The sequence below is a fragment of the Herpailurus yagouaroundi genome, unplaced genomic scaffold (assembly GCF_014898765.1).
Source record: "Herpailurus yagouaroundi ecotype Mexico unplaced genomic scaffold, PumYag 28, whole genome shotgun sequence".
Classification (NCBI taxonomy): domain Eukaryota; kingdom Metazoa; phylum Chordata; class Mammalia; order Carnivora; family Felidae; genus Herpailurus; species Herpailurus yagouaroundi.
This window is the reverse complement of record NW_024412376.1, coordinates 34,540,697-34,612,785: the sequence shown is the minus strand read 5'-3', so window position 1 is coordinate 34,612,785 and position 72,089 is coordinate 34,540,697. Positions and strand designations below refer to the sequence as shown.

At 37.3% G+C, this 72,089-nt stretch overlaps 1 pseudogene; it reads left to right on the top strand.

Annotated features, from left to right (window-relative positions):
• The first annotated feature begins 21,843 nt into the window (after positions 1–21,843).
• On the top strand, positions 21,844–22,500 carry LOC121022033 (cyclin-dependent kinase inhibitor 3-like; annotated as a pseudogene).
• Positions 22,501–72,089: the final 49,589 nt, after the last annotated feature.

Sequence of the window (72,089 nt, the reverse complement as noted above, 5' to 3'; positions counted from 1 at the left end):
AATTTTATTAAGCAAAGGGTCACTAAAGATTGACTTGTGAGGGTTTATAAAAGACATCTGTTAGATCATTGACCTAACAGTCAATGGGTGAACTTATAGGAAAGATGGAACGTGGGTTAGACAATTCACATGTTATCTGTAACTCCAACTCTTTCTTCTTAGTCCATGAATATGTAACTGAATGGAAGTAAGTGAAAATGACTCACTCTGAATCTACTGTCCTTTATGAATAAATCATTGTCAAAGTTTTTTCTTTAATGCTTATTTATTTAATTTGAAAGAGAGAGAGAAAGAGAGAGTGAGCAGGGGAAGGGCAGAGAGAGAGAGAGAATCCCAAGCAGGCTCCATGCTGAGTACGATGTGGGGCTGGATCCCACAACCGTGAGATCGTGACCTGGGCTGTAATCAAGAGTCAGATGCTCAACCTACTGAGTCATCCAGATGACCTATCACTGCCGAGACTTAACACTTTAACAAATTACTTGCCAAACACCACATAGCTTGTCATGATACAGGCATATGTTATCACATTAAAATTTTAAAATGCTGCATTATCTTCTCAAAAAATAAAGGGAAAAAAAACCCAAGTGAATAGTTTTTGTCATTATACTCTCAGACATGAAACAGATAATTAGAGTCATGAGTTTTATACTTAAAAAAAAAAAAACAGGTCCAAACAGCTACTTTTTTAGTGGATATAATTAGAGAGTACAAGTGGAATTATGAAACTGTAAATATTGTGATGTGCTGCTACTTTTGTGCAAAGCATAGCTGAGCATATATCTTGAACAGTTGTGCTACTGGTACTAATCGTTTGTACTAATATATTCACCATGTCTTACTAAATACACTTTGCCCACCAGCACATTCTTAAAGACAGTTGCATGAATGTGCAATTATGTCATTCTTGCAGAGAATTCATTATTTCTTATCATAGGTTCTGTTACTCCCAAGCCCATGTCCTTCTCATAGCTTCTCTCTCCTATCATCCTCCTCCCTAGTTCTGTTTTCCATTGCCAGAGACTGGCTACAAGAACAGGCAATGCAATGGAAATCCCAGGAGCAGGTAATGAATTCCATAATGGAGGAGAGGCCCACAAGTCAATCTACATCAGACAAAGCTTAGAACTGAATCTAGGAAGGTCAGAGCAACAGCCAAGTCCAAGGGAGCAGTGTCCATAGAACTAAGTGGCCGCATCTGGGCAGGGATTGGATTGAACCAGAAACAAGGAATGCTGAAAAGAGAGGGAGGCAGGAGCAAAGTAATGGCTGCACCACAGGGTCTGTAATGCTGAGCAAAGCGGAAAATCTTCCACAAGCATCTCCTTACCTGGATTGTGTGTACTTGTGAGACCAACACGGACTCTTTTTAATTAAAATCACCTGCAAGCTCTCATCATTCTCTGGAAGGAAACATATTTTAATTTAGTCATTGATTTTTTTTAATAGCTGGAAGTTCATTCATTCAGTAAATAATTACATAAGTTTTTTGAGCCTTAACATAGCAAATTCTTGTGATAATTGGTTCCTACTTTTTACCAGGTAGGGATGAAATGTATGTGAGAGCGTGCTCTAGCGAGTGGTTTGTTGTTGTTGTTGTTGTTTTTGCTGTTTTTCCTGTGGGGAGAGGGAGATATGGAGGGGAAAGTAAGAATGGTGGGGAAAGAGCAGCAACATTTTAAAGCAATGGGGCAGAAGACCGCCAGTTCTGTTTCTCTGCATTGAGTAGATCAAATGGGTACCGACTCACTGGAAGATTCCCTGAATGTCTGCAGCCTTGCTGAGATCCCAACCAGCCCCTGCACTCGGAATAAATCCTCTATTTTTATATTTTATATTTTAATTAAAATAAAATTTACAGTTCTATGCACAGATTTATATATATGATTTTATGAGTTTCGACCGGTATATACACATGTGATCACTTACCTCAGTCAAGAAGCAGGCTTTTCATCACTTTATGTCCACTTCCAGTCAGTCTCTGCCCCATCCTCATAGCAACCATTGTGCTAATTTTTGTTGTCATAGATTCAGTTTGTCTCTTCTTCAACTTTATACTCTTGGAGCCATAGAATATGTATCGTTTGGTATGTGGTGCCTTTTACATAATACAATGATTGGGAGATTCATCCATGTTGCTGTGTATATCATTAATTCATTCTTATTTTATTGCTGGGTCACATTCATTTGTGTGAATACACCACAATTTATTTATCCATTCTTTTAATATATGTTTGGATTATTTCAAGTTTTTGGCCCTTATGGCTAAATTTGCTATAAATATTCTTCCCTAAGTCCTTTTGTAGAGCTATATTTTTATATTCCTCAAGAAAATTAAAAAAAAATAGATGAATTACTAGGTCATAGCATAGATATATAGTGAACTTACTGAGAAATAGCCAGTGCATTTCCCAAATGGTCACTGTCCCACTTGAAAAGTTTGACAGATCTAGTTGTTCCACACTTTTGTAACACTTGGTGTTGGTAGTGTTTCTGTTTTTTTTTTTCCGTTGTAGTAGAAATCCTATTGTGCCTTTGACTTGCATTCCTCTGATGACTAATGATGTCGATCACTTCTTGATATGCTTATTCATTACTCATATGTCTTCTGCAGAGAAGTGTCTGTTTATATCAATTGGCCATTACCCATGGGCCAGAAAGATATTGTGTGTTTTCCAAGAAGCTTTAGAGTTTTAGCTTTCACATCTATGATTTGTCTCAATTAATGTTTGTATTTGGGTTTATTTACTTTTCATATATGTATTCAATTCTCCCGACACCTATCATTTGAAAGGCTTTATTTTGCCACAGTGCATTACCCTGACATCTTTGCTAAAATTTAGTTGACTGTTTAGAACTATTTCTGACTATTTTATCTGTTTGCTCTATTTGTTTATCCTGATACCTATACCAATATCTTAAAAATATCGTAATTATGTCTGTCAGATTGGTCTTGTTTTGCATTATTAGTTTGACTATTCTCAGGTCTTTGTATTTCCATATAAAATTTAGAAGTAGCTTGTCAATTTCTGTAGAAAAATACTCTGGCATTATGATTGAGGTTATATTAATTATATAGATCAATTTAAGGAGAATTGCCATCCTAACAACATTTTCTTTTAATACCCAAACACGGTATATCTCTTCATTTATTTGTATTCTTTAATTTGTCTTAATATTCTGTTCTTCTCAGCATAGCTATCTAATATATCTTTTGTTAAATTAATCAAGTATTTTGTGCTTTTAGATGCTATTAAAATTGGAATTGTTTTTTAATGTCATGTCCCAACTAGGTATTGTTATATACAGTTATTTTTTTTCTAAACTTTGAAACTTCACTTATTAATTCTAGCAATGTGTTGCAACTTTCTTAAGGTTTTCTGTGTAAACAATTATGCCTTTTGTGAATGAAGATAGTTTTCATCCTTCTTGCCAAATCTGAATGCTATTATTTCATTTTCTTGAATTATTTGCACTGGCTAGGACTTCTAGTAAAATGGTGAATAGAAGGGATGATATCTTTGGTTTGTTTTTAACCTCTGGGGATGATTAGGTGGAACATTTGATATTTGTCCATTAAGTATGATAACCATAGGTTTTTTTGTGGATAACTTTTATCAGATTAAGGAAGTTATATTCTTGTTTTAGTTTGCTGGAGTTCTTTTTTAAAAATTACGTATGAGTTTTGCATTTTCTCAATTTTTCTGCAACTATGAAATACCTTTGTATTTTAATGTAGGAATTTGAATTGTATTGATTTTTTAAGTTTATTTATTTTTGAGAGAGAGAGAGAGACAGAGTGAAAGAGAGTGCACATAGGGGAGGAGCAGAGAGGGAGAACAAGGATCTGATCTACGAGGATCTGATCTGCACTGACAGCACAGAGCCTGACATGGGGCTTGAACTTGCAGAACCATGAGATCATGACCTGAGCTGAAGTCAGAAGTTTAACTGACTGAGCCACCCAGGTGCCCCTACTGATTGAATTTTTAATGGGAAACAAACCTTAGGTTCCTGGTATAACTCACACATGAGTTTGATGTATTATCTTTTAAAAAATATATTCTTAAAACCATTTTGTTAATACTTTGTTGAAGATTTTTGCATCTATGCTCATAAGGAATATTGGTCTATATAATTATTTTCTTATAAACTCTATCAAGTTTGCATATCAGTATAAAGGTGACCTCATAAAACATTTTAGGTAGTATTTCTTTCTCTTATATTTTATGAATGATTTTGCATGGGATTAATATTATTTCTTTCTTAAGTGTGTGCTAAAATTCACCAATGGAATCATCTGGGCTTAGAGTTTTCCTTGTGGGAAGGTTTTCTTCAAATTTCAAATTCAATGTGTATAGTAAATACTGGACTCTACGGATTTTCTCTTTTTTTTCCTTAGATTGGTATTGGTATATGATATCTCCCAAGGAATTTGTTCCTTTCATCCAAGCTATTGAAATTTTTTTTACATTAAATTGATTGTAGGGGCACCTAGGTGGCTCAGTCAATAGAGCACCTGACTTCAGCTCAGGTCATGATCTCATGGTTCGTAAGTTGGAGTCCCACGTCAGGGCTCTGTGCTGACAGCTCAGAGCTTGGAGCCAGCTTTGGATTCTGTGTGTGTGTGTCTCTCTGTCTCTGCCCCTCCCCCACTCTTGTTCTGTCTGTCTGTCTCTCTCTCTTTCTCAAAAATAAACATTAAAGCAAATAAATAAAATAAAATATAAAATAAAATAAAATAAAATTATTGTAATATTCCTTTAACCTTTCAGTTTCTGTTAGAGGTATATTGATATCTTTTATTTAATTCTTGATTTTGATAATTAGATTTCTCTTTTCCTTCTCCTTGATTATTTCTGCCAAGGTTTACCAATTTTATTCATCTTTTAAAAAAACCTAACCTTTGGCTTTGATAATTTTTCTATTGTTTTCATGTTTCTATTTCACTGATTTATGCTATTTTTTTCTCTTATATACTTTGGGTTTAATTGGAAATTTTTCTACCTTCTCAAAACTGAAGCTTAAATTATTTTTTTTTAATTTCTTATTTGTAATGTAAGCTTTTAGATGTGTAAATTTTCCTTTAAATCTTTTTCAGCTATATTCCCCTCCTAAATTCCGGTGTATAGTATTTTCACTGTTACTCACTTAGATTATCTCCTGTTTTCTTTTATGATTTCTTCTTGATCTGTGCACCTGGGGAGTGTGTTAATCTTCAAATATTTGGTACTTTTCTAGACATATTATTGATATTGATTTCTAATTTAATACCTTAGTTATCAGAAAACATATTCTGTATGATTTCGAATATTTACAACACACATTAAATAATAATCTCTGAGAGGGGAAAAAAACCTTAAGATTAGTACTAAAATTTTCCCAAATTGTCTTACTTAGAGTATCCTCAGCATTCAGCACATAGAGAGGGAACACAGATAGAGTCCAGCAAAATCCTTGAGTTCAGGAAATAAAGTTGGAAGTTGGAGGAGAAAAAGGAGGATAGAATTTGCAAGTCAGAGTACAAAAAAACAAAAAAACAAAAAAAAAAAAGAAAATTTCAAGGATAATGATCTGCAGAGAACCACAGGGCATTTCCTTTGAGTATTCATCAAAGTGTAGAGCTACCTATATGTTAAGAATATATCCAAGATTATAAGGCAACTGATAGAATGGGAGAAGATATTTGCAAATGACATATCAGATAAAGGGTTAGTATCCAAAATCCATAAAGAACTTATCAAACTCAACCCCAAAAGAACAAGTAATCCAGTGAAGAAATGGGCAAAAGAAATGAACAGACATTTTTCCAAAGAAGACATCCAGATGGCTAACAAACACGTAAAAAATTTTTCAACATCACTCATTATCAGGGAACAAGAGATGTTGGTGAGGATGTGGAGAAAGGGGAACACTTTTGCACTGCTGGTGGGCATGAAAAATAGTGAAGCCACTCTGGAAAACAGTATGAAGTTTTCTCAAAAAATTAAAAATGGAACTAGCATACAACCCAGCATTACTAGGCATTTATCCAAAGTATGCAAAAATGCTGATTCAAAGTCACACATGCACCCAATGTTTATAGTAGCACTATCAGCAATAGCCAAATTATGCAAAAATCCAAGTGTCCATTGATTGAAGAATGGATGAAGAAAATGTGGTATATATACACAGTGGAATATTATTCAGTAATCAAAATGAATGAAATCCTGCCATTTGCAACTACGTGGTTGGAACTGGAGTGTAAGTGAAATAAGTCTGTCAGAGAAAGATAAATATTATATTATTTCACTTAGATGTGGAATTTAAGAAACAAAACAAATGAACATAGGGAAAGGAAAGGAAAAATAAGATAAAAACAGAGAGGGAGGCAAACCATAAGAGAGTCTTAAATAAAGAGAACAAACTGAGGGTTGATAGAGGGGTGTTGGGTGGGGTGTTGGGCTAAATGAGTGATGGGCATTAAGGACAGCACTTATTGAGACGAGCACTGAATGTTATATGTAATTGATGAATCACTCAATTCTATTCCTGAAGCCATTACTACACTATATGTTAACTAGCTTGGATTTAAATAAAATTAAAAAAAAGAATATTCCTGATTATAGAAAGAAGCTACCTTAGAATGTTAGAGTTATAGTATCCAGAGAACATGCAAGGGTAGATAATTTAATATACTGAAAAACCTTGTAATTCACTGGGGGTTGGGCAGAGTACCTAAAATGTTCTTGCCACAGTAGTGAAGAATCATTAGACCTGACAAAATTCTTCTCTTGTTCTTCTCAAGAAATCTCAAAAGCGAGACCTGAAAGGACTAAACTGTTTCCAAATAGCTTAACTGTATTACAAAATGCAGCTCAAAAATGTTTGTAGTTATAAAAATATATATACAGATCTCCATTAAGTAAAATTGAGAAATTCCTTCTTCTGATCAAGATTTTCAGGTACACAAAAATCAAGAAAATATGACCCATAATAAGAGGAAAAATAAATCAAACTAAACTGACCAAGAACTGACATAGATGTTAGAATCAGCAGATAAGAACATTGAAACTCTTATTATAACTATTCAATATATTCAATATTCTTATTTTAGACTGGAAAGTATAAAAAATTATCCAAACCAAATTTCTGGAAATGAAAATTATGTATGAGATAATGCAAGGACAATTAGGAATTGCAGTAGGACAAATTAGTGAACTTGAAGTCATAGCAATAAAAATTATCCAAAAGGAAACACACAAAGAAAAAATTATAAACATGTAAAGAACATCAGTGATCAGTGAGACAACTTCAAGCGGCCTTAAATATGTGTAATTGGAGTCAGCAAAGGAATGAAGTAGCGACAACATATTTGATGTAATGGCTGAAAAGTTTTCATAAGTTGTAGATAGATAATAACCCAACAAAAGAGTTAATATAAATTCACAAAAATACTCAAGAACCCAAAAGATGACAAAGATAGAAGAGGAACAAAACCATTGGGAAGAACAGAAAACAAATGGCAAAATAACTTCTATCTAATCTTATCAGCAATCATGTTAAATGTAAATAGTCTGAACACTATAATTTAAAAGGCAGAGATTGACATATTGGATACAAAAGCAAGACCTAACTGTACAATATTAAACTATTTTAAATACAGAAGGAATTCAACAAAATATGAAAGCTCTCATTAGAGCCCAGAATGCAAATATTATAACTCTTGTTAATATAGGAATAATGCTAGTATGCAGTAGCTGGGAGAGGATGTGAAGGCACGGTAGGAAAAACTGGACACACACTGATTAATTTTATTAGTATCTCAATTGATGTTTTTAAAAGCTACTAAATCAATCTATAAAAGTTCAAATATAATAATTAAACATATAAATAAAAATGTAAGTATGACCAAATATTAGTGTGTATAAGTGTCTGATGTTTATTTATTAATTTGCTTGCTTGTTTATTTATTTTTGAGAGAGAGAGAGAGCAAGCCAGAGAGGGGTAGAAGGAGATGGAGAATCTTAAGAAGGCTCCACGCCCAGTGTCGAGTTCAACTTGGGCTCAATCTCAGGACTGTGAGACTGAGCCCTGAGCTAAAATCAAGAGTTTGATGCTCAACTGAGACACCCAGGCACCCTCTCTGATCCTTTTTAAATGCTTTTGAATTCTCAGATCTTATTTCCACAGATTCTGTTTCAGGCTTTTGGTCTGGACTCAGAAGTATGCCTTTTAAGCAATTATCTTGGGTATAATTGGTATGTAAGTGGTGTGTTTGTGTCACATTAAAAAGTAATATGCAGACTTAATAATAATTAAACTAAAGCCAAAATGTGATAGTGGGGAAAGATGGAAGGTGGGAGTAAGGGTAAGTCCTTTAAAAGAAAACCACAGATTAATGTCCTTTATGAGGATAGGTGAAATCATCCTAAACAAAACTTTAGCAATAGTATCCGATAATGTATATAAAAAAAAAATACTTAATGATCTAGTGGGGTTTATTTGAGTTCACATTAGATAATCAATATACATTATTTATTATATTAACAAACTAAAAAAGAAAATCATTTTAATAAACACATATAAAACACATAACAAAACAAAATATTCATTTCTGATAAAAAAATCAATATTATGAAGTATATAATTTTCATCTTCTATTTATTATTTACCAACTTTATATCTCACCTATTGAGAGAATTAAATTAAAATTTTCCTATAAATATTTTATGACTAATTTTTGTCTAGATCTCTTGAATATTTTATACATTTTTCAAAATTAATTTTGATATTACTTTGTGCAAACAAAAAAAAAGAAAAGAAAACCCAGTATGAGAGTTGAATCTCTATTTTTACCTTGAATTTGCTTTCTTTGGTCATACTAACACAAAACTCATTTAAATTTAATTTGCATCTTTTTGTTACATATTTGTCCATCTTTTTTTTTTTTTACTTTTAATATCTCAATTTTGCTTTTTGAAACATGTTTATTTTGTATAGAATATGATTGGGCTTTGAATTTACTCCTATATAAGTCTCATTATTTTTCAATTCAGTTTATCCTTCTTGTATCATTTGATTTGCAGACATGCTAACTCACTAAGTCTGTATGTTATACATTTTGCGACATTGAATGTACCTTGTTTTTTTTTTAACTATAACTATATGGTCTGTGCTTTCCTTAATTTGTTGGTTGAAGTCGCAGTGATGGTGACAGTGGTGGCAATGCATGTGGTATATTTTTGATATTTTCTAAGATTTCTATTCTGTTTTTAAGTTTTCCAGTGTTTTTAAATCACTATCTCTTGATTTACCAATTTTAGAGCATATCTATTGACTCCCCACCGTGAAAGATTAAGGACATCAATTTTAAACAGTGTGGTACAACTACCCATACCAATGGTTAAGAAGAAAAGGAAGAAAATACTAATATTAAGATTGGTTTTAAGGAGGATTTAAAGCAACTAGAAATCTTATGCATGAATGGGCATATAAATTGGTCAAGTCGCTAAAAGAAAAAAGTTTGGCTGCCATAGCTCAATAGTCCTACCCTATTACTAAGCAATTCCATTTCTACTTACATACCCAAAAGAAATGCATGTATATGTTCACCAATACACATGACAAGAATATTCATGTGTTCACATGCACCATTTGTAATAGCCGAAAGCTGAAATGTAACCTCAATGTGCCCTAACAGTGGATTAGATAAATAGTTGCATATTCATGGAATTAAGTACTAGGGAGTAATTTTTCAGCTTTGTTAAGTTATTATTACTGATACACAAATCTGCTTATATTTAATGTATACAATTTGATGAGTTATAACATATGCACATACTCATACTACCATCACTACAATCAAAGTAATAAACATACCCGTCACCTGCAAAAGTTTCCTTCTGTCGGAAGGAATAAACTCTTGCCACGTGCAACAACTGGAATGAATTTCAAAAACATCATGAAAGCATAAGAAACCAAACACAATGGATTATATACCATATGAGTATTTTTGTATAAAGCTAATAAGTACTCAGAATGAATCTATCTTGTTAGAAGTCAAGATAATGGCTGCCTTGGTGGTGAGGTAGTTTTTTGGAAGCAGGCAAAAGGGAAGGTTCTGAAATGTTTTTAATGTTCTGTTTCTTGATTGGATGTGCATACATGGGTAAGCTTCGCTAAGCAGGAAAAATGTTTCAAAGCTACCAACATTCAGTGCTGGTGAGATCAGGAGTACTAGGCTTTTCTTTTTCTTTTTCTTTTTTTTTTAAGAGGAGACAAAAAAAATGCTGTATTCTCTTAGGGTGACAGAGGTGAATAGCATAAAGAAATGGCATACAGAGGTGATGATCAGCTTTAAATTGTGACTATTCAAACACAAAGCCACGCTTCAACAGTACAGTTGGTGAGAAATTATTGCTACAAGTAATCTACCAGATCTCTCCAGAGCCTTATGGCCACTTCATTTGTTTACGTGATCCCTGATTTTAAGGAGTTGTTGAGGTTAATTTATGGAATCAAATAATAGGCCAGTTTATCCAAAATGGATGACAAAATGGAGGTGAACACACTATTGAGTTAATTTAATTTTATGTCTTTCAGTTCTATCATGTGTTCTAGCTCTTATAACTTTTATACATTCTTTCTTCATATGACATTTAATAAAATGTGCATTAAATTTTGTCTTCATGCCCAATTAATTGATTTATTTATTAAAAAAATTTTTTACTGGTTATTTTTTTTGAGGTGGTTCTTTTTTTTTAACTGTATTTTTTATTTTTTAAAATTTACATCCAAATTAGTTAGCATATAGTGAAACAATGATTTCAGGAGTAGATTCCTTACCCATTTAGCCCATCCCCCCCTCCCACAGCTCCTCCAGCAACCGTCAGTTTGTTCTCCATATTTACGAGTCTCTTCTGTTTTGTTCCCCTTCCTGTTTTTATATTATTTTTGTTTCCTTTCCCTTATGTTCATCTGTTTTGTCTCTTAAAGTCCTCATATGAGTGAAGTCATATGATTTTTGTCTTTCTCTGACTAATTTCACTTAGCATAATACCCTCCAGTTCCATCCACGTAGATGCAAATGGCAAGATTTCATTCTTTTTGATTGCCGAGTAATACTCCACCATATATATATATATATATATATATATATATATATATATATATACCACATCTTCTTTATCCATTCATCCATCGATGGACATTTGGGCTCTTTCCATACTTTGGCTATTGTTGATAGTGATGCTATAAACATGGGGGTACATGTGTCCCCTCGAAACAGCACACCTATATCCCGTGGATAAATGCCTAGTAGTGCAATTGCTGGTCGTAGGGTAGTTCTATTTTTAATTTCTTGAGGAACCTCCATACTGTTTTCCAGAGCTTGCATTCCCACCAACAATGCAAAAGAGATCCTCTTTCTCCGCATCCTCACCAACATCTGTTGTTGCCTGAGTTGTTAATATTAGCCATTCTGACAGGTGTAAGGTGATATCTCATTGTGGTTTTGATTTGTATTTCCCTGGTAATGAGTGATGTTGAGCATTTTTTCATGTGTCGGTTGGCCATCTGGATGTCTTCTTTGGAGAAGTGTCTATTCATGTCTTTTGCCCATTTCTTCACTGGATTGTTTGTTTTTTCATGTTGAGTTTGATAAGTTCTTTGTAGATTTTGGATACTAACCCTTTATCTGATATGCCATTTGCAGATACCTTCTCCCATTATGTCAGTTGCCTTTTAGTTTTGCTGATTGTTTCCTTCACTGTGCACACACTTTTTATTCTGATGAGGTCCCAGTAGTTCATTTTTGCTTTTGTTTCCCTTGCCTCCAGAGATGTGTTGGGTAAGAAGTTGCTGCAACCAAGATCAAAGGTTTTTGCCTGCTTTCTCATCGACAATTTTGATGGCTTCCTTTCTTACATTGAGGTCTTTCATCCATTTTGAGTTTATTTTTGTGTATGGTGTAAGAAAGTGTTCCAGGTTCATTCTTCTGCATGTTGCTGTCCAGTTTTCCCAGCAGCACTTGCTAAAGGGACTGTCTTTATTCCATTGGATATTCTTTCCTGCTTTGTCAAAGATTAGTTGGCCATATGTTTGTGGGTCCCTTTCTGGGTTCTCTATTCTATTCCGTTGATCTGAGTGTCTGTTCTTGTGCCAGTACCATACTGTCTTGATGATTACAGCTTTGTAGTATAGCTTGAAGTCTGGGATTGTGATGCCTCCTGCTATGGTTTTCTTTTTCAAGATTGCTTTGGCTATTTGGGGTCATTTCTGGTTCCATACAAATTTTAGGATTATTTGTTCTAGCTCTGTGAAGAATGCTGGTGTTACTTTGATAGGGATTGCGTTGAATATGTAGATTGCTTTGGGTAGTATCGACATTTTAACAATATTTGTTCTTCCTATCCAGGAGCATGGAATCTTTTTCCATTTCTTTGTCTTCTTCAATTTCGTTCATAAGCTTTCTATAGTTTTCAGTGTATAGATTTTTAACCTCTTTGGTTAGATTTATTCCTAGGTATTTTATGGTTTTTGATGCAACTGTAAATGGGATCAATTCCTTGATTTCTCTTTCTGTCGCTTCATTGCTGGTGTGTAGGAGTGCAACCGATTTTTGTGCATTGATTTTATATCCTGCAACTTTGCTGAATTCATGGATCAGTTCTAGCAGTTTTTTGGTGGAATCTTTTGGGTTTTCCATGTAGAATGTCATGTCATCTGCGAAGAGTGAAAGTTTGACCTCCTCCTGGCCAATTTAGATGCCTTTTATTTCTTTGTGTTGTCTGATTGCAGAGGCTAAGACTTCCAATACTATGTTGAATAACAGTGGCGAGAGTGGACATCCCTGTCTTGTTCCTGACCTAAGGGGGAAAGCTCTCAGTTTTTCCCCATTGAGTATGATATTAGCGTTGGGTCGTTCATATTTGGCTTTTATGATCTCGAGGTATGATCCTTCTATCCCTACTTTCTTGAAGGTTTTTATGAAGAAAGGTTGCTGTATTTTGTCAATTGCTTTCTCTCCATCTATTGAGAGTATCATATGGTTCTTGTCCTTTCTTTTATTGATGTGATGAATCACAATAATTGTTTTGTGGATATTGAGCCAGCCCTGCGTCCCATGTATAAATCCCACTTGGTCGTGGTGAATAATTGTTTTAATGTATTGTTGGCTAATATCTTGTTGAGGATTTTTGCATCCATGTTCATCAGGGAAATTGGTCTATAGTTCTCCTTTTTAGTGTCTGGGTCTCTGTCTGGTTTTGGAATCAAGGTAATGCTGGCTTCACAGAAAGAGTTTGGACGTTTTCTTTCCATTTCTATTTTTTGGAACAGTTTCAAGAGAATAGGTGTTAACTCTTCCTTAAATGTTTGGTAGAATTCCCCTGGAAAGCCATGTGGTAGGCTCTTCTTACATTGATGCAGGAAATGCCAATTATTTCTACAATAATTTTAGAAAGCAACCTAGCAATTGCTATTAAAATGTAACATAAATACAAAATTTGAACCAGCAACCCACTTTTGAGAATCTGTTTATGGGGAAAAAACCAGCATTACAGAAGGCTACATAAAAATATTTTTGAAGTGGCCAAGAACTGGAAACAATTCTAAAATCCATAATTAGGAATATGGTTGAATATATTCAGGTGTATTATGCAGCTATTAAATAAAATGTGTTTTATATATAACTGATGAACTATAAGAATATCCATGATGTGTTATTAACTGAGAGATGTCTAAAGCAAAATACACACAAATATATTCAAATATGGATTTCAATATATACTAGATTATTAAGATTGTTTACCTGATGGGAAAGAGGTAATGGGGAGAAAGAAAATAATTTGATCATAAAGATCTGTGTATTTTTTTAATGAAGGTAAAAATTTGAAAGTAATTATTGGTTCACATACGGGATGTAGGTTAAATAAAATTATCTGGAGTCATTAAAAATAATGATAATGATTATTATTATGGTGTGTGTGTGCACATCTGAACATAAACTGTTTATTACTTAATTGTTTAGGAAAATTGCTGGTAACAGAAAGTATTATGATATAATCTCATCTACTTACAAGCTTAGGTGACTATAAAAACTTATCTGGATAGTATACCTCAAAATATTAAAGGTAACTATCTATAATTGCTGAATGTTTTAGTCATTTATCTCATTTTCTAGATTTTTCTAGATTTTCTGAATTTTTCTAGATTTTTCTGAATTAACTAAAATTAAAGAATGTGTAAATATATATAATAACAGAAAATAGATAAAAAAGAAAGAACAAAGAAGATAAGTAATCTAAGAATTCAACCCAAGAAATCAGAAAAAACTAAACCCAAGTTACCAGAACCAAGGAGACAATGATGATGATAATAACAGAATAAAATTAATACAAAAAAAGGCAAAACAACAAATAATATCAAGAAATAATATTTGGCTAAAACCTCAATTAGGATGGATAATATATATCCTAATCACGAAAAAAAGGTAAATTTCAACTAAGCAAAATTATAACAGTTGGGCCAATAGCCACATACAAGTTTGAATTAATTTTCCAAACAATTTTCATGCAATACTTTACACACAGTAAACTCGAAAAAATGAAATAAGTGGTACTCTAGCAAATATTCATTGCCAACATTTGCCTCAATAATGATATAGAATCCAAACAGAAATCAATAAGCCAAGGGGGGAAAAAATTGAGAAAGTTAACAAGAGCCATTCTGTACCCTCTACCTTCCCAGAAAAGGTCTTATCCAGTAGATGTGTCCCCAAAATTACATAGTAAAGACTATGTCCATTCTGATTCACCAGTGTGCTTGCCCTATTAATTGTTCATATTGTGAATCCCATTCCTGCCTAGGTCCCAGTTGGTTTCATAAGTGGATTCAGACGAGGCTTCATGATACAATGAACAAAAGAAGAGCCTTCATATTTTTTTTTCTTTTTTCAAAGCTAGCACACCATGGTTACAAGTATTTGAAAGTTTTTAAACTGAAAAATACCTGGGCAATTTTGTCAGTTCTTTTCCAGCATCAGCTATGATATCATCATGGCTATTCTCCTGGGATATTAGTGTTTTACAAAGTTAATTATTAAAGTTTTCCAATTTGGAAACATATCTGGAAAAAATGCCATTTGGTCATGGTGCATTATTATTTTAATGTACTGTAGGATTTGAATGGATTTTAGGATTTAGAATACTAACAGTAAAAAAATTAAAGGGGTGCCTGGGTGGCGCAGTCGGTTAAGCGTCCGACTTCAGCCAGGTCACGATCTCGCGCTCCGTGAGTTCGAGCCCCGCGTCGGGCTCTGGGCTGATGGCTCAGAGCCTGGAGCCTGTTTCCAATTCTGTGTCTCCCTCTCTCTCTGCCCCTCCCCCGTTCATGCTCTGTCTCTCTCTGCCCCAAAAATAAATAAAAAACGTTGAAAAAAATTAAAAAAAAATTAAAAATATTTTAAATAAAATTCTGGGATCAGGCTTAACCATGTGATGCTAGAAATATTTTCATTATGGTTAGGAACAAGACATGGAAGAACAGTAATTTTAATATTATTCTGTATGTGCTAGCTATGCAATTAGCCAACGAAAGGTAAAACCAAGTAGACAATGAAAAATAGGGCCAAAACAGTTTGATTTGTAGACAATTTAATTATACACATAAACCCCAGATATTTAACATAAAAAAGGAAGAGACAATTGTTTGGTACAGATTTAAGACAAAAAAATCAGTAGCTTGGCTAGCAATAATAATGTAACTAATATAGAACTAAAATATAAAAGAGAAAAAAAAACACCATGAAAAGTAGATAGCCTATTAATATGTTGAATGACAATACACAGGAACTATATGAAGAACATTTTAAAATTCAACAGAATGAATTGAATGAATTTTAAAATGAAGATATATTTTACTCACAGAGAAAAATACTCAAAATCAAAATGAATTCTCCTTAAATTCCAATTACATTGGAGAATCTTGATAACAACAATTTTAAATTTCATTTGGAAAACAAAATATCTATAACCTGAAATGTTATGGAAAAGAATGACAAACGCTTTTTCTATCAGATATTACCCATTGTATGAAGCAATACCATTTAGAACTATTACACATTGTCTAATTACTAGGTTGAGGCATCAATGGAATTGGTAGAGGGTTCAGTGAAGGACCTTATTACATTCAACATTTGATAAGTGTGAGATTTCAAATCAGTGATAGGGAAATAATTTTGCAACAAATAGTGTAGGGATAATTTGGCTTTTCAGTAGGTTATAGACTTCTGGGAAGGAAACATACATACATAGATACTACATTACAAACTTATTTAGCTAAAGATGGAGCAGGACAGGAACACATTCGGCATTTCTTTGGATGCTCAGAGTCCTAACCTGGGCAAAAGCTGCTGGGGATATTGGCCAAACAAGACAGCATCTTGATGATCTGTAAAGTTCAAGTCTTGCACTGTCATTGACCTTTATAATCCAAGTTGCTGTCTTCATTCTGCAAAAAATTCTATTAGCAAAGCATGTGCTTATATTTGAGGAAATGTTTACAAATATCAGGTTCCTTTTAGATAGTATATGAAGCAATATAAATTAATTATTTTGGTGAAATTAATCCAATGATAACCATTAGAAGACATTTGCTTATATAATTCCTTTGGCTTTATACATCATGTATGCCTGGGGTGCCTGGGTGGCTCAGTAGGTTAAGCATCTGACTTCAGCTCAGGTCATGATCTCACAGTTCATGGGTTTGAACCCCACATAGGGCTCTGTGCTGACAGCTCTGAGCCTGGAGCCTGCTTCGGATTCTGTGTCTCCCTCTCTTCTCTGCCCTTCCTCTGCTCACACACACTCTCTCTCTCCCTCTCTCAAAAATAAACATTAAAAAATTACAAATCATGTATGCCTGACTTCATGTATGTTTGAACTATAGATCATCAAATAAGGTGAGATTTTAAAAAGTATTTTATTCAGAATTTGTTATACAGCAGTGAATTTAAATATTAAATAGCACTGGGGGCGGGGGCAGGTTAATATGTGTACCTAGCAGCTGACTTAGAAATCACTGTTATTCTCAGCTCTGCTATCTATTAATCCAGATATCTCTTTAACACAATCTAGAAACACATTTTAGGAAGCTGCAATTAACTGTTAAGTTGGAGAATGAATATTTTATGTACTAAATAAATATCAGCACCAGTTTATAGGATTAATAAGGATTTGCTAATGAGAAGGGGAGACTTCTATAAATAGTGTCAAGGATTTAAAATTTTTATGCTTTTAATAATGAAAGAAAATTAAAATTGCATGGCAATATATGTAGCCCAGATTGTGCGTAGTGTTAAGATTGTCTTGTAATGTAAGACACTGAAAGCAAGTAAACCCAGAGATTAATAAAATGAGAAGATCACCATAATTGTGATTTATCCTGGAGCCAAGAAAACTCTGGATTATCAGGATTTATTATATGGGTTTTTTAAAAAAAAATTTTTTTTAACATTTATTTATTTTTGAGACAGAGAGAGACAGAGCATAAGCAGGGGAGGGTCAGAGAGAGAGGGAGACACACAATCCGAAACAGGCTCCAGGCTCCGAGCTCCGAGCTATCAGCACAGAGTCCAATGCAGGGCTCGAACTCACGGACCGCGAGATCATGACCTGAGCCCAAGTCGGACGCCCAACTGAGCCACCCAGACGCCACTTATATGGGTTTTTATAAGGAGCAACATTCTTCCCAATGAAATGTCAAAATTACATTGATTAAAAAAAAATTAAATGGATTGGGTTTTGAAGTTTATAGAGCATTTCAATTATCAGAAGTTAGATGGTTCTATCTGACTTTCTAAGATTTTCCTGCTTTTATTTCTATGATGTGACAATTAAACCAAAACAATCAAGCACCACATGGTGTGCTGGGGCCTCTTGGAAGTTGGAGTTATTTCAAGAGGTCTGTAACTCCATATGTACACTAATCACTGTTGATTGAATAAATAATAAATAATGCATGGCATACACAATTGTAGCCATTTTAAATGCATGAGACTGTGTTTTGATTAATAGAGGTTCCAGGTAACATTTTGCCATTAGGCATTTTATCAACAAATCATAAAAGCATACTTTTACTCCAGTGGGATGCGCGATTTTTTTAAGATCATATAAAGAAATTTTCATGAAATTGCTAGAGGGGTAGCTGGGTGGCTCATTCGGTTGAGCGTCTGAGTCTTGATTTCGGCTCAGATCATGACCTCAGATCATGACGGTTTGTGAATTTGAGCCCCACGTGGGCTCTGTGCTGATAGTCTGGAGCCTGCTCAGGATTCTCTGTCTCCCTCTCTCTCTGACCCTCCCCCACTCATAGTCTGTCTCTCTCTCAAACATAAAAAAAAAAAAATTAAAAAAAAAGAAATTTCTAGAAACCATGCGTTCAAAGTTAACCATTTACTATTAAGTTCTAACTAATGACAATTTAGTTTCAAATGACCAGATTTGTCAGACTTTATTATTAAATAACTAATCAACCTCAGCTACGTGTAATGGCCAGTGATAGGTACCAAGGGTATATTTGGTACAGGATACCCAGAAGTAGAAGAGAGAATTTCTAAATTTTGTCAACTTTTCTTCTTGCTCTCAAGAGATTCAAAACTCCAACTTCCTTCACATATCTTGTCCTCTTGGTTCTATTTACTATCACATTTAATAGTACTGGTATCCAACCCCTAGTTTGGACCATAGAGCTATTTTGAATTCCCCTATCTTCTACAATAAAAATCCTTCCAAGAGCCCATCTATCTTCATTACTGGACCTTTGGTTCCAGCCTTGCCCCACTCCAATGCATATTCCATTCTTTGCCAAGATAGTGTTGAAGTAACCCAGATCAGGCCCAAGATGGAGTCATTCAAATTTACCCCTATGTCAGCAACAAATCTCAACATGCCTATTCAGCACAAGTTGCCTGATGCAGCAGCTCTGAGATTTCCCATTGTTCCATATAAGGGAACTAACTGCTTTAACCGATTAGCAAATGCCCACCATTGCTTCCTTGTTACTTCTCCCTTCTGCCCCTAAAATCTCTTGCCTTGTACAGCTTTTGGAGCTCCTTTCTCCGTGCTGGATGGGATACTGCCCAATTCACAAATCACTGGATAAAGCCAATAAGATCTTTACAATTCACTCAATTGAATTGTGTTCTTTAACAATAGCTTATAAAATTTGATTTTGATCATACCGTCCACTGCTGAAATCTTTCAACTACTCTCTATTATTTTCAGGATGAAATTCAAATTCCTTTTTTTTCTGCCCTACTTTTTTAAAAATTATAGTAAAAATTATTAAAAAAATGTAATTTAACATGTTCTTTTAACAAAATTTTAAGGGCACAATATAATATTGGTAACTATAGGCATGGTGTTGTATCTCTAGATCTCTAGATCTAGAGATCTCTAGATCTCTAGAACTTACTCATCTTGTATAACTGAAACTGTAACAACCATTGAATAACAACTCCCCAATTCCCTTTAGCCCTAAAATTCCACTCTCTGCTTCTATGCATTTGAGTATTCTAGATACCTTAATATAGGTGGAATTATATAGAATTTGTTATTCACTGTATTATTTTACTTAGCTTAATGTCTTCTAGCTTCACCCATGTCATACATTGTAGGATTTCCTTCTTTTTATTTATTTTTAATGTTTATTTTTGAGACAGAGAGAGACAGAGCACAAGCAGGGGAGGGGCAGAAAGAGAGGGAGACACAGAATCTGAAGCAGCCTCCAGGCCCTGAGTTGTCAGCACAGAGCTTGACTTGAGGCTTAAACTCATGAACTTCGAGATCACGACCTGAGCTGAAGTTGGATGCCCAACCAACTGAGCCACCCAGGCACCCCGGATTTCCTTCTTTTTGAAGGCTGAATAATAGCTCATTGTATGTATATACCACATTTTCTTTATCCATTCATCCACTGATGGGCATTTGGGTTTTTTTCACATCTTGGCTACTGTTTTTCACATCTTGGCTGTAATGAACACAGGACTGCAAATATCTTTTCAAGATGTGATTTAAATTCTTTTGGATAGTGCTCGCTTTGGCAACACATATACTCAATTCTTTTGGATAAATACCCAGGAACGGTATTTCTGGATCTTAGAGACTCCACAAGAAAACCGTTAGGACAAATAAATGAATTCAGTAAAGTTGTAGATACAAAATCAACATACAGTAAATAAGTTGTGTTTCTATACATTAGCAATGAATTGTTTGAAAAAGAAATTTAAAAAACAATCCCATTTACAATAACATCACAAAAGAATAAAATATTTCAGGGTAAACCTTACTAAAGAGATGAAACACCTGTACGCTGAACACTATAAATCACTGATGAACAAAATTAAAGACACAAAGAAATGGAAGAGTATTTCATACTCTTGGATTGAACGACTTATTGTTAAATATCCATACTACTAACGTGATCAGTCTATAAATTCAATGCAATACCTATCTAAATCACAATAGCATTTTTTATAGAAATAGGAAAAATAATTCTTAAATTCACATGGAACTACAGAGGACCCTAAATAGTTAAAACAATCTTGAAAAAGAACAAAGCTAGAAGCATCACATTTCTTGATTTCAAAATATATTACAAAGCTACAGTAATTAAAATGGTATGATACTGGCATGAAGGCAGACATATAGACCAATAAATACAATAGAGACCCAGAAATAAACCCATGCATATACAATTAACTGACCTTTCACAAGAGTGCCAAGAATACACAATTGGGAAATGGTGTCTTCAACAAAAGGTGGTGGAAAAACTGCATATACACATGAAAGAAAAAAAAAAGAAAGAAGTTGGACAATTTTCTTACACCATACACAAAAATAAACTATATGAACTAAAGATTTATACATAAGACCTGAAGCTATAAATCTCCTAGAAAAAAACATATGGGAAAAGCTGTTATCTTTTTAATTTTTCAAATTTTAGTTTATAGAGAAAGAGAGAAGGCTCACATGTGTGTGCAAGTGGAGGAGGGGCAGAGGGCAAAAGAGAGGATCTTAAGCAGGCTCTGTGCTCAGTGTGGAGCCCAAAGTGGGGCTCAATCTCACAACCCAGGGATCACGACCTGAGCTAAAATCGAGTGGGACACTTAACTGACTGAGCCACCCAGGTGCCCCAGGGGGAAACTTTATAACGTTGGCCTAGGTAATAAATTCTTGAATATGACACAAAAGTAGAGGAAGCAAAAGAAAATTATTTAATGTGGTACACACAGCTCTTTATAATCTGATAACTGTGAACCTTGTAAACATTGTGTTCTATCCATTTCTTCACAATTCTCTAGCCATTCCAAGTTAGAAGTGTTAGAAGTCCCTTATTGTTTAAGCTGCATTTAATCATATTTTTTGTTAGTCACAGCTCAAAGCTTTCTAATTGATCCAGCATCTCTATTCTTGGTATGTAAAATGACCTTTCCCCTGCCATTTGAATAAGCTCCTACTATTTCAATAAATACATTTAAATACCACATTGATTCTTTTTCAGAAGCCTTTTTTGACCTTTGCTGGTGACTTCCCCAACCTTAGGTGTAGTTGGGCACTAAATGGTTGATGCTCCTGTGGCACTTTACACAACACCTTTGTTCTTATATTTCTATATTGTAATTTTTGTATATATAGCTGTCTGACATCCCACTTTGCCCAGATAGATAACAGCTCGAGTCCAGGAACCACAGCTTATTTGTTATTTAATTCCTCACACTCAGGATAATCTTCAGTACGTAGTATATTCTTAATGAATGAGTTCATAAAATAATAAGTGATTGGAGGTGGTAGCCAGTCGTGATGTGGGGTGGCCCGTGATGAAATCACCCAGTTCATTGCAAACAAATGAATGTGACGCATCAGAAGAAGAGCCTATTGAAGATGAACAGACTCCAATTCAGATACTGTGACTACCCCTGTCACGAGTAAATTGTTCTCAGTTTCTTGGGTTATGTGCTCTTCCAGATGGTAAATTTAAAAATGTTAGAAGAGATATCCAAAAAGGTACAGAAGAACTAAGGAGCTGTGATATACGAGGCGTATTTATTTTCTGCCCCAGAGGGGAACTGTCAAAATACCGCGTCCCAAACCTTGTGGACCTCTACCATCACTATGGAATTATCACTCATGATCATCCAATCCCAGACGGAGGGACTCCCGATGTAGCCATCTGCTGTGAAATAATGGAGGAGCTTATAATCTGCCTTAAAAAAGAACTGAAAAATCTTAATCCAATGTTATGGAGGACTTGGGAGATCTTGTCTCGTACCCACTTGTCTCCTACTGTTCCTGTCTCACGCAGCTTCATCTCGGCAAGCTGTAGACAGCCTGGGAGACCCAAGAGGATCTGGAGCAATACAAGACTATAAAGCAACATCATTATTTTCATGAGTTTTGGGACAAACTAGCTGTACACCTAGCATCAAGAGAGTCATTGTCAAGATCTGTATCTAGATAAAAAAGAATTCTTTTTATTTTTTTTAATTTTTTCAACGTTTATTTATTTTTGGGGCAGAGAGAGAGGGAGACACAGAATGGGAAACAGGCTCCAGGCTCTGAGCCATCAGCCCAGAGCCCGACGCGGGGCTCGAACTCACGGACCGCGAGATCGTGACCTGGCTGAAGTTGGACGCTTAACCGACTGCGCCACCCAGGCGCCCCGAATTTTAAATGACATATATACGACCATGTCTGAAATTTAAGAACTATTTAACATGATTTGTATTGAAATGAAACTTACCAGTGTTATCGGCTTGAATGTAAATGTATATGTGCAGACATTCCTAAAGATTTAATGACAAATTAAAAAAAAGTGAATAAATAAATGAATAAATAAATAATTGCATATATGCAATCTCCAAGAGACTGCAATACAGAAAGGAAGATAGATATTTGAACAAGGATCTAGGAGTCATGTTTGGTGTTGGAAATTAAAAATGACACGTCCTATTCCTTAAATGCTTTTGTAATGCTTTTAGTTAACAGAGTCTGCCTCCATCTCTAGTCACCGTTTATAGAAGATCCAAGAAGATAATATTGTGCCATTTTATTGGCAGCTCCAAAGTTCTTAGCTTTACCAGCTCCTTCTGCTCAGTCTTTCTGAGTTTCTTTTATTGGTATTGAGAAGTTTCTCCGTCTGGATTGTCGTCCGTATTCAGACAGTATGCAATAGGACAACCATCTCCCTGTTACATGGCTTTCTGCACTTCTCATCTCAGCAAATCTTTGCAAGACTTACACGAAGGCCTTAGCAAGGTAACCCATGTATGTTTTGTCCGGTGACAAATGGTCAATTGTGCCCAACTTGACTCTGAAACACGTTCTGAATATTAATGATAAGAAGCACTCCCCTCCCAACATTGAAAGGTACACGAGATCAACTGGTTAGAACTGGAGGTGACCATCCTGGGGCAAGGGGGTGAGGCACAGTGTACTGGTGATTTGTATACTCATCAGGATGCTTTTGTCACTTCATTGCCCTGATTTGCTGAACTGTAGTGTCAGGTTACAACTGAGATCCACCTCCACACATTCCCTGAATAATAATTTTTGCAAAGCTTTGATGATAGTAAACAGGTTGTAGTACCAATTCCAAAGCAATAGTGGAGTGGTAGGTTGACTACACCAAGAAGTAATTCTTTGACACCAGCTAGATATCCTATAATTCAATTCAGTTCTGACACTATTTACCTGGAGATAACGTCAGATTCCGTAAGTTGAGGGCTTGGTTTTACAAGACTGCTCCCACAGCCCCCTTCAGATGTCAGCCCAGATGTTACCTGCACTTCTGACCTGCTGGCTATAAATTAAAGGTTCCCAACCCCTCTTTGAATTCCATTAATTTGCTAGAGCGGCTCACAGACCTCAGGGGAAATATTTCACTTACTAGATTACTGGTTTATTATAAAAGGATATAACTCTTGCTATAAGCCCCAGTCAATACTCCACATAGGGCTATTGCACAGAGAACTTGTCTCTACCAGCATTCTAGGTTCCATTTTAGACCACGCAGGCTCAGGCAATCTTACTGGTTCTCATTTAGCATGTTCAATGAATATTGCATGAAGCATGGATGTACATGCTTTCTGTTATATAATATTAGGTAGGGGAAACATTTTCCAGTCAGATACAATGTCTATCTCCCAAATATAATCAGGTAAAAAAAGAAGCAATCATTTCACATTAAATCTGTTTAAATCTTGATTATACCTTAATTTTGTTAGCAATTACATTCCTAACTGTAGCCTTCCTTAGGACTTCATCAACAGATGTTGGTTTTATAATACTAGGTAGGGGAAGTGTTCCCCACCAGATATAATACCCATTCCCATAAGACATTCAGGTAAAGGAGACACAACTTCTTTACCTAATACCTGCTTAAGTACTCCAACTTCTATAATCTTATCAACCATTACATATTTCTTTTCTTTCAGTTTAACTGTAGCCCAAGTTAGGACGTCACCAGTGGCTTCTGGTACCACTTCATGGGATTCCCATATCAAGACATCCTGGAAACTTCTCTTATCCACACAGTGTTCATTTCACCCACACATGTGCAAAAGGCTTTGGGTCCCCAGTAAGAGATGGAACCAAGGAACTCTGGCTCTTCTGTCAATCTTTAACTTCATTACCCTAACCACTGCCATAAGAGATTGTTGGTTTTGGTCAAGTTTCTCACTACAATCTCCACCTTATGGCTTTGTAAATTTCTCCAAACAGGGGTAAGCAGAGTGGACTTGTTTGGGACCCTTTAATGTTGGAAGAACATAGGGAACTCTTCGGCCCACTCAACTTAAGGTTATGCTGTGTTAATATTTTTGTTTTAACCCAATCAATGTTCATTTTATTCATTCCATTCCTTAATAAGCATCTAAAGATTTCTACCCTGCTGAGACAAGTCCCGTGACTCTCCCCTCTCTGTTTCCTCTTTATTTCTTAATAACTCTTTAAAAATTACTACCTTGTTTGGACAAGTCTCTTGACTCTCCCTCTGCTTCTTCTCATTGCCTTATTAATTAACTGGATGTTTTGATTAGCATTTGTAAGACCCATGAAGGGAAGCTGAGAGAGCAAATTCCATAAAGTTTGGTTTTATGGCTTTACAACAATAAAGTTAGATGGGGTGTGCATGTAAAAGGAGCTTCCTTAACCATAGTGTTTACCATGGCCTGGGTGACGAGCTATATTCTGAGGGTGGGTATACTGATTATTATAAAACCAGCCCTGCATGGCTCTTGTGTAAAACATATCAGCTCTTTCATCTGGGGGTGTTCCATTTTGGCATTCACGAAAGACAGTTCACCTTCTCAGAGTAAACAGACCTTACAGTGGCTTTTATTCACTTCACCAGGCTGGCTGTTCCCTCAGGAACACATATAGTCATTTGTGATTATTCCGTAGTAAGCTGTCGGTCTTCCTTCAGGCCAACCATGCTCTCACTCTGCAGCATTAGAAATCAGACACTATTTTCTAAAGAGCCGCTCCTATAATTATCTCAACAAAGATTTCTCAAGAAGCTGATGAAACTAATCCACAAAATGAAACAACTCCTTCACCATCCTTAGGTGGGATCCAAAAGTCACCTCATGAACATAACAAACCTTTGCCACTCTCCTCTCCAAGGAAATTCCAAGGGTTTTACTAGCTCTGAGTCAGAAACAGAGCAAATATATATTTCTTATACATTACAATATCACACTGCCCTCAAAATTCATTCATCTTATGTCTAGTGAATTAAACCCACTGACTGTCCAGTTATCCAAAAAGTTTTAAAATAATAATGGTTTATTTGAGAACCAGGGACATTAGTGACATCATGTCATTTGAACCTTAAGTATATCTATAAATTGTTATTATTACAAATGATTATATGAAGATTGAGACTTAGCCAAGTTAAGAAATATGCCTCACAGCTAGAAAATAGAGTAGCTGGGATTTCAGTCACTTTGGCTGAGCCCTAAGCCTCTGGTCATAGAATAGCCATGCTGAACTAGAATCCTTAAATCAGTCTTTCCTTTTCCTCACAGAAATCGACTCTGTCTTTTTTACTATCTTTTTATACTTACTCTCCACAAAGCAATCAGTGGCAATGGCAATGTGACTCACATACCAGTCTATTGACCTGCACTGGGTATAGAGAAGGCCCCTGTGGCACCAGAAAGAGGTACAAGGCGGGTTGGTGACTCAACACTTTGGGTGACCTACAAGGAAGAACTCTGTTTCCTTTTATTTTTTTTTTTTAACTTTTATTTATTTTTGAGAGAGAGAGAGGGCGTGTGAATGAGGAAGAGCAGAGAGAAAGGGAGACAGAGGATCTGCAGCAGGCTCTGCACTGAGAGCACAGAGCCCAATTGGGGCCTTGAACTCACGAACTGTGAGATCATGACTTGAGCTGAAGTCAAATTCTTAACCAACTGAGCCACCCAGGCACCCCACATCTGTTTCTTAAAATTAAGTTTTGAGGGGCGCCTGGGTGGCTCAGTCGGTTAAGCGTCCGACTTCAGCTCAGGTCACGATCTCGCAGTCCATGAGTTCGAGCCCCGCGTCGGGCTCTGGGCTGACGGCTCAGAGCCTGGAGCCTCTTCCCATTCCATGTCTCCCTCTCTCTCTGCCCCTCCCCCGTTCATGCTCTGTCTCTCCCTGTCTCAAAGATAAATAAACTTTAAAAAATAAAAATAAAAAAAATTAAGTTTTGAGATACACCTACATCCTTATCATAAATATATTTTTATTTGGGCTAATTTGGATATATTTTCATTTCTTGCAATTTAGTACTTCCCAACTGTTTGTATTATTTATTATTATATAATAACCTACCCCAAAACATAATGTTTTAAAACAAAAATTTGTTACTATGCCATCTCACAATTCTTTTGGTCAGCAATTTGAATAAGACACACAAAAAGTGTGGCCGGTCTCTGTTCTATAATGTCTGGGCCCTGAATTTATTTAGATTGACTTGGGCTGACTCAAGGGTTGGTGTCTGGAATGACTGAGAGCCATCTCCCCAGTTATTCTTTAACTATTTGTTCCCTCTGTTTCTGATTACACTTCCTTTGTCTTACTTTTGTTTAATTGAGATTTTTTTTTATGGTTCCATTTTATCTCACATTGATTTATCATTTATGTCCTAGGATTTACAATATAATTGTAATTATAAATTACAATTTATAAATTGTAAATTAGAAATAATCAGAGAAATTCAAATGCTTTACCACTTCACAGGTACCATGAAGATCCGCAACAGTATATTCCTGATTCTTCTCTCCCATCCTTTGCGTTATCAGTGTCATTTATTTTACTTTTTTGTGTGCTGTAAGTACAAACTACATTGCTATTATTTCCTCTTTATACTGTCTGTTATTTTTTAGATTTGTTTAAGAAATAAAAGTGCAATTTACCTTTATTCAAGCTCAGCCCTCTACATTTCTTTTGTAGGTTCAACTTCCTGTCTCAGCATCTCTTCTCTTGAAGACTTTATTAAACATTTCTTATAGTGCATGTCTGCTAGTGATGAATTCCCATATATATGCATAAATTGCTTATATATGCATACATATGCATATATTCCCATATATATACATATATATTATAAGTCTAAATATATATCCAATATGGAAACTATTGACTATTGTGATCTTGTAAAACAGTTAATCCAAATTGAGATATGCTATAACTGAAAAGTTCACATGAGATTTTGAAGACCTGTTATTTTAAAAAAGAATATAAAATATCTCATTGAGGACTTCTTGTACTCTCCTAGAGTGTAAAGAGCAGGAAAGAACATCACTCCCACCTTTATTAAAAAAAAAAAAAAAAAAAACAGACTTGAGGGGTGCCTGGGTGGCTCAGTCAGTTAAGCATCCAACTTCAGCTCAGGTCACGATCTCACAGTTTGTTGAGTTCGAGGCCCGCATCGGTCTCTGTGCTGACAGCTCAGAGCCTGGAGCCTGCTTTGGATTCTCTGTTTCCCACTCTCTGCCTTTCCCCTTCTTGACTCTGTCTATCTCTCTCTCAAAAATAAATACATACTAAAAAAAATAGCTGGCATAACTTCAAATTCATGACTCTTAACAATCTGTTAGAGAACTGAGGTTCCAGAACAACCACTTGTCCAAACACTAAGGAGAGACCAGCACCTTCGAGGAGAGAAGAGACATGAACATGTACTTACCAGATTAGTAGACACTAATGAGAGGAACCTAGCCATAATAGTTGACATATTGGTGAAGGTCCAGGGCTGACTTGCAGGAGAGTGTAGAACCCATGGGACATTAGAAATTAGAGGAGTGCATGCCCTCTTGCAAGATTTTCTCCACGAATCCCACATATAATCACAAAAAAAGATCAGAGAGATGAAAAAGTATTGTTTGGGTGCAGACCCCTGGGGTGGGGAATAGCACCTCTGTCGGAAGGCCAGGGAGCTCCACTGACCCTTTCCCCCATCTCCTCATAAGAAAGAAATGTCTGCAGGAGGGAAGAAACCAAACACTTTCACCTTTAGAACATTGGTGAGGGAAGGGAACAGAGAAACCAAACTCTTAGAAAGAGGTAAGAAAGCTTGTGGGGGCCCATCCAGCCAGAATATGGGCAGAAGGACTGAGAAGGCCACACCTCTGACACCCAGGGATAAGGTTCCTGCCCACGGCTGAGAATCAGAACAGACAACAGCCACCACCACTCACAACCAACAAGCAAACAAGCCTCGAGGAACAATAGTGTGTACAGAGACCCTCTCTTGAGATGTAGATGTGCATGCAGACCCAGCAGATGGATGTGTGTGCATTTCCAGGCCAAACAAATACTTATGAGAAAATGTACTCCCAGGAAACGAAGTCATCACCAGAACCACACCCAGAAATGACACAGATGTTGGGACTGTGTGACAGCGTATTTAAAATGTTTATTGTGTCTTTAATGAAAAGGTAGATGGCATGCAAAATCAAATGGTTAACTTCAACAGGGACGGGACATTAAGAAATGATTAAATGGAAATACTACAAATGAGAAAAATAGCAAAAAAGATGAACACTTTTCATGTGATCATAAGTACACTCAACACATCCAAGGAAGACATAAGTGAACCTTAAGGCAAGGCAATAGAAATTACCCAAAAAAAAGAGTGACACAAAAATAGAACAGAGGATCTATGCACTAAGACATCAAACAGTATAACATATGTGTATTTGGAAACACAGAAGGAAAAGAGAGAGAATTTGGCAGAAGGAATATTTTTTAGGGGGGCGCCGGGGTGGCTCAGTCGGTTAAGCGTCTGACTTTGGCTCAGGTCATGATCTTGCAGTTGAGGAGTTTGAGCCCCAAGTTGGGCTCTGTGCTGACAGCTCAGAGCCTGGAGCCTGCTTCAGATTCTGTCTCCCTCTCTCTGCCCCTCCCCTGCTCGTGCTCTTTCTCTCTCTCTCTCTCAAAGAATAAATAAACATTAACAAAAAAGAAATATTTTTTAAAATCATGGCCAAGAATTTTCTAAAATTGACACAGGCCAAACAGCGGATCCAAAAACTCAAAGAACAACAACAGGAAAATACCAAAAGACAAACAAAACAAAACATAGCCACATACATAGGTATATCATATTCAAACGAGTGAAAACAAAAGTCAGAATGAAAATTTTGGTAACAGAAATAAAAGGCACATTAGCTACAGAGGAACAGTTGAAAATTGTAGCTCAATTTTTATGAGGAACCATGAAATAATGCAATAATATCTTTAATGTACTGAAGAACAAAACAAAATTATCAATCCAAGAGTCTACCATCAATAAAAATATCTTTCAAAAAGAAAGGAGATTATATATATATAAAATTTTATCTGCATATATTTTTAATAACAGTTCTTCAAAATCTGATGTGAATTTTTCACTTATACGATATCTCGATTTGGATTAACTGGACTTCCCAAGACCACAACAGCCACATACGGTTGGTGGCTTCCATTTTGGACAGCCCTAAACTTAAAGCTATTGAATATCTCTCATATAATAGTCACGATATGAATATTTTAAAATTGATATTATTATACTTCATTTTATAAGCAGTGAAATGTTTAGATTTTTTTTCAGGTTTTTTATTATTGTTCTTAGTATTTTCTACGTGTGCAAAAGTCAAGCAAATGTCATATTATACTAAATGTATACTTTACCTCCATTAATTTTTATAAACCTGAAGATATTTAGAGTGTTAACTGTACATAGATGCGATAAAAATTTGATCAACAGAACATTTTCTAGCACATATTTTCGTACGTATCTTTCAGTCTAACTTAGTTGCTATGCTGAAGTATTTTCTTGAATGATATATAAACATCTTCAGTTTCTCATGCTGAGATCCTCATTAGTCTTCAATGCCAAAATAACAATATTGCTTTTCGTCCATCCGAAGCAAGTTATAAGGTATTATGAATCAACTCATTTGCTCAAATAGCAACACTAATGAAAAATCTTTTTACAAATGCATCAATGTTGATTTGTGCCAGATGTATAAATAAGAACTTGAATGTCTAATGCAGAATTCAAATGAAAATGCTGAGGGAGTCTATATAGAAGAAATGTAAGATGTCTTACAGTTTCTTTTATTAAATTCATTATTTTCCAGATAAAGTACACTTTCAGCCTACTTATTTATGTGACACGTATAACTCTGATCTTCAAACCCATTTATTTAAAAAAAGTTTTGTTGATTTCACTTCATGTATGGTACTGTTTTCTGCCTTCAGGTCTTTCAGTATGAGAGAAATCGATTGAGAAAAACAGTTTCAAGAAATCAGTTCCAAGGCGTTCTCTCTCTCTTCCCCCCACCCCTATGATATGTTCTAAATTCTGCTGTTCTGGTGGTTAATAGTGGCATCTTTTTTACTTTTCATATTTGCAATGATCCTATGATGACAATTACATGCATGGTTATTTCACAAATAACCCTAAATGCAATATAATTGAAAAATCAACCAATTAAATTTTTGAGATAGCTGTGAATCACAGAAAGGCCTGAAGTAAGCCAACAGAGAAGGGGCACAGCAACAGGTAATAAATGTTCACGTTGGTCCTGGTTCATAACACCTAATGCCCCAAATATTTCAGATAGAAGGTCAGTCAATGTGAATTTACATGAAAGGTTTAGGGGGCTAGTTTGTAATAACAATGAGTTTATGTGGCCATGCTTTTCCATTTCTTCTAAGCCTGTTCTTGTGTTTTCCTAGGCCCACCATCCATAGCTGTGCATAACTAAACCTTATTGGTTATGGTAACTCGTAGTTTTGGTGGAATGGTGCAGGTCTGATTGCAGTGGGTTGAAAAAGAGACTAGTAGAGTAGTAGCTATGGGGGAACATATAGTCAAGAGAGTTTTTCTAAAGATGGGAGAAGAAAGAGCATCTTGGCACACTAATGAGAACGATCCCACAAGGAGAGAGATGATGGAGGACAGAAAGAGGAGAGTTACTGAAGTTGAGAGCAGATAGAGTCAGATACACATGTGGACAGACCAGCTTGAGACAGAGCTTGGATAGTATAGTCAGGCTGACAGCAGGGGAACAGAGTATGTGGTGCTGATGCACAGAGTATGTGGGTGACTAGGAGAGTGCAGTCTGGGGGCCCTAGAACTTATCTTCTGATTACTTCCATTTCCTTAGTGACTCAGGAACAAGGATATCAAATGAGAATAAGGATACAGGGGATAGGTATAGAGGGCATGAAAATAAAGGAAAAGGTATAAAATAGACATCTAGGAAAGAACAAGAGTGAACGGACCAGGAATGATTTATATTATAAACCTTTAGCAAGAAAGCATATATCCGTCAATTTTAACTAATAAATCATTCCCAAATCCATCCACTTCTTTCCGTTCCACTACAACCCTTGTCCAAATTACCAGCGCCTCTTGCTTAAACTACTGCATTCGTTGGCTTCCTAATTGGCTTATACATGTTCCCTCTTCCTCCTCACCAGTGCGTTCTTAGCATTGCAGCTGGGACGATCTTTTCGAATGCGAGTTTGTTTATGGTGCCACTCTGTTTAAAGGCTTCCAAGACCTTTGGGTAGAAACAACCCTTCCTAGGGCAGCCTCACCTCAGCTACTTGTTCCTGCCTCACTCTTAGCAGTTGTGTAACAATAGCTTTTCTCAGTTCCTCTAAAGAGCAGTGATTCCTCATCCAGCAGGGTTTCATGAACGCTGCCTGAAAAATCCTTCTCTTCTTGCCTTACTTATTTGATTCCTACTTTTTCTTCATATTTCAATTGAATCATCACTTTCGCCAAGAAAGTGTGCCCATTCTTTCATTTATATTCCTTGTTATACACTTGTATAGTGCCATGTAGTTTCCAATCATAATTTTAAATTTATTTGTGGGATTATTTGATTGATCATGTTCCCTATTAGACTGTGAAGCTCTAGGAGGGTTAGCAATGTTTGCCATTTTTTAAAAAAATACAAAGTATGCTTGCTTTTGTTAACCAGTTTACCCCTCAATAGTTAGCACATATTATCTAGCATACAAAAGACCTCAATAAGTATTTGTCTAGTGAATTTGACTGCATAAAATAATGGATACTAATTATTTAAAAAAATTAAAAAATTTTTCTTTTTAATGCTTATTATTTATTTTAGAGAGAGAAGGAGAGAGAGAGAGAGGGAAAGACAGGTGCAAGCGGGGGAGGAGCAAAGAGAGAGAGGGAGACACAGAATCTGAAGCAGGCTTCAGGCTCTGAGCTGTCAGCACAGAGCCCAATGTCAGGCTCGAACTCATAAACTGTGAGATCATGACCTGAGTCCAAGTCACATGCTTAACCGAGTCACCCAGGCGCCCTCTAATGGGTACTTATTATTAAAAATATACTATGTGTAAAACTCTAAGCTGTGTTCTGTTTTTCATTTTAAATCAAGATCTATGCCCAGTATGGGGTTTAAACTCACCATCCCGAGATCAAGAGTTGCATGCTCTACAGACTGAGTCAGTCTGGTGCCCCCAAAGCTATGTTCTTTATAAAATTAATTTACTCTTTATAAAAACCTATAAAGTAAGAATTATTATCTAACTTTAAAGATAAAGACATTGAGTCTTTTTAAAAAGTTTTTGTTTAGGGGCACCTGGGTGGGTTGGGTGTATGACTTCAGTTCAGGCATGATCTCATGGTTCCTGAGTTCAAGCCCCACATGGAACTTGCTGCTGTCAGTGCAGAGCTCACTTCAGCTCCTCTGTCCCCCCTTTCTCTGTCCCTCCCTGGTTCATGCTCTCTTTCTCTCCACAATAAATAAACATTTAAATTCCAGTTAGTTAACATACAGTATAATATTAGTTTCAGGTGTGCAATATAGTGATTCACCACTTCCATACATCACCTGGTGCTTATCACAAGTCCACTCCTTAATCCCCATCACCGATTTCACCCATCCCCCCTCCCCACCTCCCTTCTGGTAACCATCAGTTTGTTCTCAAGAGTCTGATTCTTGATTTGCCTCCCTCTTTCTCTCTCTCTCCCTCTCTCTTCCTTTCGCTCATTTTTTTTGTTGCCTAAATTCCACATGAGTGAAATCTTATGGTATTTGTCTTTCTCTGACTCACTTAGCATATTTTCTAGCTCCATCCATGTCATTGAAAGTAGCAAGATTTCATTCTTTTTATGGCTAAGTAATATTCCATTATATGTAATATATAATCATATATATGGATAAAGAAAAGAAGATGGGTGTGTGTATATATATACACACACACAGCATGTGTATATATACCATTATATACACCACATAAATATACCATACTATATTTATATCATCTATATCTATATATCTATATATCTATATATCTATATCTATATCTATATCTATATCTATATCTATCTATATAGATATCTACACAACACATCTTCTTTTCTTTACCCATTCATCAGTTGATGAGCACTTGGGCTGTTTCCATAATTAAGCTATTGTAGATAATGCTGATATAAACATCAGGGTGCATGTATCCCTTTGAATTAGTATTTTTGTATTCTTTGGGTAAATAGCTACTAGTGCAGTTGCTGGATTTTTGAGTGAATGAAGCCACAGGGATATTGCATTAGCTGTAATGATAGGTCTTGGCTAAATAACCTCAGTCCACATTTCCCAAGTGGTTAGTTGCTTTTACATAGTCATTTCATAAATGTACATTGACTTATTTCCATTCACACTGTTGCATTCCCAACAGTGTAAGAGGGTTCCCCTTTCTCCACATCCTTATCAACATCTGTTGTTTCTTGGGTTGTTGGTATTAGTCATTCTGACAGGTGTGAGATAATACCTCATTGTAGTTCTGATTTATAGTTCCCTGATGATCAGTGATGTTGAACATCTTTGCATGTGTCTGTTGGCCATTTGCATGTCTTCTCTTTGAAAAAATGTCTATTCATGTGAAGACATTGAGTCTTGAAGATGTTATGTAAATTCTCCAAATTTATGCAGCTGATATGTAAGCCAGACAGATCTGACTCTAAAGCATGTGCCCTTAACTACTCTGAATTGTGCTTTTACCAACTTGCTCATTTGATGCTTTTGATTCTGCCTTTCAGTCTAATAGAGTTATGTTTGTCTGGAAAAGACTTCAACTTGCGAAATATGCCTGATTAGCTCAAAATAATTTGCTTTATAGGTACATGTTTCAGGGACATCCTATTTTCAAAAGATGCATACATCCTTCTTGGCAAAAATAAATGGTATTCTGGATTTTTGTTTGTGTTAGAATACATCTTTATTCTGTACATCTATTTCTATGATAGAATATTTAGACTAAATGAAATAAAAGCCAGAAAACCATTAGTGTTTTTGCTACCACTTATTTTTTTTTCAGACTAGAATTTAGTGATTCATCGCTTACATATAACCCCCAGTGCTCAGTGCTCATCCTAACAAGTGCCCTTCTTAATGCTCATCGCCCATTTAGTCCATCCCCCACCCAACACCTCTCCAGCAACCTTTAGTTTGTACTCTGTGAGAGTCTCTTTTGGTTTGCTCCCCTGTTTTTATTTTATTTTTCCTTCCCTTCCCCTATGCTCATCTGTTTTGTTTCTTAAATGACACATATGAGGTATATCATATGATATTTGTCTTTGACTTATTTCACTTAGCATAATATATTAATTTTAATAGGTTTTATTCATTATCACAGTATAAAGTGAAAAAAGTAGAAAAGTAATGTTTTAGTTTTTATATGATAGATAAATGAACAGTATAGTATTGAAGTTACACAATGCTATAGAAAATCTATGTTTCATCTCCCATATGTTTTACAATACTGGTTTATTATCAGTGAGTGAGCTTTTCAGCCCTCAAGCTACCTGCCAATTATTTAAACCAAGAGAACATTAAAGTATAGGCTCAATCATTTATATTCTTAATTTTCAATTTATCAAAGCAGTAAAATCCTCCCAGGCCACTTTACTTGGCAAGTACCAATCTTAATGCATTTTTAAAGACTGAGAAGTAAACTCCAACTCATTCAGAGAACTGCGGGCTGCCCACAGAATGCTGTTGTGAGCAGACCCTCCTTTTTCTGAACACGGGAACGTAACAGGGCCACCTGTTGCAGCCACTAATTATTTCAGGCAGCGGCAGGCGGAATATTTGTGACTGAGGCTTGTTTCACCACCAAGATCTATGGCATTATAGTTTCAGTAAGGTGAATACTGATTAAGCTGCATGAATTCCCATTAGAGGCACATATCAGGACTGAGAGCTATAGAGCCTGTAAGTCATTTAAAATTCATTATTAAGGAAGCAGCAGTAAGCACACACTTAACCACATTGGGCTGTATTAGATATATTTTTGGGTGAATGAAGCCACAGGGATATTGCATTAGCTGTAATGATAGGTCTTGGCTAAGTAACCTCTGTCCACATTTCCCAAGTGGTTAATTGTTTTTACATAGTCATTTCAGAAATGTACATTGACTTACTTCCCACTTTACACTGAGTTTCCCCTTTTTGCTTTTGCATACTTACTCATAAATTTGAGATTTTGTTGACAAGCCATTGCTTCAGATTTGAAAGGCAGGTACTATGATTTATAGAAAATGCAGTATTTCACCAAGGATATGAGACATGTTCCTGGAAGGACTTCTGACACCCCATGCCATGCTGACCACAAGTCCCTGCCCTGAGTTCTAGGTGCCAGTGTGAAAGCCAAGGTGAAATATTATCTTCAGAAAAGGAAGGCTCCACTGAACTTTTAATACTTTTACTAATAAAATCTGTTTGCGCAGTTATAATTCAAATGTCCTGATTTCCTCACTGCCTAAGCCACCTGTAGTTGCAAGGAGCCAGTTGGAATGGGCATTAACCCTTTTGGCTCACACGGATGGTTTTCCGTTCACTTATAGACCTTGCAACACCGATGATCCTATTCTCGTGAGATGTAAGGCAATCAAAGGGCCAGTAGTTTATGTTCAAACCATATTTTGTTTGATTCTGTTTTAAATCTTTCATGGTAAAGCCAAAGCTCTTTAATCCTTCTGCTGTGTTTTCAGAGTAAGGAGGCACAGGTCTCAGGCACAGGTTAATGGCGTGCTCTGTAGTCTGCGTGCTAAAACAGCCAGCCGTGCTCGCCTAGCCACCATCCACAAAGTTGAGAAATAAGGTTAAATGTGACTTCTCCATTGACTCATTCTTCCTATATTCCTTCCAGCTCTCTAGCCTAGAACTAGCCATCAGCTGTTTAAGTCAAGAGTTAGGTGAGCTATTTTTTTTTTAAGTTTTTTAATGTTTATTTATTTCTGAGAGAGAGACAGAGTGTGGACAGGGGGAGGGGCAGAGAGAGAGAGGGAGACACAGAATCCGAAGTAGGCTCCAGGCTGTGAGCTGTCAGCACAGAGCTCCACGCGGGGCTCGAACTCAAGAACCGCAAGATCATGACCTGAGCTGAAGTCGGACGCTTAACTGACTGAGCCACCCAGGCGCCCCATAGATGAGCTATTTCTGATTGACTGCAAAGAGCGAAAAAGGCATTTGTTCTTGAGCTAACGTTTTATCTTCCAATGCTTCTGAAAATAACATAATCCATTCAAAATTATGTTTAGGAAATACGAAATAATCATCAGAAATGTATGGTCAGAGAGGAGAAATCATAAGTATTAGATTTGTGTACGGGGCTACATGTATCACAGAGGGTGAAACAGCTGTTCAACACTACCGCCATTTTGAGCATGAGAAACGACAAAAGTCTTGTTCTACTTGATAGGTTTTCTCCCTAAAGCTTTCAGTTTATCCTCATCTCTCCAGCAAGTAAACATTGTTTGTTTAGTGAGTTTTATTTCTTTTTTTATGTTTGCCTCTGTGACAAAAGTCCTTGAGTGTTGTTCCATATGTCTCTCACCATGACTTATTTCTCAACCCGTGTTTGGGAGATTCTGAAAATATTCTAGTGGGTCTGAGGTGTTCTATGAGAAGCTGTACATTTTACTTTTTAATTACAAAAATTTATAAACATATAGTGTAAGTATATCTTGAATCATCAGAATCATTTTATAACCTAACACTGCAACAAAATGTATTCACATTTACTTATACAAATGTGTTTGTTCCATACTAAGACTAATTGATATCACGATGTTCTGTACTAATAGAATTTTCAGAGGAGTTCAAATAGAGATGAGCAATGAGAGAATTTATCCTCTCCCATTCTTGCTAGTAAAGACATGTCAAATTAAAAACAAGAAATCTGCATTGTGACGGTCAGGACCATACTCACGTTGTGAGGGAATGTATTTCACAGATCCCATATTGGTAGGTAGAAGGAAGGCTAAAGCAATTTATTTACAACACGTATTAGACAACAAAAAGTTATTTGGCTCTTGATTTCAATGGTGATTGTTTTATATACTGTAGTCAATACTCTTGATTACCTACTACATGTCCAGCCCTACTTTTCTTCCTCTTTCACAGAATGTGATTATGTCAACCACTTGTTCCCCTGCATGGCTATGCCCCAGCTCCCATCCCTTGTTCCTTTCTTATCTATGTAACACCTAGCATTCACATTCAAAAACTAAAAATACTGGATAGCCTTTCGAAAATGGCAGTAATTGATTTAGAAAATAAACAATTTTCTAATGGCAGAAATCAATTGTGCAGAACTCAAGGTTCCAGCATGGTTGGGTGAGGACATTTTTCTGGGTTTTGTCCTCACGTAGAAGAAGGCGCTAGGAGCTTTTCAGGGACTCTTATAAGAGCACTAATCTCATTTATGAAAGCTTCCCCCTCAGGACCTAAGAACCTTCCAAAAGCCCCACCTCCTAACACCATCACATTAGGCATTAGAATTTCAATATATGAATGGGTGGGGGGGGGGGGGCACCAACACTTAAACTTAGCACTCACCAAGTTTCAAGTATGTATAGAAAAGCTACATGCATAGCTCACATTAACTTACCTTCTCATAAATATAAATATTTTTTAGTCAATTTCTGGTGCATTGCCTTTGGCTTTTACTAAGGGTTAACATTTAAATGACCATATTTCTTTGCAGCAAATGCTAATTTATTCCCTCCCACACACCAGGGATTGTTCCAAACTCACTTTTTAGAAAATTTAGAAACATGCAGTTGAATTTATCAATAATTATGCCAGCTTCACTGTAGGGATCTTATGCCCTAGTTTGGTCACCTGACAATGACATCTCTTACAGCTTTGCTCTGCCCAGTGATTTATACAACCAAATGAAGCTTTATTTTTCTGCATGTTCCCTGGAAACTTAAAGTGATCTGCTACATGGAAATGAAGGTCTCATTGGCATCTTTTTTTCCCTTAGTTTATATCAATTATTCTACAAATGTTCAATGTAAAACTGAGGCCAATTCAGGGGGAAGACTTTCATTATCTTCTTTGTCCAGTTCTTGTCCTCGTTTGGCTAATCTTCCAAATGTCAGTCAGAAAGATAATTGTTAAAAGGCATTACTAAAACTTCTTCCATCTACACTACAAGATCCCTATTTTTATAAGTATCTCGAAGACCAAAATGAGTTGGTTCACAAGAAGACCCTGTGACTGAAAATCTGATGTCTTGCATGTACAGTAACTGTCTTATTTTATTCAAATTAGAATCCTGGAGTTTTAACTGTGACTCATATATCCACTACTTTAGTGATAGACTAAATTGATTGGTAGTAGGAATCTTGACTTGGAACAAATACTATAGAAATCTTACGGGTTCCTCCAAAATTCAGTGGGGAAAATGGTAGTCTTTATTCCCCAAATTCCTTGAGGTCAGGGAATATAGTTTGACTTGTGGCTTCAAAAAATTGCCTTGCCTACTTTCCTAATTATGCAAACTTTTTGTTTTTATAGTTATTTCTTGATGACAATTTGCATAATTTGTACCTGAAGATGCTAGACGTCCATTAAATATTTATTGATTTAATTGCTGAGAAAAATTAACCTCTGTCTCTCATTTCTTTTCAGAATATTTGATGCAGACCGTTGCCATATTCTTAGTTCTCAGGATCTTAGAGTTCATTTTAATTATGGAATTGCTTTTGAGGTTAAAAAAATAAGCTAGGCCAACAATTGAAAACAACTTAAAATATTATGATCTATAAAAAGAGCTACATTCACCTCTGTTATCTAAGAGGTTCACTAGACAATTTTGTTGTTTACACTAGGCCCTCCACAAAGGATTTGAAGTGCTTCATAGAAGGGTGTGAATTTGACAAGGAACAACTGAATAATGAAGGAGTTGGCGTAAAGGAACTTCCAGCAAAAGAAATGAAAGTGAGGAGGAAAGTTTCCACCCAACTATTTACGGCATACGGCATAACATCCTTTAAATTTGCCAGAAGTGGGATTAGAGAATCTTTCTTAACTTTAGACAGAGGGGTTAAGTGGTATGCATTCCAAAACCCAAGTCCACTCACAATATTCTTTTTCAATAAAATTAGGAAGATGAAACCATATATGAGATTTTTAAAAGTCACTAATATTCAAATAAACAGCATCAATTTCCACAAGAATAACGAAGAGACTCACACTGCCTATTTGCCAATTCACTTATAAAAGTTGGAGGGGTGGCTCAGCCCTGGGTGGCTCAGTCAGTTAAATGACTGACTCTAGATTTCAGCTCAGGTCATGATCTCACCATGGTGAGATCAAGCCCCGCCTCAGGCTCCACTCTGATAGCATGGAGCATCCTGCCTCGGATTCTCTCCTCTGATCTCTCCCTGCCCACCTCCCTCTTTCTCTCTCTCAAAATAAATAAATAAACATTAAAAAAAAGTTGGTATGGAAATAATGACATGAAGAGTCTAGACAGAGAAAATAGTCTATTATGTCTTCTTTAGCTTTGCACCTTTAGCGACTAGCAATGTCTAGCATCTATTGATAACTCAATAAATATTCATTGAATGAATGAATGAATCAATACAGGAATCAGTGAATTAAGAGAGGAATGAAAAAAAAGAACAAGAATATGGCTCTGTAGGTCCCGATGACTTCTTAAATTTTGGGATCACTGTGAAAAAATATCCTAAGACACTCTGTTTTTATAGCTGTATCATTTTTTTTTATATGTGGAAAATCCAGAATCAGATTGTGACCTGTTAGATTAGTGACTGTGGCTTATTCATCATTGATCTTTTCTCCTACCCTTGCCCTTCAAAAAAATAGCAGCTATTATTAAAAATAAAACAAACAAAACAAAACAACTCTTACTCTATGCCAGGTGTTTTTCATTTATCTCATGCTTTTAGCTTGAGCTGCTATAATAAGATACCACGGGCTGAATAGCTGGAACAGCAGAAATTTTATTTCTCATGTTCTGGAGGCTGGAGATCAGGGGGCCACCATGGTTGGGTGTTGGGGAGAGTTCTCTTCCTGGCTTTTAGACAGTCTCCACGTTTGGGGAGAATTCTCTTCCTGGATTGCAGACAGCTGCCATATTTGGGGAGAGTTCTCTTCCTGGTTTGCAGATAGCTGCCATGTTGCCATGTGCTCACATGACCTCTTCCTTGTATGTACATGGGGAGAAAGAGAGAGCTCTCTGATGTCTCTTCTGCAAGGGTCCTAATTCCATCATTAGAGCCCCACCCTCATGACCCCATCTAACCCTATTTATCTCCCAAAGGCCCTATTTCCAAATACCATCACATCTGAAGCTCGATAAATATGCTAAGTTAGAATGCTAATGTAATATTTTAACATGAGAATATTACTGTCAAGCAGATAATGGTTGACTTGACAGATTAGTAAAAAATGTTCTGGTATGGAAAATGAAGTAAGAAACTAAATTTTGGTCAAAAGTACCAATGACTGAATTTATTCCCTTATATTTTCCACATAGTGAAGCTTCATTAATTATCTGTCAAGTTTTCTGCTAGAATTGTGGAAGAAATGAGAAAATTATTCTTGGAGGGTGCAACTTATATACTTGGATGAGCAATGACCTACAGAAGATTCACCCACTAAAGCTTCAATAAGCTACTGGAGCATTTCCAGTTCACAACTGGAGTTTGTCTGATAGGAGGACACTGCCGACTCTGTGATCAGTTTCCATATGATCACATTGTATGATTGTAGAAAATGCATTTTCTATGGTGTCAGGATACCTGCATTTAAACTCTGGTGCCACCATTTCAAAACCTTAAGCAAGTTAATTGGTTATGCTGAAACATCATGTTCTTGTAATAAAATATTTCCCAGAGTTATCATGATAATTCAACAAAAGAAAAATAAGAGCTAAAATGTATTTAAAAAATTTTTTTAATGTTCATTTATTTTTGAGAGACAGAGACAGGGCATGAGGTGGGGAGGGACAGAGAGAGAGGAAGACACAGAATCAGAAGCAGGCTCCAGGCTCTGAGCTGTCAGCACAGAGCCCCATGCAGGGCACTTGCTGTGCCTTCCTATAGGTGGAGTAGACTTCCCCATTCTGCCAATTTTGCTTGGCCAGTCGGATGTGTTTGGATGTAATTTATATAACGTCCAAGCAACTTTAAATGAACTTTTGCACTTTAGTTCTGCCTGCTCCGATTTCTGCCCTTTGCCATGAGAAAAGTAGGTCTCAGTGGCTACTCTTGTCTGAGACTTGAAATAAGAAGGCATGAGAAGTGTAGAATTGCCCAGAAGAGCCACAGTCAGCTCAAGCTCTCATATAATATGTTTAAGTAATAAATATTTACTGCTAGAAGACAATGAGAATTTGGGGTTGTTTTCTGATACAGTGACACCTAGACGTCCATTTCTGCCATAGTAATTCCTGAAATATGTGCCATTGGCTTTGAGGCCAGGTGGTAGACAGCCAAAATATCAGTATACTTATTGTTATTCCATGGGATGCTATGTTATTTAAGCAACATTCTTTTCAATTATGCTCTAATTTCTGAAGGGTGTGTTGTTGTTATTCAAACAGCAAGTTTTAAATTTTATTTTATAATTGGTTATTGGTAGTATAAAAATACTATTTTTTTATAAATGTAGTATAATACTTATGTCATTTTGTATTGATTGCTAATTTTCTTTCATTAATGTAAATATTTTATATATTATAGGTAATGAGTACTTTACCTCTTCATTTCTAGTCCTTAGAAGTCATTTAATTTCCTGGCCAGTTCTATTACACAGTAGTGGTAATAATGGGTGTCAACCTACTTTTGACCTTAAAATAAATGTATTTATACATTTGTTAAAATGTATTCATAATTTTTTAAGATAACTTTTGTGAGCAGGAGAACATTTTTAGCTATTTTTCTAATTTTTAAACATTTTTATCAGTCTTTTTATGGTCAGTAAAATGAGATCACTCTCATTTGCAATCAAGGTGGGTTTTTTTAATGTTTGTTTGATTATTTTTGAGAGAGAGAATGAGGCAGGGGCAGAGAGAGAGGGAGACAGAAGATGGGAAGCGGGCTCTGTGCTGACAGCAGAGAGCTTTCCATGGGGCTTGAACTCATGAACCGTGAGATCATGACCTGAGCTGAAGTCGGACACTTAACTGACTGGGCCACCCAGGCACCCCTGTAATAGAGGTGTTTTTAAAGGAAATTCGACTAATATGAATATTAAAACAACAACAACAACAACAACAACAACAACAACAACTGGATGAGGGAGGAGCTGGAGTGGAAGATCCAGAAGTCACTGATGACTTCAGACTGAAGCACTGAAACAAATGAGTCTCCCAGTCTCTCAAGTTCCCCAGAAAACTTCAGTGACTATCAAGTGTCTGGAACAGGCTGAGATTTTTGTTGTGGTCTGTAGCAGCCAAGTAGGAACTTGTGGAGAAATCTGTGAAGCCATGGTATCTGGCCGCCTTAACCTCCCAGGAATGAAAACCTCTTCTCCAGTTCACTTTCCAGATACTGTGCAAGACCTCCTCCTTGGCAAGCTCTGGCCTGAAACCATGCGGGGAGGGGGATTCTGGAAAATGAGGTTTCTGGAATCTGCAATGCAGAATAGACCTTAGAAGAGAGGAGAGCAAATAAGTTGGCAGCTGAAAAACTACCAGACTGGCAAATATTGATATAAGCAGATAAATAGATAGATGATAGATAGATAGATAGATAGAAGATAGGTAGATGATAGTACATATTGAGATGGCTGTGTGGATTTCTTCCCTGTTACTCATAATGTATGGTGAACCACACTGGTATATCTGCTGATGGGGAACTTCTCTAAAATAAGCCCTATTTGGTCATGATGTATTACATTTTTTAATTTTTTTTAAGGTTTATTTGCTTATTTTGAGAGAGAGAGAGAGACAGAGAGTAAGCAGGGCAGAGATAGAGGGAGAGGAAGACCATCCCAAGCAGGCTCCGCACTGTCAGCATGTTGCCTGATGTGGGGCTCAAACTCACAAACGGTGAGATCGTGACCTGAGCCGAAATCAAGAGTCGGACACCTAACCGACTGAGCCCCCCCAGGCACCCCAGGATGTTCATGATACAATTGGCTGAAAAAATTCTCACCACGCCATTAAGTATGTAGACCACATATAAATAAATGCTCTTTGTAAAAAAGATCTAAGAGGATGTATTCCACTGAGAAGGGAATGAATTCAGGAGACAAATATGAAATATAGGAAGTGAGGACAAATGAAAGACTTAATAATAATTATCACTTTGAGAATTAACAATGGCCAAAAGTCATTAGCAAGGACACTAAAGTGTTTGACCACAGAAATTTTCATTCAAACTTCAAGACAACTTTCAATATTAATATTTGCTTATTTAATAAAATACTACTTGTATAGTACTTATTATTTATCAGACACTAGCTGACTTACAAATATTAACTCATTTAATTCCTATGAATGTGCTTTGAGGTAGGTAATACTATTATCCCCGTTTTACAGATGAGAAAAGTAAGACATTGAGATTTAATTGATATTCCCCAAATCACAGATCTGTTAACTATGGATCTGGGGTTTATGCCCAGGCAGTTAGTTCCATATAGTGCTATTATTAACTACTACAGTGTATTATTAACTCTTCTACTTCAATGCCAAAGTTTGGTGAAGGGCGAATGGAGAGACTAGAAGGAGCACAGATTTGTAGAAGTTCTTGCCCTTTTCTAGAGGAAAACATGGAATGGGAAGCATTATACGTTTGCTCTTTAGATGAGATGCTTATACAGGTGACATGATTGGATCTGACTACCCCACAGCTGCTGAACTGACAAATTATATTTCTGACCATCCTGATACGTTAACTTGCTACCATTATGATTTCAAATCTGGAGCTTATACAAATTGATGGGCCCATCACAGACTATGTGATTACTCTTGGTTTGGTGAATGGCGGTAAATGAAAGAGACTCATGAATACAAATGCATTAGATAGAAATCAACCTTTTCTTTTTTTTAATGTTTATTTGCTTATTTTGAGAGAGAGAGAGAGAGAGAGAGAGAGAGAGAGAGAGAGAGAGAATGAGCCAGAGAGGAGCAGAGAGAGGGAGAGAGAGAATTCCAAGCAAGCTCCATGCTGTCAGCTCAGAGCCCAACGCGGGGCTCGAATTCAGCAAATGTGTGATCATGACCTGAGCTGAAACCAAGAGTCAGATGCTTAACTGACGGAGCCATCAGGTGTTTCCAGCCTTTTTGAACTACAGGACAGTTCTCAGAGAATAGGATATTGTGATCTTGTTGCAAATCTCAGAAGGTTTTACAAAATGGCCAAATCCTAATTGTTTTTGTGGCCCCACTTGGATTCTAAAGTCTTGGAAACTGGAACTGTACCTTACCTATCTCCCTTTCTTGCTGCAGGTCTCAGTGTAATACCTTGCAAAGGGAAAACGAGCAAGGACTGGGGCAAATTGTACTGAATATCAAAAGTTCAAAGAATCTTCAAAAGAAGGATCATAAGGTCTTTTCCATTTTCAGTTAAGCTGTAAAGGAGAAGACCAAAATGAAAATATAAAAATAGTTATTTAGGGGCACCTGGGTGGCTCTGTCAGTTAAGCGTCTGACTTTGGCTCAGGTCATGATCTCACCATTCCAAGTTCGAGCCCCATGTCTGGCTCTGTGTTGACACCTCAGAGCCTGGAGCCTGCTTTGGATTCTGTGTCTCCCTCTCTGTCTCTGCCCCTCCCCCTCTCATGCTCTGTCTCTCTCTCACACAAAAATAAATAAATATTAAAAATTTTTTTAAAATGATTTACAGTAAGTGATATTTCATTCAAACAGAAGAAAAATTTACTGGCCATTTGAGTTATTAATCTGTGATAGAAAATACCTCTTTTACTATCACAATCCAATGTATGCTTTCAGTGATAGTAGGTGAAGTAAATAAGAACTGATCCACCTGGATGTATGGGGGAATGAAACAGGTATTTTTAAAATTTAAGTGCAGTCCTTACCATTACTCCAATTCTATTATTTAAAAAAAAAAAATTAACATTTATTTATTTTTGAGACAGAGCATGAACGGGGGAGGGTCAGAGAGAGAGGGAGACACAGAACCTGAGACAGGCTCCAGGCTCTGAGCTGTCAGCACAGAGCCCGATGCGGGGCTTGAACTCATGGACTGGGAGATCATGACCTGAGCTGAAGTCGGACGCTTAACTGACTGAGCCACCCAGGTGCTCCTCCAATTCTATTATTTTAAAAAGGGAATAACTCATCCTGGAAAGAGAAGTGAGTGCCCACCCTCTATTCAATAGCAGTTTGTGTTAAATACTAGTGTGCAGCAGATTTATCTGGTACATGAAATATGCAGTTTCCAGGGACTCAGGCCCACAAGTTTGATTCAGTATGTGTGGGTGGGATTCCATTTCCAAGGGATGCTGACATATGTGCTTTATAAACTTCTCCTAGCAACTTCTGTCATGTAAGAAATGCCACATTGCTTTTAGTTGTTACTGGATGGGGGCTGTTCTCTTTTCCCCAAACCCATAGAGGTCTGCAAAATATTTCTTCCTGTCCCAGGATAAAGAGTTACTTGTTAGAAGGTCTTCTACAAAATATCTAGTGGTGTACTGATGTGTATTTAAATGTACCCACATTTTTATTCCTTTTGTTGCTCTTTTGTCTTCCTTGAAATTATTTCCCTCTGGTCGCTTGTGGATCTGTTTATGCTTTTCCTTTTTCTCTTGGTTATCGTTCAACCTTTGCCTTTTCCAATGCTTTCCTATTTCTTTTCTGAATGCTAGACATGGCATTTGAAAAATCATAGAGTTAATCTACGACTCTATAATATAATTGTCCTTCGGAGATTTTCTTTCTCATCAGCTGGTGAAGGTGGGGACAGGAGAATGTAAGAGAGTATGAAGTGGGTGCGTTTTGAATATAAGCTTCAGTCTTTTTAAGTGTTTGTCAATTCCATTCCACTTTTACTTTTACGGATTAGTTTTTTGTGGTGTCTACTGAAAGCCTTGAGTGATTACCAGTGCTCTGGTAATCCCCAGTTACACGAAGTTATTCAGCTCCTAGCATTTTCTACCTTCAAGGGGAAAGCAGCACCATATGTTGGGATCACCACTCTTAGTTTCCCTTCTTTCTGGAATCTTGGCCCTTGATGTCCACTGCCTTAATAGTATTCTTGCTTCTATGTGTGTTTTGTTTTATATTGCAAAGTTGATGGTGGCTGGAATTCTCTCTGTGCAATCTTTTGAGGTCTAAGATGAAAATGCTATAAATCCTATAAAGAAAATTTATTTATTTTTTCTCCCACTTGTCTGGAAGTGCTACTATCTGGAATCATTTAGTTAGAATGATTTGATTGAGGGGGGCGCCCGGGTGGCGCAGTCGGTTACGCGTCCGACTTCAGCCAGGTCACGATCTCGCGGTCCGTGAGTTCGAGCCCCGCGTCGGGCTCTGGGCTGATGGCTCAGAGCCTGGAGCCTGTTTCCGATTCTGTGTCTCCCTCTCTCTCTGCCCCTCCCCCGTTCATGCTCTGTCTCTCTCTGTCCCAAAAATAAATAAACGTTGAAAAAAAATTAAAAAAAAAAAAGAATGATTTGATTGAGGTTTTTTGGGTCACACATGAGGCCTGAAAACTCACCGGAGGACAGTATAACAGCTTCAAATTCTCACGTAACATTTTTTTCTCCTTTGTCTGACATAATTGATACTAGCTAGTTTCTTGCTGTCTCTTTCTGCAGAGTGAGTTTACTTCTCATTACCTTGTGAACACCGAAGTTCCTTCTTTAAGGATGGGGTACCCTTTAGTCTCCCTGATGTTTGCAGAACCTAATCTCTGTCTCCTATTGAAAATTTGTCATCTTGAGCTCAGAAAATACCCTCAGGATGGCACTCAGCTTACGCACTTGCTTCCTTATAGAAATCTGCTTTCTCTTTGTAGGTTTGTTTGGTTTGGATGCCTTATTTGCGTGTTTGCTTGCTTTCTTACTAGATACCAATACTTTTAAACACATGATTCTGAAAATATTTGTGTGCAGCATTTCAAGTAGTTTTTCAGTGGAAGAGAGGGAAATAGAAGTATACTATTAGTATAGTAAAATATAGTAAAATACTATTGTCTAAACAAAAGTTTGCTTTATGCTTTAGTGTAAGAAGAAAATTTAAGAAAATGTTATCTTTCAGGGTGCCTGGGTGGCTCAGTTGGTTAAACATTGGACTGTTGATTCAGGCTGAGGTCATGATCTCATGGTCAAAAGTTCAAGACCCACATCTGGCTTCACTCTGGGTGTGGAGTCTGCTTAAGAGTCTCTCTCTCTCTCTCTCTCTGCATCTCTCTCTCTTTCTCTCTTAAAAGAGGAAGGAGAAGGAGAAGAAGAAGAAGAAGAAGAAGAAGAAGAAGAAGAAGAAAGGGAAGAAGAAGGAGAAGAGGAAAAAGAAATGTTATCTTTCTAGAAGTGGTGTGATTGTGGAACATTTTTTGTGGAACAATCTACACCAATACATCCTAGGAGTTCTTTATCTCCTTCTCGGAGACAATTTTAAGTCAAAATTTTTTTGCTAACGTTTTTCTTCTTTTTAATAGAACCTCTCATAATTGACCTCTGTCATTCCATAACATGCACGTATCAAAGATGACATAATTAAAGAATTAGATACATGTATACACCTACCTCTGCTTTTCCCAGAAAAACACCAAACTCAGCTAGTTTTTGGTTATTTTTTTCTCCATTTTCCTGAAAATGTGGTTCAGTCTAGAATCATTTAATAACATTTATTTGGAGGATCACTCAATTAGCAATAGTAGAGAAATAACTAACAGAGAGGAAGCCTGGTTATCAAACACCATATATCTAAAGAACTTTTTTATTAAGAAAACCTATTAAAGGGCCAAGATACGGCAATATTTTTATGATCACAAAATATTTTTGGAGACATTTCAAAAAAGTTTATTAATTTTTTTTTCAACGTTTATTTATTTTTGGGACAGAGAGAGACAGAGCATGAACGGGGGAGGGGCAGAGAGAGAGGGAGACACAGAATCGGAAACAGGCTCCAGGCTCTGAGCCATCAGCCCAGAGCCCGACGCAGGGCTCGAACTCACGGACCGCGAGATCGTGACCTGGCTGAAGTCGGATGCTTAACCGACTGCGCCACCCAGGCGCCCCTCAAAAAAGTTTAATATTCAAAGGCTGTTAATTTCTACTTTAACTGCATGATTCTCCCAATGGTGACTTGAAAAATAGAACTCTTCACCTGCTTCTCCTGTCTTCCTTGCTTCCTTCCTCCTACTCTTGAGAATTTGCTTTGCCTTTAGAATCACCTGTCATTAACGTGCCTGTCTTATAAAACGTGCCTGTCTTCAGTTTTCAGAAAGCAAACTGAAAGTAGGCTTTTAGGAAGGGTAGAGTGTATACTGGGACAGCATAAATGGAGAAAAATCACAGGACTTGTGAGGTCCCAAGAGGGAAAGTGGTTAAAAGGATAAATAACTGAGATTTATTACTAACCCTCATACTTAATAGTCAACCAATGTGAGCAGAACAACGTCTCAGAACCAATCTAGTCACAAGTGCTCGATTTTTCTGTTGTGCTTCATGACATCGTGACAGAGCAACAAAAACACTGAACAAGGTGGAAAGTGACTCTATGTATTCATCAGAGGAGAAAAAATGTTGTTATGTTGTCCTAGTGCCGAACAAGATTTAGGGGTAATAAAAATGGGCGGAATCTTAACTCCTGACACCATGAGGTTTTCACTCAGTCAGTTCTGTACTTTAGAATCTGTTACTTGTTTCACCACACTCTTGGGTTCAAATTCTGGATCACTCAGGAACAGATTCCATAGCATATATGAAATAAAATCATGCTAAAAGTGGCTGAAAAAAATACTGTTGTTGTTGTTGTTGTTTTCTCTCAAACAACTGGGAGTTTGAAAGTAGGTAATAAGGGTAAGTACATTAGCGTCACATTCTCAGTTAGTGTCCCAGGCTTACTCTTGTCCTCATGGTTGCAAGATATCTCTCTTCCCAATTCCTCCAGTATCACAACTGTTTTTGCCAGAAGGAAGGAAAAAAGGAATGAGTTGGCTAAGTCTGTGCCTATTTTACAAAGTATTCCTAGAAACCCATGCAATGGCTTCCATGTATCGTTAGCCGGAACTGTGTCAATAGCTACCTCTATCTACAACAGAAAATGAAAAATGTAGGTTTTAGGCATTCAGATTACCATCTGAAGGAAAACACTATTTGTTGATAGAAAACAAAGGGAGATTAGATACTGAGTAGTCAATTGAACACAGTGCTCTGTGTGGTATATATACACTTCACTATCCAGTAGGGGCAATAATAGTGTCGTATATGGTTGTTCCTTGACCAAATATTTATGATTCTCCTGCAAGGCATATGATCAGAATAGTGTTTCCCCACGTCCTTGAAAACATGCATGGCCATTTTTTATTTTATTTTTTTTTAGCCAACAGCATTGATGGAAGTGATATATGTCATTTCCTGGGGAAAAATAAAAGCAGATATGCATTTGCTACTCTGGTACAGAACGGGTAATGTTCCAGACAGTAGCTGCTACACCGGCCTGAGACTTTTTTCAACGTTTATTTATTTTTGGGACAGAGAGAGACAGAGCATGAACAGGGGAGGGGCAGAGAGAGAAGGAGACACAGAATCGGAAACAGGCTCCAGGCTCTGAGCCATCAGCCCAGAGCCTGACGCGGGGCTCGAACTCCCGGACCGAGAGATCGTGACCTGGCTGAAGTCGGACGCTTAACGACTGCGCCACCCAGGCGCCCCTTCACCGGCCTGAGACTTTAAGTGATTACAAGGAGCAGAATTTCTGTGTTGATCATGATAGGCATGGAATATGCAGCTTGTGTATGACATCAAGTCACAAAGATTCAGGGGTTACTCTTTGCTACTATATGACTATTGCCTTCTAGCACTAGATTCTAGAAAGCATCTGGTCGTTTTTATTTCTTTATCACTTTTTTTTTCATTATTTTCTCTTTTAAGTCTCTTTTACCTTTCTCTTCCTTCCTCCCACACACCTGCCCCTCTACCAACCTCCCTTGCCTACCCCTCCACCACCTCCCCTGCCACCCCCACCTCCCTCTAGACATGTCTTTCCAAGTGAATAGCACTCCTGAATACTCTCTAGCTCCATTCTTGTCACTGAGGCTAAAAGAGCTACTTCCTCTGGGCTATGGAACAAGACAGCATAACTTAGAGTGGCTCTGTCTTCCTCTCCTTAGAATATATTAAAGCAATAAGACTTGACCAGCCAAGTGCTCTGTCCAGAATCCCATTGTCTTTTTTCTTTTTTTCAGTTTTCTCTTCAATTTGCAGATGAGAATGAAGAGTGATACAAAAAAGTTTCTACTGGGCAATTTTGTTACTCCATTAAACCTGAGGAAAGCTCGGCAAGTAAATGATGACTTTAATTTAAATTTCTATGGTACCAACCAAGAATGAATGCAAAGGATAAATAGGAAAGTGGATGGCAGATCACAAGATACAAGTCCTGAAATGCAATTGAAATGACATAAAAGTGCATATTTCTTGAAGTTTCACACATTCTACTTAGGGTAGGCTTAATTGGCTATATATTGCTATATTTAGATGTCATGATCATGGTATGTTTTTAAAGTAGAGACAAGTAATAGCTCCCATTGGTAAGAAAGTTTTTATGATGATTACATCCTACAGAGATGATAGAAATCATCTAAATGTGCCGTGCTTTAGAAGCAAGACATTGGGTAGTAATTAGTTCCTAATGACCAGATTTGTAAGGAGTATGTTAAGTGCACGTTAATGGTACAGGATGAGCAGGACTGTTAAAAATTAGAACTAATTTTTGAAAGTGTAATTATTATAACCCAAGGAGTGTCATGGAATGAAGATTAGGAGTTTAAGATCTTATCCCTACCACTCTCTAATGGTTTTGGAGTCTTTTCCGTGAGACATATTTTTCTGTCTTAGACACTTCTCTCTTGATATTCAAGGAGGTATACTCATTTACTCAAGAGAAAATACACCTCTAAAATCAGGATTAATTACCCCTAACAAAAATATGTGTAGTTATATTAGAAGTAATTAGAAATTATATCATTTGTAGTAGGCACTTGGGATTTTTGTTTGTCTGTGTATTGTCTTTTCCAAATGCCCGTCTTTACTCCATGGAGCTGCTCCCCACCATCCCACATAGTTCACATGTGGTAGTCAGTCCATGCGATCAAGGGGCAATTCGCTGAGAATTAAGGACTGCTGGATTTGATCCGCTAATATTTTCAAAGTACTTTTTCATCTATTTACATGAGGCATGTTGGTCGTTAATATTTTTCTGTTTTTTAATATCTATCAGATTTTGGGGTTTGGTGTTATATTGGCCTCATAAAATGAGCAGAACATTGATTCTACCTCCTCTAAATCATCTGTGCAAGATTAGTGTTAGTTCCTCCTTGAATGTTTCTTATATAATTCACCACTGAAACCATCTGGCCTGGAGTTTTCTTTTCTGGGGCTTCTGATAAGAAACTTAATGCCTATTATAGATATAAATCTGTTTCTTCCTGTGTCGGTTTGGTGAATTATATTTTTCAAAAATCGGTCCATTTTTTCCCAAGTTGTCAAATTTGCATAAAATTGTTCATAGTATTATTTTATTAGCCTTCTATTGTCTTTGTTGATAAGCAACCGCCAGAAGTCTTTTCCCAAAGACTCCTTACTTTTTAAACTTTTAACATTTTAAATATCAACACCCTCTAGTCTCTAATATTTACTCCTCTTCTTTTCTCATCTTATGAACTTTCTGAAAGACGGCATGCCTGCAGACATAATTTCAATAGCACTTTAGATTAATGGTATTTAAGCCTGGCTGCACGTGAGAAATATTTGACTGCTTTTAAAACAATACCACATTCTATGCTTCTCTCAAAACTAAATATGCCAGAATTTCTGGGGGTAAGGCCCAGATATTAGTGTACCCAACATCTCCCTAATGGCTCTGACATGCAGCTGTAGTTAAGAATCACTGCTTTAAATGCATAGGACCCTGCAGTCAAATCTCTGCTCCGTATGCTTCTAGGAACCGGAAGTAATTTTTTTCCAACTGGGATGTTTGAAAAACCTGAGTTCATTACCTTCACCTCTGAAGCTTGCTCTTTCTTCTTTATTTTTTTCTCTATAAACGAACTCAATTGAGGCAAATTTATATTAAAATGCATCATTTCTAGTATAGAGACTAAGGGATTTTGAAAATTACATTCGCCTGTGTAACCACTATCCTAATCAAGATATGCATTCCTGTCATCCCAAAGAAATCCCTCATGCTTCTATGCACTTATCAATTCCAGCCCCAAGTGTAGCAAACACTGATCTGGATTCTGCCATCTATAAATTAGTTTGGGTATTTCTAGACTTTTGTATAGATGCCATCATATAGTATGTCTAGTTTTGTTTCTGGATTCTTTCCTCTTAATATGTTATTTTTGAGATACTACCCATTTTATTATGTGTATCAATAGTTTGTTCCTTTTAATTGATGCATAATATTTCATTGTATGAGGATAAACTGTTTTGTTTCCCTAGTCACTAGTCACAAAACATTTGAGTTGTTTAGAGTCGTAGGCTATTATGTCGCAAACTATTTATCTTGCAGCAATAATAAAGCTCTTGAACTGTGGTCTTAGACTTCTGGATGTCAGACTGCCATAGTTCTAAACAAAGTACAAATCCTTAATTCTTTTCATAATGTCAAATGAGCAAAAACAAAAGCAAAGGTTTGGAAAGCAAGTCAAATCGGGGAAGAGTCACGGAAATAGAATTGTCAGAAGTTTAGCCTTTCTCCCCACTTCCTACTGTGCCCACTCTCCCGCTGCAATCAACTAGACTGCTTCCAGGTGCACCGAGCATTTTCCTCTGCTTCATCACCCAAGTCTGAGGCTGTGAGGAAGACATGGTGTGGTTCATCTGGCTATTAAGCCACCAGTCAAGAGTCCATCCTATCAAGAGTAGAGACTGTTGTTGAGCTCTTTCCTTATTTTCATCCTCAGGGCATCAACCAACCGTTTGGTGGTGGATTGATGACAGAGAGGGACCAGTGACACTTTGTCCTCAGACACTTTACTCTGGGTAGGAATTTGCATTCTCTACTCTCATTGCTTCTATCAGTATCACCATCTGTGGAGGTACTGAATGCTTTATTTGCCATTGTGGTACTCCACAGAACTTTCTTGGCAAGTAACTTATTTTATAGTAACAGAAGTGAGGAAAAGGCAAGATTCAAAGGTATCATCACATACCCCATCCGCTGGCTTAATGAAATGGTGGAATAACCAGATAATGACTCAGTCATGTCTCTACCTAGATGACAGACCATGCAAAGATGATGAGCTGCCCTATAAAGTTTTGATGTATATTTTGAGACAATGGCAACACACACAGGTTTAGGAAACAAGGAGTGGAAATGAAGTGTTGTTTTTTTTTTTTTTTTTATCATTTTACACAGAATTCTCAGTTGGGTGTGATTTTGCTTCCTCCCCACTGCCCCCCAAAACCTCTGGTAATGTCTGCAGAGATTTTTTATTTTCATGACTCTGAGGGTGTTTACTGGCATCTTGAGGTAGAGAGCAGGGATGCTGCTAAACGTTCTACCATGCACAGGGCAGCTCTTATAATTGAGAAGAATGCAGTCCAAACGTCAATAGTGTTAAGGCTGATAAACCCTGTCCTACACTTAACAACGTATTCACAGAATGTGTGATTCCCATCAGCGCAACCCTGGGCTCTACCAAGAGCTCTTAGGTCCAAGGGATGGAATTAAATATCATCTATGTCCTCATAACCAATTACAGGGATGAGGACTATCACAGCTACATGTGGTTTCTTCCTTTCTTTTTTATGTATGTATTCATTATGTTTGTGTTTCCCTGCTTCATTTAACTGAGTATCTTACATAAGGAGGGTTGATGGTAGTTAATTTAATAATTTAGTGTCTAGGTTATAAAATATTCAAGATTATAACCAATTAAAAGAGGAAATAACATAGTGCAGATATGAATACTGTGTCTTTTGGGACTTCATGTTTTCATTTTGCGGGAGAAGTTAAGCTCATCTTGGTTTGTACATGAAGAATTGCATCATTATAAATGGAAGCATGTTATTCTTTTTGTTGTTTGGAAGTTTAATATGGGCATAAAAATGGAAATGGATACTGAATGGAAGTCAAATGGAGTAGACTTTGAAATTTTCCTATCGGCAACATAGTACAATTCACACTCCCATGTTTTCCTCTTACATAACCCAAATCACACTTATCTTTACAAAACTGTGTTGGTTAACTTTCCCATCTCCAACGCTTTTACTCTAAACTCCTACATCTTCCATGTCTCTATATGTTTGTGCATGGTATTCTCTAGGATTCTCTAGGATTCTTCACCCCCATATTCCAAAGTTGTTGATATCTCTTCTAAGACTCAGTCTGAATGCCAACACACCAGTGAATATTTTCTGAATTCTTTAAAAAATATTTTTAATGTTTACTTATTTTGAGAGAGAGAGAGAGAGAGAGACAACACAAGCAGGGTAGGGGCAAAGAATCTGAAGCAGGCTCCAGACTCTGAACTGTCAGCACAGATCCCGATGTGGGACTCGAACCCACTAACCATGAAACCATGACCTAAGCCAAAGTCGGATGCTCAAACAACTGAGCCACCCAGATGCCCCAATTCTCTGAATTCTTTAATTATAATTAATCACTTATTCGTCTAAGATCCCTGGCTTCTCTAGCCCAACACTGAATATAATGTAGCTTTTGGGGTTGATACTTATCTCTTTACATTTGGACTATAAGATTATTCCCAATATTTAAGCAGTGTTTTAAGCATGGTAAGGGTACAATAAATGAATTTTAACTATCGTATGGATCAATAAATATTTGATGACTTTATATTTGAAGAATTTAAAAGTGTATTTATTAAGACATCTTTGTATATTCTCAACAGGAAAAAAACAACCCAGTTGATTAAACAAAGATACATGTATTATATTTTAATTATAAAAATGAACAGTAGTTCAAATAACCAATTAACCTGTGATATAGACAAAACAAAGTATTAATTTAATATACGATTACAGAGTCTTGACCCCATGGGACAGACACCACAGAAAGTGCTTGAAATAAAGGAAAGATAAGATGACGTCCCTGACTTTAAACAGTTCACAGTCTAGACAGGGGACTAATAAGTAGTTAGTTCAATTATGTATGTCTTATTAAAATGCCATAGGAAGGCTCTTTTTAATTACTGGGAAAGGTACAGAAGGCACCTCTTGTCAACAAGACAGTGGACATTTCAGTTTGGTCTTGCCAGATGCCTAAGAGAACAATATCAAAAGAACAAGAAGAGAACTGGCTTCATGAACAACTTATGTAAAAGGTAGTTTTATAAAAGGAAAGAATCATGCAAAATTATGATGTATTTAAAGCTGAGTGAGTGTAGTTCTGTGTGGCTTAACAGAAAGCAACAAGGCAATACTGAAAGGCAAGTTGAGGCTAGATAATGGAAGAGTCTATGTCATGCCAAGTAATTTGGGCTTTCCCATGTAAGTAATGAGAAGCCACTGAAGGTTTTTAATGAGAAAATCACATTCATGATTGTGCAAAGCATGGACTACAATGTGGAAGGACTGGATAAAAAGTAGTGGACAATGGGGGAGGCTGGGTGGCTCAGTTTGTTGAGTGAATGGCTCTTGGTTTCAGCTCAGGTCATGATCCCAGGGTTGTGGTTTAGAGCCCTGTATCTGGTTCCACGTTGAATGTGAAACCTGCCTAGGATTCTCTCTCTCTTTCTCCCTCTGCTCCTTCCCTTCTCATGTTCTCTCTCTCTCTCTCTCTCTCCTTTTCTAAAAAGAAAAAAAAATTTAAAAAGGTGGCAGACAGTGATAGTAGCTCAGATGCAGTTACTAAGATAAAAAGGAGGAAATATCAGAGCAGTATTTATTTAGGTAGCATAATTGCACATCCCTATCCTCAGATATGCAAAGAGGGAATGATTAATGGGAAAGAACCCTAGATAATCTTGATTAAATATTTGCATCATCTTTTACATTACAGTTTTATTCTTTAAATATACTCATCTGGGAGTTGAACACGGTAAGGAGCGTGTGATCAAAGGCTGTTGGTGTATATCATTTGCCAGCTATTAATTTTGAAATACATTCGACAGTGTCTTGAAAACATTAATGCATAGGTTAATGCTTTTGTGCTAATACAGATACCTGTGGGAAAGAAAAAAAGCTTTGAAATCTAGTTTTTTAGATGAAAATGATACATACTTCTGTAGAGGGGGTAAATTATTTAAATTTCAGTGCATATTATCTGCTTGACTTTATCACCTCTGGTAAGTTTTTATTTATTATGAAGTATGGGTAGAATTATGGGCACAGCTTCCAAGATTTCTTTTTAGCTCCACTGGAGTTTAACATTTCAGTAGACATGGTATATCTTTTCAGGTACTCAAAATATTTTAATAAATATGGGTATTTGATCTGTTAGGCTCTTGATCTAAATCAATTTCATGAGAGGGTTGGGTTCATGTTCCCACAAATGGTGCATGAGGTTTCTGTTCTCCATTCCTTGTCAACACTTGTCATTTCTTATTGTTTTGATAATAGCCATTCCAATAGGTATGGATACTTCACTGTGGTTTTGGTTTGCATTTCCCTGATGCTTGATGATGGTGAGTACTTTTTCATGTACCTTTTGCCCATCTGTGTGTCTTTTTTGGAAAAAAAATTTCTGCCCATTTTTTAAATCAAGTTGTTTGGGTGTTTTTGCTATAGAGTTGTATGAATTCTTTATGTATCTTAGATATTAACCCCTTATCAGATAAAGGATTTGAAAATATTTTCTCCTGTTCAGTGGTTTTTTTTTTTTTTTTTTTTTTTGATGATGGTTGCTTTTTCTGTGCAGAAACTTTTTAGTGTGATGTCATTCCACTTATTTTTGCTTTTGTTGCTTTTGCTTTTGGTGACAGATAAAAAAAAATCTGTGCCAACACCTATGTCATAGAGCTTACCACCTATGTTTTCTGCTAGGAGTTTTATGGTTTCAAGTGTTACTATCTTAGACCATAGACAAGAATTAACTCCAAATGAATTGAAGACTTGGATGTAATACCTGAAATCATAAAACTTCTATGTAATTTTTTAGTGTTCCCTATCTCTCCTATGGTAGACAGAATATAAAATGGCTTTCCATGATCCCCATCTCCTAATATTTGTGATTCTGTATAATCTCCCCTCGTGGGTGAGTAGAACTTGTGACTTGCTTCTAGCTGATAGAACATTGCAACATGAACTATCATTCCCGTGATTATATTACAGTATTAAGATTTTTTGGGGGCGCCTGGGTGGCTCAGTTGGTTGGGCGTCCGACTTCGGCGCAGGTCATGGTCTCGCAGTTTGTGGATTCGGGTCCCGCATCAGGCTCTGTGCTGACCACTTGCTCAGAACCTGGAGGCTGCTCCCGATTCTGTCTCCCTTTCTCTCTGCCCCTCTCCCGCTCACACTCTGTCTCTGTGTCTCTCAAAAATAAATATTAAAAAAAAAATTAAGATTTTTTTTTCTTGCTAGCAGACTGATGAGGGTCTCTGATGAGGCTTCTCCTTATTGGCTTGGTTAAATAAGTGGCTATGTTGCGAAAACTGCATAGCAAAGCACTATAGGCAGCCTCTGAAAACCATACCTAGAGAAGCACTATAGGCAGCCTCTGAAAACCATACCTAGTCTCTAGAACCGAGGGCGGCCTCATTACATTGCATTACCATTTCATACCTAGCAAGTAGCTGAGGCCTTCGGTCCCATAATGAAAGGGGGGGAAAGTTCTGCCAACAACCTCAATGCACCTGAAAGCAGTTTCTTGCCCATGGAGTGTCCAGATAAGAATGCATCTTGGCCAGTACCTTGAGTATGAGACTCTAGGTAGAGGACTCAGTTAAAGTGTGTCCTGATCCACAGAAACTCTAAGATAATTCGCGTGTGTTACTTTAAGCCACATAATGTATGTGGCTTGTTGTAATGTATGTAATTTGTTGTACAGCAATAAAAAAAACCAATACCTCCCCTACACTCAATAGCTGAGAATGTGTTGCCGGTAATTGAAGACTGAGATGGCACCGTTGACTTGAATGAACCCTAAATAATTATCTGGGCAGAAAAGAGAGGGAGGAAGGGGAAAGTAGAACATAGCAGAGAAAGGATAAAGGCAGGGACATGGGGTGAAATTTCAGATAAGGGTAATTAAGTAGATAAATTTTTTGGCAACTATTTACATTTACAAATTATAGCCTTTTTAGTTAAGAACCTATTTTTAAACTTGAATCTCTCTACCTTCCGTGCTGAGATCTAAAGCTTATGTGCCAGATGTAGGCCTAACTCATTTTGGGGGTTTCGTCCCCCCCCCCCCACTCCGCATGATTTATCAGACCTAGATTTGTATCTAGGGACATATAGACAACAAAGGCCCCTTACCTACTCAGAAATTCTGAGGAGGCAAAGAGAACAGGATAACTGTGGTTGAAGAAAGAGGGCCTCACCTGTGGCTGATAGCTACCTTCTGAAAGCTTCTTCATTTTTTGTGAGATACTTTGTAACAAGTGGATTATCTCACACATGATTTCCTTTTAATAAAGTACATTTCGGGGCGCCTGGGTGGCTCAGTTGGCTAAGCGTCCAACTTCGGCTCAGGTCACGATCTCACAGCCCGTGAGTTCGAGCCCCGCGTCAGGCTCTGGGCTGATGGCTCAGAGCCTGGAGCCTGCTTCCGATTCTGTGTCTCCCTCCCTCTCTGCCCCTCCCCTGCTCATGCTCTCTCTCTGTCTCAAAAATAAATAAACGTTAAAAAAAAATTAAAAAAAAAATAAAGTACATTTCCCTGTCAAAACATCTACAATGTGACATGATAAGAAATTTGTATTTGGTCTCGATCCCTGGTTCCTGGCACAGAGCTCCTAAAACCCTTGTTTGGGATGATGGAAGTATTTTTCGTTATAGTATGTGGTTTTATTCTCTGGTTCCAATACAGGAGCTTCTCAGACTCTTGGAATATCATAAATGACGAGTGTCGTTTTATTATCTAATGAGGTGACTGATGGCAGGGGCCCCTAGATTGCTTCAGGAAGGGAGCTGGTTGTCAGAAAAACCAAGGCATAATTAGATGGTTGAATCTTTTAGTTAATTACCAATGACCATGATTTAATCAATCATAAAGAAACCTCCACAAAACCCCCTAAAACATGGGACTTAGAGAGCTTCCAGATTGGTAAACCCACCACGTATCAGGAGGCTAGCATATTCAACTCCACAAGGACAGAAGCTCCTTCTGGACCTTGGCCTATGTAACTCTTCATCCGACTGTTTATTTGCATTCTTTATAATATTCTTCATAATAAAGTTATAAATATAAATAAAGTGTTTTACAGAGTTTGGTGTGCTGTTACAACAAATTATCAAACCCGAGGAGGTTGTTATTAGAACCTCTTATTTATAGCTGATTGGTCAGAAGTACGAGTGACAACTTGGGACTTAGGATTGGCATCTGAAGTGGAGGGTAGTCTTTTGGGGACTGAGTTCTTAACCTGTAGGGTCTGCTTTAACTCTGGGTAGTGTAAGAATTATAGTGTAAGTATAACAACTCATAGGGCATTCAGTTGGTGTCTACGGAGAGTTAGAGAATTTCTTGGGTGGAAACACCACACATTTTATGTCAGAAGTGTTGATTTAAAAAGGCTTATTAACATGGAAAAGTTAGTACTTCTTAAATACATGCTTAGATTTTTATCCCCCTCCTATACATTTTCCTAAGTAGCTACTGGTCATCTCTTCCAACTTCTTCCCTATTCTTTTTAACTTGAAGGTATTTACTGGTCTTGAAAACAAGAAAATTTTATTGTTGGACAAGAAGAGGAAAAATAGGAGGAAGAAATTGTATGCAGAAAGTTTTTTCTCCTCACGTGGGCAGCGCTCAGAATACAAATGTTCCATAATTGTTATAATTTTAATTTTACTATGAAAAGGTTGTTAATGGTCTTTCCTAGTGCAGATTTTTAGGGACTAATGGAGATACTAAGGAAGGTTGAGCATATGTTTAGTTATGAGCAAATATTCATAATTTTCCTCAATTTTCTTGATGCTGAATTTTGGCTGAGGAGGAGGAATTCAGAAGTAAAGCTCTAGAATGCAGATACTTGGATGTGAGTTTGCATTTTAGACAAATTCTGCATTATTGAGTCATCTTTTGTGAACTGTAGAGAACAGGAGAGTTTAGGGGTGACCAGGGTATATGTGCACTGAAATTTCAGCGGAACACTTAGGTTTTCATTTGGCTTCAGAGAGAAAGCGTAGACTTCAGTAACCAATGGATGTATACGTGGACTTTCCAGGGCATGTGAGCATTGCGATAATAAGTGAATTAGTTTTTTATGTTGTATGTAAGTGATGAATCACAAAATTCTACCATTGACACCAGTATTAAATTATATGTTAACTAGCTGGACTTGAAATGAAAACTTGAAATAAAAATAAAATAATAAATTTTTTTTCCTGAGCATAGAAATAAAGTGAGAGCGGGTGTGAGAACTCAAGAGATTACTAGGGTGAGGTCAGGCATTTCAAAGGAAGTGGAGGGTCTCTGGATGTCTAGGAGCTCATGCTGGGTAAGCTGACCTAAGATTATATAGGAAGCGTTAGATGTCTTAAGCTAGTGAGGAAATAGGACAAAAGAGATTGTTTGAGTTTCCGAAGACACATAGAATTCTTTATGAACCTACTTCCAGACTTCAGAAGAGAGGGAGGACATTTCCATTGCTTGTACTCAGTCAATCTTCCCTTCTGACTCAAGAGAACATGGGTCCATTAGTAAGAGCACTTCACCTGCAGACTGTCGACATTTGCAACTCCGCCACAATGCCCCATGATACTTAGAGCCTGGAGTCTTATGAGGGCAATGGTGAAACATCCAAACACCTCTCCTTCAATGCCGAACTGAAAAAATGGAGACTCCTGATAAGAAACCACAATTCGTGACACCTAAGCTGCACGCACATCAAAGTTATATAATTAGAAATATAAAGAGCAATAAAATGGCTTGTCGGTCTTTTATAAACATTGGAGAAGGTAAGGATCCAGGACCAATAGGACTTAACAGACATACATTTCACTAATTAATTGAAATTAACTTCGAGTGCCTACCTAATGCCAGGCCCTGTTACAGATTCTGTGGGTAGATGAATGAATGAAACCTGAAAGGTGCCTGAACTTCTAATACTTGCTTCCTAGAGTGTGTTGACAGAACAACTCAGAGAATGTCATAAGGAAGAGAAAACCAGCTGTCATACTGTATAGTGAGTGGAGATAAAGGGGGGTGAGTGATTTTACACTGATTAGAAGAAGTTTTCTGTGTCTAGAGTCAGAGAATTTCTGGTAGAGAAACTAGTGAAGGTAGACAAGAGCCATGCTTTTTTTTTTTTTTTTTTTCAAGGAAAAAAAAAAAGAAAGCCACTATGACTGAAGTTAGGGATCAAAGAAGAAAGTGGTAAGAAACAAGATCAGCAAAGTAGGCAGAGGCCAGGTCAGAGAGAGTTTTGTAGGTCGGTATAGGAAATTTGGATTTTACTGAGAATGTAACGAGAAGCCATTGGTGGCATTTAAGCAGGAGGATAATATAATCTAACTTATGATTTGTTGGTTTTGTTTTTTTTTTTTTAAATACTTCTTGCTATGAAGAGAATAAATGTTGTTAGGGAAAGAATAGAGGCAGAGAGTCCAGCTAGGAGGTATCTGCAGCAGCCTCCAAAAGAGATAATGGTGGGATCACTATGTAGTATACTTGAAACTAACATAATGTTATATGTCAACTATATTTTAATTAAACATTTAAAAATAGGGGCCCCTCTTTTGGCTCAGTTAAGTGCCCCACTCTTGCTTTTGGCTCAGACCATGATTTCATGGTTCGTGAGTCTCAGCCCACGTAGGGTCCTGGGTTGACAACACTGAGCCTGCTTGGCTTTCTCTCTCTCCCTTTCTCTCTGCCCTTCCCCCCACTCATACATGCACACATGCACTCCTTCCCTCTCTCTCAAAAATAATAAACATTTAAAAGAGTTAAAAAGGAGAGATAATGGTGGAGTGCATTAGGGAGGCCACAGAGTAAACAAAATGAAGAAATGGATTTGGAATATATTTTGAAAGGAGAGCCAAAAGAACTTGTTTATGCTTTGGATGTCAGCTTTGAAGGAAAGAAAAGAAACATAGAATATCTATAGAGTGTATTTAAAGCCATGGGATCAAATAAGTTCCCTAGTGAGAAAATTAAGGCCAGAAAATGATGGAAAGTCTAGGACCGAGCCTTTTAACTCTCCAACATTATTCATCTAAGTAGGAGAGGAGCCAGCAAAGACACCAATAAATATCCCTCCGTTGATGATGTTTAGCATGATGGTTTTCACAATTTGAGCAGTAGCAATGTTTGCTTGGTGAGAGGAGGAGGACAGGTTTGACATGAAAGCAATCAAAACAAAAATAAAAGTTGAATTCAGAAACAGTAGAATGGTGGTTGCCAGGGTGTGGTGGGTAGGGGAAATGGGGAGACGTTGGTCAAAGAGTACAGACTTCCAGTTATAAGACAAATAAGTTGTAGGTCTAATGCACAACATGGTGGCTATCGTTAACAACACTGTATTGTATACTTGAATTTGCTAAAAGAGAAAATCTTGGGTATTCTCACCACACACACAAAAGATAACTATGTGAGGTGATGGATGTGTTAATTAACTTGGTTGTGGTAAACGTTTCACAACATATGTATATATCAAATCATCATGTTGTCCATCTAAATATGTACAATTTTCTTTGTAAAATATACCTTAAAGAGAGAGAGAGAGGGGCGCCTGGGTGGCTCAGTCGGTTGAGTGTCCCACTTCAGCTCAGGTCATGATCTCGCGGTCCGTGAGTTCGAGCCCCGCGTCGGGCTCTGGGCTGATGGCTCAGAGCCTGGAGCCTGCTTCTGATTCTGTGTCTCCCTCTCTCTCTGCCCCTCCCCCGTTCATGCTCTGTCTCTCTCTGTCCCAAAAATAAACGTTAAAAAAAAATTAAAAGAGAGAGAGAGAGAGAGAGAGAGAGAGAATTTGGGTTTTTTTTTTTTTTACAAATAAGGGGGAAAAAAGGCCTAAGCTATCAAAGCAGAAGTTTTCCTGCCATGACTCCGCTTTCTTTCTGCCAAGCATTAAAGTCACTCCCAAAGATCAAAGGTTAGTTCTGGATAATTAAAAAAAAAAAAAAAAAGATTGTGTTATAGAAAAAGTTAAGAAAAATAAAGATTTTAATGAAAAGAGACAAAATATTTCATTTCAGAAGAATGATTAGCAAACAATGCATACATGCATAGTACACACCCTGGAATTGGTTGTTTCCCTATTTAAAATACAGAAGTTTAACTCCACTGCCAATAGACTGTTCCTCCCATCTGTGGACACTGATATTTTCCAAATGTCAGGGAGAATTTTCTATCTGCTTTAGCATAGCTGTTTCCCATTAGAGGAAAACCGATATAGTTACCTCTTAGAAGACACCATCTGTATTTGTGAAACTTTCTGAACAATGCAGGAATTTGGGCTGTGTGCCTTGCTTAGATTCCTCCTGGTGCTTTGCTATCAATGACCACGTGGGAAGGACAAAGCCTCTTAAATTCTGCAAGGTTGAGCGATGTGGGTATGACATAGCTTAGCACAGTGAAATTCCCCTTTGTCAAAGACAGATGACCCAATTTGTGGACCTCCCAAGTCCTTTTCTTTTGATTTCCCTTGCCCTACTACCTTTTCAGTGCTTTTTGGAAACAACCAGATGGTGAGAAGAGTGATTTAAAAAAGAAGAAAAAAAGAAAGAAATCGAAGTACTTAAAGTTTTCAGCTCTGGTGCTTCTCAGAAAATCTGATTTTAACCTCTGTATGTAAATGGAAACAAATGCCTATGTATCAACTAAGTATTACAGCCATTTCAATCTAGTTAAATAGAATATTTTTCTTCAACCTGCGGTAACCAGAGGTTGGCTTTAACTCAGACATGGGTTTGTGATTGTTGTGATAGGGAAACAGGAAGGGAGGAAAAGCAGAGGAAGAATGGAGGAAAAATCCATTTCATTATTTGAACTAAACTCCAGTTTGGGTGGTGACAAAATTCCCCACGAGGCAAAGAGTAGGTACTTGGCACTGTAGTACAATGCAGCTTGACTCAGGATTCAGGCCTGTGACCCTTCTTGCCAGCGTTTCATGTATCACACAAATGTCTGTTCAAAGAAGATGGCCTGCATTCCAAGGAAAGGCATGAGATCTATTCCAACAGAACACCTTGATGCCTTTGGCTGGTGTTCCAAAATTTTAGGAATGGAAGAAAATTTAGTCTTCAGATGAATAAACAAGCGCATAAAGAAGGCCAATGCATGGGTCACAGTCATCCAGCTACTTCTCTTAGAGCGTAGACCAGAGCGCATGCCTCTGCACCGCCTCTCCAGAGCTGTTGGATTCCCTCATGTTAAAATTTCAGTTGTCAAATCATATTGATACCCTTGATATGCTGTGATGAGAATCCCATTTTATCTCCGGTCTTCCTCGCCCAAACCCATTATGCCAGTCTCAGCATGGGGAGAAAAATCAGACAGATACCCAGTAGGGGGAATTCTGCAAAATGTCTGCTAGTAGCCTCCAAACCAGTCAAAACAAGGTCAATAAAACCAAGAAAAATCTGAAAAGCTGTCACAGGCAAGAGGAGCCTAAGGAGCCATGACGACTAAATGTAATGTGGTGTTCTGGATAGAATGCTGGGACAGAAGGTGGGCATGAAGTAAAAACTAAGGAAATATCAATAAAGTATAGATTTTAGTTAATAATAATAATGCTGGTTCATTAATTGTGATAAATGTTTCATAATCATGTAAGATGTTAATGATAGTAGAAATTGGGTGTGGGGTATGTGGGAACTTACTGTACTATCTTTGCAAGTTTTCTATAAATCTGTGTATTCTAACATAAAATGGATTTTTTTTAAGTTTATTCACTTATTTTGAGAAAGAGAGAAAGTGTGCACATGTGGGGTGGGGGAAGAGACAGAAGGAGAGAGAAGAACTTCAAGCAGCCTCCGTGTTGTCAGTGTAGAGCCCAACACGGGGCTCAAACTCACAAACTGTGAGATAATGACCTGAGCCAAGATCAAGAATCAGATACAAACAACTGAGCCACCAAGGTGCCCTGTAACATCAAATGCTTATTAAAAATCATATTGACCTATGACAGGCATGTCTATCTTTTATTAAATAGGAATTTCACTCATTAGTTGTCACTACAATTATCATTGCCTATTGGCTTCATAGGAAAATCAAAAGCAAAGCTGTTTTGCAATTTCCGAGGTTTCTACAATTTAAGAACATTTCTGTGAAATTATAATCTAGTATGCCAAGATTCCAGAAATTTTGACTTTTATTTGGTAATGAACTCATGCATTTTACAGCCAATTCCTGGATGAAGTGGAAAGATAAATTTTCTAACCACAAAAGGTAAATGTTTCCATTTCAAGCTGATTCATGTTCATAATATTAATTTTCTAATTAATGAATTCTAATTGCTTGCTAACTATGTTATATGAATTATTTATCACTAGTAATGGAAATATTCCAAACAACCAAAATGATACAAAATGATATATATTCAAAGAAAATATATCCTTATTTATTACTGGTTCATACTAAAAAAGAGAGTTCCTAAGCATACATATTCATATTTTTGCCTATGGATGTCCAATTGCTCCAGCAACATTTGTTGAAAAGACTATCCTTACTTCATTGAATTGTTCTGTACCTTTGTCAAAAGTGAGTTGGGAATATTTGTGAGAGTCTATTTGTGGGTTCTCTATTCTGTTTCACTGATCTATGTATCTAATACCATACTGCCTTGATTATCAGCATGTAAGAATTTTGCAACACTTAAAGAATGTAAAATTCCTAATATTTCTTCCTCAAGTAATATAACATAGATTATACCTTCAATGCAAACAGGACAATTTCCTAGTCCCTCCTGTTTACCAGTAGACTGGTATTGGTTGATTATGAACAAAAAGGAATGAAGAAATCACTTAAAATTTAGAGGAGTATAGTTAGAATTTCTTCCTCTACTTAGAAAAGGATTGAGGGTCCTGACAACTTCAGAATCTTTTCCCCATTGCTGCCCATATTTTCGGTGCTTTTATTTATATTCCTTATTTTTACAGACGAGGAAATTGCAGTTGTATTTTTTTGGAGGCACATTTGTTCTCGAAGGTTTTGGATAAGGAAATGCAAACCTGTATTTTTAAATTCAGGTGGAATAGGTGCTGTAATGAAAACTAGAGCATCCACTGTCTACTGAGTCCTACAACACCTGCAGGGCTGTGCTTTGTGAGGACTCATGCATTTTCTAAAGCCATGGCCTCTGGAAGCTGGACCTCATGTCTTGCTGTAAATGGTGTTGGTGGGCAAACTGGGGAGACTTTGGGCCCTGGGGCCTCGACCCAGCTAGACCTAAAAGAATTGCTGAGGGTTCTTGGTCTTTCCATGAGAATTAATTCAAGGACAGGCATGCAGCACAGCAGACGAGCAACACAAGTGAGAAAGTTCATTAAAGCAAGAAGCAGACTCTAGAGATTTGAGAGCAGGTGAGCTTGAGAGACAGAAGGGGAGCTGTGTGCCCTGAGGGTTGGGTTTCTGGCTCCTGCTATTAATAATCCCTTCTCTCAAGTGGTACTTTAGCAGTGCCTTTCAGAACTGACGGCCCTGGGGTAAAGGGAGTTAATTCTTTCTCGCCAAATTTCCGCTTGACCTTAGAAACTGGATGTTTCAGAAAATTCTGAAACATGTTCCTGAAAATTCAGAAAGAGGCCTTTCTGAATACCCAACATTTGGCAGAAACTTTGTAAATACATATATTTTTTATCCTTGCCATGAAGACTGTGAGAAATAAGGCCCCTGACCCAATCAAAGGAGTGACACAGAGACTTGGAGCACAGTGAAGAGATGCTTTAATCAATGTTCTTGCCAGAGTGGGTGTCTCATGGACAGGGACACTCTGGGCAGTTCCAGCAGATTTTATCTCCCAGCCTGAAGTCCCTCCCTGATTCCTCATTGGCTGAGTACTACAGAGGTTACAGCCTTACCTGGAGGTCACCTATGCCCATGTAAGGCCAAAACGTAGTCTGATTGGAACAAATGTACATTCCTCGAGGTGACACAGAGACTTCAGTTTTTGGTGCATGCTTATTGCAAAGCCCACAAAAAATAAGCCCGTGAAATGGAGAGGGGGGGGAAGAAGAACCAGGAAGTGAAGTGTTTAAGGATTTGGGACTCCATTGTGTGTGTGTGCGCGCGTGTGTGTGGAAGGGAGGTGCTTCGTACATATTTCCAATAAGTCGTAAACCTATCGTTAACCAGACAGCATAGCTTTTATTTGCTATTTCTGAAAATGAACCATCTCTCTTACTCTCACAAAGACTTTGTTTCTTTTGACAGGATTTATAAGAATCAGAAATAAAAATAGGGGCACTTGAGTGGCTAAAGCAGTTGAGCATCTGAGTTTGATTTTGACTCAGGTCATGATCCTAGGATCATGAAATGAGAGTCCTGCATCAGGCCCCTTGCGATGCATGGAGCTTGTGTAAGATTCTCTCTCTCCAGGGGCACCTGGGTGGCTCAGGCTGTTGAGCATCCCACTGACTTCTGCTCAGGTCATGATCTCACAGTTGGTGAGTTTGAGCCCCACACTGGGCTCACTGCTGTCAGCCTCGTGCCCACTTCGGATCCTCTGACCCCTCTCTCTGCCCCTCCCTGACTTGTGCTCTCCCCCAAATAAATAAATCTTAAAAAAAAAAAAAAAAAAAGATTCTATCTGTCCTTCTGCCCCTCTCCCCCACTCTCTAAATAAATAAATAAATAAATAAATAAATAAATAATAAAAATGAAAACAAACAAAAGCAAAACAAAACAAAACACCCCTGAGTGTGTTAGTTTTCTGGGGCTACCATAACAAAGCACCACAGACTGTGTAGCTAAAACAACAGAAATTTATTTTCTAATCACTCTGGAGGCCTGAAATCCAAAGTCAAAATGTCAGCAGGGTTGGTTTCTTCTGAAGCCTCTCTCCTTGGCTTCTGTCCTCATATTCACAGGGTATTCTTTGTGAGTCCGCGTGTCCTCTTTCTGTAAGGACAGCATTCATATTGAATTAGGGTCCACCGAAACGACTTCGGGTAACCTTGAAGGGATTAATTGCCCACCAAAGTGAGCAGGGAAAGAAACATTAGCTAAATTTTAGCAGAACCTCCTGAAAATACAGGTTCCATTGACTCCCACAGAGAGAGTTTCCTGCTGGGGAAGAGACTGAGTGTGACAACTGTAATACCAATCCAGTTGCCATAAACCACACCCTCTCTGGGAGCTTTCATCCCAGAAGGAAACTGCTCATCCCCATTAGCACCAAAATGCCCAGTTGAACCTCTCATACTTTCCCACTGAAGCTGTTAACCCCCCTCCCCACCTTTTGTTAAGTTGGTAAACCTTCACCTCTCTCTTCAGGGAGCAGATGGTGTGAAAAAACTTTATCTTTTCTCCTATTAATCTGCCTGTTGCCAGTTAATTCCCAGGTCCCCAGTCACTGAACACTGAACCTAAGTTGGCAGAAGGAACATCTTTCCTCCCAAAGGCCTTAATTACCTTTTAAAGGCCCTGCCTCCAAATACAGTCACATTCTGAAGGGCTTGGAATTAGGACTTCAGCAGATGAATTTGGGGGCACAATTCAGCCCGCAACACTCATCTACGGATTTCTCCAAATCACCCTTCTTCTATGATGCTAGGGAATTGCTCTTAGACAAAGTTTATACATCCTATTTCTCCTCTTTTTTGTAAGTAGCCCCATGCCCAATGTGGGGCTTGAACTCACAAGAACCTGAGATCAAGAGTCACATGCTCTACCAACTGAGCCAGGCAGGTGCCCCTCATTTCTCCTCTTAGTAGGCCACAAACCGTTGCACCAAGAGTCCCCTTAAGAGCCTAACTTATTTACCCACTGGACATGCCCAGATGTGTCTTAATCTTGCAATGAGGAGGCTTAGAATTGAGATTCACGTTGGGAAGCCTGTTGTGATCTGCAAACTACTTATTATAAACCAAATGTGCAAAATGTGAAGTCAGAAAAGTATTCCCTAGTGGCTAATAATTTAGGCCAACATTCTCTGCTTTGCCTATCTGGATAGAGAGTTGCCCAAAGGATGAATTTGGATGTGCATCCCAGGCTTTGAACTTCAGCTGATGAATAGTTGAACAGAAATACAAGATCCTACTACCAGGTGTTAAGAGAAGATTATGGTATTTATAACCCAGCTAAAACCAGAATAAAATAAATTCATTCATGACCCATAAGGAGTAATAGTTTCAGTTTCAGAACCCAGTTACTTCACATAACAACCAGCTTACTGGTAAAGGACTGATCGTCACATTTCCAATCACAAAAGCTTTGGAGGGAATCTATTGGAGACTGACTGTTCTCCTTAATGAGTCTATTTCTTGCCCAGTCCTTCTCTGTCTTGGGGCTGATGAAATAAGGTATATTCCTCGGCATTTGCTCATATTTGGTCATGTAAATCAGCCTTTAGGAAGCCAGATATAATAACTCACCGCAAATTTGAGTATTATAATGCTTTTAATATACAGACATTTCTTAGATGAAAACAAAGTCTCAAATGAGTATTGATGGATTTGTTTTAAACACATTAACTTTGTCATTTTAAGTATATTATTTTCAGTTAGTGCTTAGTGTTACACATGCTGCTACACAATTTAATTCATGTGTAAAATCAAATTGCAAAACTCTAAAACATGGAGCAAAAATCTCAAATTTTCCTGTTAAAACTGAAACAAAAAGGAGAAAATATTTCTAGAACTACTGATACCCTGATAAAAGAATACAAAATGTTGAAAACACACGGGAACAAATCTGCTCATACAGTGTGCACAAAGATTAAGATTCCATCCACAATAACATCAATGCTAGTTATTATTTCTTTACTCATTATCTATTTCAAGAAATGATTATTTAGTGCCTACTCTTTGTTAGACATGGTTCTAGGCATTATAAAACAAGGAAATGACATGAGTTCTATTTCTAATCATGTAAATAATTAATTGAGATAAGCAGGCAGTGCAGAAGTATCTATGTTGGGGTGCCTGGGTGGCTCAGTTGGTCATGCTCTCACAGTTTGTGAGTTTGAGCCCTGCATCAGGGTGTGCACTGACAATGCAAAGCCTGCTTGGGATTTTCTCTCTCTCCCTCTCTCTGCTCCTCCCCGGCTTATGCGCTTTCTCTCTCTCTCAAAATAAATAAATAAAACTCGAAAGAAAAAATTAAAAATATATTTATATAAAGATGGATTAAATACAACAATGTTCGCGTTAAGACATTCATAATAGCCATAGACTGGAAGCAGTCACTTACAATAGGGAACAATTTAATTTAACAATAGTTCATTTCGACGATCAAATCCATAAAAACAATACTGCAGAAAATACCCATTTACAGGGGAAGATACTTGTAAAACATTGCTCAGAGACAAAAGATAACTACCAACAATGAAGTATGGTGCCATTGTGTAGAAAAATATGTTGGTAAACAGGAAAATGTCTGGAACAGCATATCTCAGAATGCTATTGATAGTTACCTTTTGTTGGATTACAATAGTTACTTTCACATTTGCATTTTTCTAAATTTTTCAAGTTTTCTGAAAATGTGAAGTTTAGTATTTTCTTAAAAAAAATTTTTTTTCAACGTTTATTTATTTTTGGGACAGAGAGAGACAGAGCATGAACGGGGGAGGGACAGAGAGAGAGGGAGACACAGAATCGGAAACAGGCTCCAGGCTCTGAGTCATCATCCAAGAGCCTGATGCGGGGCTCGAACTCACGGACCGCGAGATCGTGACCTGGCTGAAGTCGGACGCTTAACCGACTGCGCCACCCAGGCGCCCCTGAAGTTTAGTATTTTCAATTTAATGTTATAGTGAGAAGAAAGATGTATTGTAAGCAAAAGTAAAACTGTCTCACATGAGACTAAGACTGTATGATCATGACTGCCACGGGTGCCCAGGATCTG